The following is a 72,089-nucleotide window of genomic DNA, read 5'->3' on the forward strand; positions in this document are numbered from 1 at the left end:
CACTGCAATCAACAAAACATTCTACTGAAATATAATTTTATTTATATGTAACAGTAATAATCAACAACAATAACAAAGTATGTGAAAAATCGTACTTACATATGCTTTATGAATATGTAAGTTAAAGACAATTCTGTCTGTGTTTTTACAGCAATAATGATTTATTAGGTAACTCGTTTTATATTTTAAATAAACTGTATATTGAGGATTTATATATAAGGAAGACATGAAGTAATTTTCTATTCATGTATAAATATATATTTACACACACAGGCTACAAATGTAGTAAATATATTCAAATGTTTGAAGTGTTAATTGTATTTAGTAGGAAAGTGAATATTCTAAAGATGCTCCGAAATTATTATTATTATTTTTTTTTTTACTAAAATCAAAAGCAAACAAAATTAAACATTTTGTTGAAGGCTGAATACTAAATTCCAAACACTTTTTTATACAGATTTTCATTAATTTTAACAATTTATTCACCACTGAATGAGTTAAATAGATTAAGTATTTTTGTATTTTTTAATGACTATTACAAACACATCAGAGCACAGTATCCTTACTTCAGAGATGCTACTTAAATCAGGAACATACTGTAGCAGCACTGTCATAAACTAACCTCAGTCATAAACTAACTTCTGTCATAAACTAACCTCAGAAGTGGTATTTTAATCATAAATGTAGCTTTGCAATGCTACTCAAGTCACATATGAGTGAATTTTACTTAGAGAAAAGCAGCTAGTCTTTTGGTAAACAAACAGATGCTAAGGCTAAGTTAGCTCAGCTAATGTAATCATCTTAGCTAGCTCTGTACAGCTTTACAGTGTCTTTCAGCTCAAAAACAGCCAGCTAGTGAAGAAGTAGTAAAGTGATACCGTGTAAAAGTGGTGCTGACTGCATTATTCTGTTTATTTGATAGAGTAGAGAGTAAAAACTGAATTTAACCTGTTGTTTGTCCCTCACTTCCTGAGTGCTGATAGGGGAGGAGGGTAGACCATGAGCCTGCTGCTGCTACTTTCCTCTGTTAGAGCAAAATAAGACTTAAAATAAACAAGTCATTGATTGGTAGAATTCTTTCGTACATTTCACAAATTCTAATAATGTAAAAATAATTGTGGTGCATCCCTAGAATATAAGTGAAGTGGCCAGACTGTGCCTGGTACATGAGGAATGATACATTACCTACCAAAATAGTAGATAGTTTTCTACAAACATACAGTACCATATGTAATTTTAATGTCTTTTTAAAAAAAAAAAGCTATTTAATGTTTAAAATCTGTTGTACTAGAGGGATACTAGTCTCCATGATGAGAGTTAACATCAGCCAATCATAAGTCTCTCCAAAACATACAGCGTCATAGCCAGTTCTGGTTAAATCCATTATGGCTTATATTTTGTATCAAGGTTAACAAAAACGCTGCTGGCATTAGCTTTACATTTTATAGGTCTACTATAATTCAAATTTAGCATTTGGTTATTTCTTACTCTTACAATAGGTTAAAATAGAAAAATAGGTTTCTCATAACATAACATTTTTCAACTGCCATACCACTGTATAAGTTTACAATATCCCTGTATATCTACAATATATACACTGTTACCCCAACACATCCATTAGCACACTCTCACTTAATACATGCATACATACATACAGGTGCATCTAAACAAAAAAAATATTAAAAAGTTACTTTATTTCAGTAATTCAGTTTTAAATGTGAAACTCATATATTATATAGATGCATCACACAGAGTGATCTGTTTCAAGCATTTATTTTCTTTAATGTTGATTATTATGGCTTACAGCTAATGAAAATCCTGAAATAAATATTTCAGAAAATTAGAATATTACATAAGACCAATTGGTACTTTTGGCAGTGTGGGCAGTGTGCCAAGTGACATAAAAGTTGTCAGCAGAGGAAAGCATGAAGTGCTGTAAGATTTATTAGGAAAACACTACTTTTGTGTTTTTGTTAACTGTAATCCATTATCATCAACTATAAAGGAAATAAACGCTCAAAATAGATATAAAATGCAATAAAGTAATTTTTCAATTATATTATTTTTTTAAAGATGCATCTGTACATAAATAAATAAATAAATAAATAAATAAACACACACAGACACACATACATACACACACAGTCTCTGTGTCCAGCTAGAAAGAGATGTCTTTCTTAGCAGGACGGCAAAACAGAGTTTCCACTTGGTCACTGTTTGTCCACAGGAGAACAGAACGAGTCTCATGCATTTATAGTGCAAGTCATGTACAATTTACAAACATTTTCCACTTGGTCAGCACCAGGTTGGGTATCCCAACAGCGATGAAACATGAAGGCAGCAGGAACAGGAGGGTGTGCACTAGAGCACTACTGATCTGAGGGCCAGTGCAGAGGCCAGCTCTGGCCTAATTAGGAGTTTGGGGGATAAAAAAAAAGGCAAGCAACCATTGAGAAGGTCAAAAGGGGTTTTAGGAAAACAGGTGAGAAACTGAAAATTAAGAAAGAAAAGAACAATAGAACGAAATAAAATAAATATATATGTATATATATAGAGAGAGAAATAAAGGTAGCTGTACACTAAATGCTTGAACTATCTTAATACACTTAAACAAGCAACATAAATTCAGGTAAAAATAAAGAATGTCAGTATCCATGTATAGAACTGCAATGATGGTGATGAGAAGCTCAATTTCTGCTACGTGAAAATAGAATATAGTGTATTAGAGAATATAATAAATAATATTTGCAGTATGTTTGCACTCATATGCAGTACATACTGTACAAGGATCAACATTCTTTAATAAATAATAATGATAATGATAATAATAAATACACTCATCGTCAAATAAACAGTTGCAATAGAATACACATAGTTGCACCCAGAAGGAAGTGTTGGATTGCAGTGATACTTAGAAAGAAGATATAGGTTACCAAGAACAATAAATGATAAAAATTATTAATGCAACATGCCAGATGTCTCAGCATTGAGTTGTAGAGGTTCCTAATGTTGTCCTGCCATAGGGGAGGAGTGTTGAACAGCATCTCTGGTTGCAAGACCTCATTCGACTGTCACAGCGCCTGTATGGCAATGTTAATTCCTTCTGGGTGCAACTATTTTATCGACAATGAGTGTACAGTATATAAAATCATGAGATGTATTCATACAGGTTAATGAAGGATGTAAAAAATAAAAACACAAAAAAAGAATTGCATTTCCAAAGACCTCTGGTGCAAAGATCTCCCACATTTCCATTTGCTCTGAGCCTAATCAGCCTCTCTTTCAAATCTGAGTAAACAACTGCTATTCATACTGTAAATCGCTCCAGCACTGTTTGTTCCGACTTGCTTTGAACTCCATGTTGTGTCTGCAGAGTTCTCTGTGTGCGCACCACTAAATTAATGAAGATCAAAGAGCAGGCAGAGAAAACTGCAATCGTAAAAAAATCTGTTCTTATTCTTCTCTGTTCTCAATCTTATCATATTGCACACAGAGTGTCTGAATATTGTCATGAAATCGTGGATTTCTTTATTACGCTTCTGCAGACTAAGCTTGAGTGAGGAGTGTGCTTTCAGACATGCAGAAGATGCAGCATAAATTCTGGTCTGGAGGCTATCATTAATGTATAAAAAATGAACCGAGCAGCAACTGCATCAGAAACAACATAACACATGATCACTTCAAAGCTGTTCTGCTGAATGGACCGTATTAAGGAGCTGTCCTGTGAATCATATCTGTCTAAATGTGCTTCGTCTGATGTTCATTTGGAAGGCTGACCTTGGTTTGTCTCGCTATTCACCTCATCGACTACGGAGCTTTTTTGTGCAAGCAGAAATGATGGGTAGCTTTCATCTCATAGAGACAAAAAGGCCCCAGAAGGGCTAAAGCTTGCTTGCATTCCCAATGAGGTGAGACGCTGGGAGAGCTTTGTCCAGCTGGGCATGCTGCCCACACCGCAGAACACTGAGCCACTGAGCCACAGGTGAATGGTGGACTTGGCTGAGGGAATAGAGGCCTCGAGCTCTGTATGGGGTCAGGAATGGCAGTGAACTGCATCAGTGCCTCTAAAGAAGACCAGGTAGAAGAACAAGAAGAACTCGGCCACCGTCCAGTATCAACCGAACGCGTTTCCCGAAATGGACAGGAATAGAAGGCTATCCAAACAGTAACCTTAAGGAAACGATGTACTGATTAAAGTATACCGAGGCTGTCATAATAAAACCTCTTACTGTAACCAATTAATAAAGCAAGATCTTATTCCAACCCAAAATTTGGACCATTTCTTTTGGATAAATCTATATAGAAAAAATCATACGTAATGTTAAAGACATTTGTCATGTTTTAAAGAGGTGCGAAGTACATAAAAAAAAAAAAATTAATGGAACGTAAAGCATTCCCTACTCTACACCTCTACACCAGTGCACATAGTTGTTGAATGTGAAAGGAAATGCAAAGGACTGACTGGTATAAATGAAGGGAACAGGGTGTGGAAAGGTTAAGTGTGTATGTTATACAGTTTGTGAGGTTATGCTCCTTGCTTTGCAAGGAAGATACAGAGATGAAAAGGTATATAATTGGCAGATACTTCCTCTCTCCGTTCAGAATCTGGTGCTTTCATGTTTCAACATGCGAATCTTATGGGGGCCCCTGGTCCCCCGATACCCGTAACCCTGGTGCTGCTCCTCCAGTCACCGAGCACTGCTGCTGGAAGTGGTGCTGCTGCTGGAGCTGGATTCGCTGGAACTGCGATCCTCGAAGATGGATATTTCTATCTACGATTAGAGTCAAGGGTTATAACAAAGCACATAGACAGTAAACTTTAACTCACTGTGTTTAGAATTAAATAAAATTTAAAATAAATGATTTATTTTGTATTTAAATTAATATTGCAAACAGAAAGCAGAATTGCAATTCAAATTTGAATAACAGGAAGTAGAATTAGAATTCCATGAAATTCTAAGAAATTCATAATACATAATTAGGTGTATTTAACAATGATTTTATTGTGTGGACTTCAAATTTACATTAAAGCATACTCTATAAAACAGATCATTAAAATTGTGGAAAATGATAGGACAGACATTTCCCAGAATAACTTTATTTATCCAAGACTTCAAAATGGTTGTCCAAACATTTAGGCCATTTGAGGAATAGTTGACCATTTGATGCAACAACATTATCCTGTAAAATACAGTAATTAATGATAATTGCTCTTACCAAAACTTTGTTTAATTGATTTCTTCTCTGAATTGAAATTTAAATTCAACTAACATCATTTAGGATGGATTTAATTCAAAAGGAAGTTAGGAGTTAGGAGGTGCAACCTTGTGAGTGGGGCTAAACACTTGCCAACATTGATAAATGTTTCAGTGAGGCCTGATACTCAAAGTAGTTGCCCAATGGATGAGACCATTTCCGAAATTGTGCGCCTTCACACACATATCCCACAGATCAGTGCAGTGTTGTATAGCTTGAATTGAACATGGCAAAAGTCATGGGACATAATTTTAGTTCTATGATCTTTGAATTATAAGTTTAAACAAATTAAAATTACAAAAAAAAATCACAGATTTGAATTATGCTAAAACAATCTGAAAACTAAATTACTGTAGTCTCCATCCCTGTAGCAACTTGATGTTGATGTCTATGTTGGAACGTCTATGAAAAGCCCTGTGACAGTTTGTTGGTGGTCAGTGTGGAAAGACTGCTAGACTGCTGCTGGCCCATGGCTGTAGAGGTGACAGCACCCAAGATAAGTTGCAGTCCTGCCACAGGCAGCTGGAATTAAAGAGAGACACAGGGACATCACTGCCAGGCCTACTTGATGGTCCACTGGAGAGACTGTCACTTCCTCAACAGAAAGCAAAGAAATATTCCTGGATGGCCTTTAAAGCTTTTCTTTGTACCTGGGGACTTTGGGCAAATACTATTAAAGAGGACCGTGTATGCTGGAATTTGAATGTTTAGCAGTTTAAAAGAGACACACCCAAATGAAGGTAAGGTCACCCAAGTGAGGAGATATTTAGTCTGAAGGTCTACAATCTACCGTACTCATATTTATTCAACTATAAGTTATAGGCATGTTGTAGTAGTACTGTATGCTGTAGTAAACTGATAATGAAGTGCATGGGATGGGGGTGAATTAGAATTTTTTTAAATAATTTAATTTAAAATGATTCCCCATCTTCTCCCCAATTTGCACAGCCAATTACCCAATCCACTGATCAAGACTCCCCATCTCTAGTGATGCCTCAACAACAGTAGGGTGAAGACTAGCACATGCCTCCTCCAACACATGTGAAGTCAGACAGACCAGGGTCTCTTTTTGAACTGCTGCGGATGTAGGATTGCTGGGTAGCCAGCGAGTTCGGAGGAAAGCGCAGCGACTCGGTTCCGATACATCAGCTCACAGACGTGAGCTGCCTTGTGCTGCGGACATCACCCTTTGGAGTGATGTGGGAAGAGACCCTACCCATCTACCCACCCAGAGAGAGCAAGACTAATTGTGCTCTCTCAGGGCTCCGGTAGCTGATGGCAAGCTACACAAACAGGATTCGAACTGGCAATCTCCTAATTATAGTGACAGCCCTTAGCCCACTGGACCACTCGGAGCCCATATCTGTATACTTTTTAGGTGTTATCACTGTTATATGAGTGAGGTTTAACTCTGGCCAGTGTGCTCATGACAAGAAGACAGGAATTATCAATTAAATTATCTGTTCATGAGAGTAATTTAACATTCTTCAATCCACAGTGTCACGTGTGTATTAGGAGTACATCATAGAAGGCATTTCCAGTCATTACCACAGTGGATAGTGTAGTTAGTGGTAATGATCGTGACTGGCAGCATCTGGTTAGAATTGTCCATTCAAACAGACAAGCAACTCATACAATAAATATTCAATGCAGGAGCTCCCACACATGTATCCCACAGGTCAGTGCAGTACTTGTTAAATTCAATGGGACATGACAAAAGTCATGGGACACCATACTACTTCCTGTAGCCTGTAGCGTGATAAACCACTGACTGCTGATAGTTTCACCAAGAACCATTTTCTGGCCAGACTGAAACAATAACATTTTTTGTTTGAATGATATACTGTACCATGATATGATTGTGTCATTTTATGCCACTAATAAAATGAGAATATAATAGCATAAACCACTTGGAAAGAAGAAGAAGAAGAAGAAGAAGATAATAGCATTATAATGCAGTTACACCCATTTAAAGAACATGCAACTTTCAATCATGAAGAATATTAAGATATTGGCACTGGAACATATTTATTTAATGATAATGGGCTCTCCTTGTGAGGAAAAGCATAATGGGTCATATTAAGGTCAGCAACAATTATTGAGATCATTAAAATCAGATGAATATTTAATTACTGTGACAGGATCTGGATTTACCTCTTTCTAATATCAGTTACTGTTTGATTTTCAAGGTTTCCAGGGAGTATATTGTGATATTAATTTCAATTGAAGAATGAAAGGAGAAGAACTCGTCCCCTTGAGGTGTTTTTCTGTCAGATCATTGTAGAAAAGAACATCTTCCAATAAAATGTTCACACTGTTGATTAAATAAGAGCGTTCAATGAACAATACACTCTAAGAAATATAAGTACAGATTTGTACTTAAAAGAGTACAAAGCTTGTCGCTGGGGCTGTACCTTATATTGAGGCACAAAAAAGTACCTTTCAGTGAAAGTCCTTTTTTGTACCCATGGTTTTTGTGGCAGTAAAGATCATAAAGATTATAAACATTATCATCAACTAAATATGGCTCAAAAACTTGATGATACAAAATTGTCTGGCTTTCAAATAAAAAAATGTGCAATTTAAATATATATTGTTCATTAGTACAGTGATGCAGAATACTGAATGTACCCTTTGGCTGGTTAAATGGTACAAATCTGTACTTATTGCTGTTAGAAATGACTTTGTACTTCAGAGGGAACAAATCTGACCCTGTAAAGACCAATATTGTACCTTTGAGGGTACAATTATGAAGAGTGTACCTTCGAGTACAAAAAAGTACTCATGTCGTACCTCTGTTTTTTAGAGTGTACAGCTGAAGGCAACTCTCAGAAAATCTTCAAAATGAAAAGGGTCCCACAGCTGAAGCACTGAAGGTTTCCTAATAAATCTTTCAGTAGATCATTCTGTGAAGAATCGTATTTTGTAAATGAGATTTGAGAAGTGTGGAAATGTTTATGCGGCAGTTATTGTAAGTTTTCTTCTCAAGTATCATAAAAAAAATCCATGCAATCCTTGAGCAAACAGTGAAACCGCATGAGTGACACTTTCAAAACCAGAAACTGGGATGAGCCTATTTGCTCCAGAATGCCAGCCTGCATTATGCATAAAGGATACTACTCTCATCCCTCTCTCGATGGGATCAGTAATGAGGAGGCCCCGGGGTGCATAAATCTTCTCGTTCTGCTCCTGGATATACGTGGAGATCTTTTTTAAGACCTGCATGGTGACAGAGAGAAAGGACAGAGAAGACAGATGGGTGAACTAAAGCATGTGATTAGAGCACCCTAGAGGTAAAGAACGGAGGGGTTTTACTGTACATTAGCAGCATTAACACTGTGAGGCATGGTGGGCTGGTCACTGTCAGAAACTTCCTTGTTTTTTTTTTTCCTTTCTTCTCATTTCTCACTTTGCAGTTGTGTTTAAGGAAGCTATCCCTTCAATTACCTAATAGTTTGAATGTTTTCTGAGGACAGTTAAAGATGTAGCACACAGGAAGTTATGTAATAAATATAAGTTCAGCGTAGTTCCGACAGGAGACTTTAATGGTGCATCACTTTACCTTGACCAATTGCCAGCTGTCTTTAAAAGACGCCTAATCACACCTGTCCGTCTTCCTGCTTTTACATGCAGACACTTCATGTTTTTCCTCCATCCTCCCCACAACCACCAGGTTGGTCCTGTTCAGTTGCCTGGGCTTTGGCACACGGGAGGATTGTCCAGAAGCTACACAGGAAATTTGGCAGCGTTAAATCAACACTGTTAGTGTTAAATCAACACTTATTAGTGTTAAACTTTACACTCTCAGTGTTAATTTAACACTAACAGTGTTGATTTAACACTGCCAAATTTCCTGTGTACAGTTACAGCTCAAGCCTATGCCAAAGATCTACACTTTAAATCAAAGACTTTAACTTCAGATATTGTTTCCAATCAAATTACCAGTATTTAAAAAAAAAATGAGCCATAATCTTAATTACGATTAATCACAGAATTGTTGTTTTATTATTTATTTGTCTGACTAGTGCTTGTTTATTTTGTGTGAAAATGTGGCTGGTTTGATACCCTTGTTTTAATAGTAATTAAAATGTATATATAAAAAAAAAAACTTTCCTTTTTTTACTGCATTGCCAAAGTATGGTATCTGGATTCAGACTCAAAGGAAAATATTTTGATTGGGAAATGCCTAATTAACATGAGTTTAGAGTCTCAAAGATTAAGCTTAAAGATTTGGTCTCCCAGATTGAGTTGAAAGATCTTTTTGTTGAAAGATTTTGTTATAGAAGCATCCTAAGGTTCATCCTTTATCTGTATTATGTAGTTTAATATTTTTTCTGTGTTTATTTTGAATGTGTTTATGTTAAATGTCTGATATAATTTTCTGTAACTGGAAATGGTGTGCCCTCTTGACTTTGAGATTTTAATCTTATAATAATTTTAAGTAAATAAAAACTAAATTTAACCATAACACATATAAACTATAGCACATACCAAGCCATAACCTAAACCAAGGGAAATTCCAGAGTCTAACCCACATAATATTATACAGCTTTATGACAACCGACAGTCCAGGCCTTACAGCGCCTCCATTATTACAGCCTCTGCTAAGATGGATAACCTTTGCTCAGTAAATGATCAGGACCATTTAGAATTTGAGTAAAGCCTGATGAGCGGAGTTTATTTAGATTGCTTTGGCATGTCATTTTCGATTTCACAAGCAGGCATCACATCAGCTGCCTGCCTGCTGCTTCTCAGCCCCAGTGGGGTGAAACTGTGCGCTACCTTTCTGTTTGCCTTTCTGCTCCACACACCCAACTGTGAAAAGCAGCGAGAGAAGCTGCAGAGCCAAGACACTTTCATCTGGTCTGAGTTCAGCGACCACAAACAAATCTTACAATCACCATGTTATAATAGCTGTTCTAAATTGCTTATTTAGCAGGGATTTTTTGCCATGCTTTTATGGTGTTCATCATGCTTGGTCATGCTTTCTGTCAACTACGGTTTTGCAATGAACACAGCAGAGTACTTCTGAGAGCTCTGAGAACTATACAGGCCTCAAATAAGTGTTATCATTACTCTACACTAGGATTTTTAATAATTATTGGCAAAATCAACATTCAGGCCAAATAACAATTTAGATTTTTGTTACTTTCAGAGGTAGAAAACACACCATCTGTAGTCAGTTGAACATATACATTGTATTTTAGCAAATGCTAATGAACAGGTACTCTGTTATATGTGTTATTTGGTGTCATCTGTACAAATGTTTAGATTTTACACCTATAATATGTATGAAGAAGTCATAATGGAAACTCTGGTCACATTTTAAAAATATATACATATTGTGCCAACTGTAAAGCATGGTGGTGGGTGTATCATCATGTATTGTCATTATGTTGCTCCCAGTGGCAATTTTGCACAGGTGGAGGAAAGAAAATTTCTGCAAAATGCCAGTAAATCCTGGATGCAATTATTAGACCACATGTTAAAATTAAGTCGATGAAGTTGAGGAGAGACCAACTACAACAGTATTATACCCCAAAACATACCTCAAAATCACCATGGCCAACTTGAAGAAACACAAGAGAATGAAGCTTTTGGAAAGGACCTCACAATCCCATGTCTCAAAGAATGCAGACATTATACATTGTGGATAGATCACAGTCAAGCAAATGACCTGAGTATATCTCAGAATTAGGGGCATTTTGAAAAAAATATTCCAGTTACAAAAACTGAATAATTGTAGCTGATATAATAAGTTGCAAGTAGTGATGCCTTCCAAATTCTGTATTAATAATCCTCACTCTTTAATAAATCCAATAAGAAACTTCTGCAGAGGCCAGGCTGAGGGTTTTCAGTCTATGTTTATTAGAATTTGTTTGTGCTGAAAACATAGATTTTTATGTTTGTTTAGCTAAATAATGCTTTATTTTTTAGGTGATTCATCAACATGCAACTCGATTTAGGGATTGTCAGTGTGTCTTTGCTATCATAACAACAGAAAAAGTACACATTATGCAGCTCTTAACCATCCTGTTATGTTTTGGGTCAAATTGACGCAATTTAAAGTTTGAAGATCTAGGAAAAAAAGTTAAAAGTAGTTTTTCATTGTGAAACTTCTTCTGTTTGCCTTAATAGGTGTAATCAACATAAAAAATGAAAATGGTTCATCTCACATATTTGTTACCTCCCCCTGCAAAAAAAACTAAATTACAATGGTATGTTATAATATTATGTAAAACTGTTGTGTGTTATATGTTGGTCTTTCACAAATAAGTAATAACACAGTGAAAATTATGTTTTTACTGAAAAACAAGTGATTTATCCTAACTAAAGCATTACCTGTTAGAGGTAAGGAACACCTTTATCCTAAATATTGATATTTTTATAATATATTATATATATATATTATAATTACATATTACACTGCTTGTTAGGATGGATTTTGTTTTGGGTAATTAAACATTGCTGTTCCTGAACAATTAACATAAAAGCAGGGTTCATTAATCATGGGTGTGTTTTGGGAGTAGCATGCAATAAATCAATCAGTGTGTCACTTGCCATTCCCTTTAAGAGCCAGTTGTGCTCCGATTTGGTGGATTGCTATTTCAATAGCGCAGCAACCTGGATGTGTCCAGTACTTCCGCAACAAGCAGGGTTGTACATGCATTGGGCACACTCACAACTGTGTTGACAATTCACTGCCAAGATAGCAATGAACGTCTGACTGTTGATGGGCCCAGAGGTTATGTTTGCTACTCCTTAAACCGCAAAATTTGTACTTTAACCAACATTTCTGAACTTTTGCATAAGAGCTCTTACATGATTTCTTCAAGTAGGACAAGTTCCTGGATCAACATGACCCCGCAGACACGGCAACCTCTCATTCTTTTCCCTCTCTGCCTGGACGTGCGCAATCGCTCGTCTTTCTGAGGAAGATGCTTATCAGGGTAGCTTTAGGCATTTTTGCGCCCATCCATGTTCACTCATGTGTGGCCATCTGTCAGCTGGAGCAGCAAACAAAAATATTCTTCATGGGTGGGGGGGAGTTTCTCATAGTTAATTTCAGCTGGGGTTCATTTCTCAGGCTTGAGTAAATAATGCTCTGCAAAGGTTGAGGGAATCTGAGTGGAGTGCAAATCTGACCAAATGGAAGCATGTCCACTTCTGAAAGGCCTGAGCGTTTGAAATGAGGGGAAGAAGAAAGAACACAGAGCTGGCAGGAAGCTTGTTTATTTCATGTCCGTTCCCTCTGAATAAGCAGCAGGTAAAGCGTGTTTACGGGTTAATTAAACGCCCTTTGGAAGGAAGGTCTTTGGTACAGGGCACAGTGCGTAGATTCGGGCATGCCCACTGGCAAATAGGTGCAAGCACTTCAGCACGGAATGGTTACAAAGCAAATTTATACTCAAACGGAGGCATTGGAAAGCATGGCGGATTCAGGTGTATCCAATCTTATCTGAACTTCTTTAGGCTCGCATTCATGAGCAGTTTACATCTGCGGCTCTGAATGCATCTGTGGTCACACCCGAACGAGGCGGCACGTCAAAACTGAAGTCAAACTTTACAAATGCTTTGAAATCCTCAGGTGACCCAGCCAGAGTGGCTTTCTCTTATCATCAAAGCTGGCGAGGCTGCGTGTAAGGATTTCAGAGCTCTACATCTCAGAACAAAGAGAGTTGGTGGCTCCCTGATAGCTGCTGATTGGGATCTAAATAGGTTAAAGGAAGTCGATCTCAATACCTTTTCATATCGTGTCTCCATGCAGAGGAAGATGATGTAAGCCGAGGCGCAGGCCAGGCAGCCCTCCAGGTAAGAGCGACCACCAATCTTCTCCGCTTCTGCATAGTAGTTATTGAGCGTCTTAATGGTTTCCTCAAAGAGTGTTCGCTCAATCTGTCAATACAAAAATATTAGTAAAATTCATGAGTTCATGAGTGTTCAGATACCGAAAATACAGTGTGTCTGTAATTTAAATTGTTCCTGAGGATTCAAGCCTAAAACACTTTTACTGTTGTAGTCACACAATGTCAAAACCAGAAAATATTCTGGAAAATACATCATAAAAAATTGTAAATGAATACTGAAGTCATCATACTGAATACTATAAAGGAACATCTTAGCAATCATGTAGTAAAGTGTTAAACCAAACAAAATACTGTGTAAAGCATTCAGGTTGCTCTTATCTAGGGTTGCGGTTTCTGAGGCTGGTAACACTGATGAACCTATCCTGTGCAACAGAGGTAATCTTGCTCTTCCTTTCTATCCTGGTGTGGTCCTGATGAGACCCAGTTTTATCATAACATTTTAATGGTCTTTGCGACTATTCTTTTCTTTACTTAGTTGAATAGTAATTTTCATAATATTGATTAGAACGTTACTCAAATAGAGCTACTCACTGTATACCACCAACTCTACCTCTTCACAACGTCATAACTGATGCTCTCAAACACATTAAGAGGACAAGAAACGTAAGTAAATAACTATTGACAATTTCAGCACAGCTGTTAACTGAAAGCCATTCCAGGTGACTCTACCTCATAAACAGCTGACTGAGGAAATCCAGAATTTTAATAATTCCATATGTTTTCTTTATAGTTTGGATAGCGTTAGTGTTTTTCGACAATGCAGAAAATTCAGCAAAGTTTGGATTACTTTTCCTCAAGAAATGTGTAGTTTAATTTGTGCCATTTTTCCACTTGATATAATGAAAATCTGGCTGTTGTTCTTTACATTATATCAAAATTCCATGATAAATGGAACAATAGTCATGCTTAAAACCATTTTATCATAAATTCCATTGAAAATTAACAGATTTTTCTCCTTCTGCTCGATCATTAATAATTAATCTTCCGGAAAGAAAGGAGTCACTTAAGAATAGCGTTTACTGCCTCATTAAGACATTGAAAAAACAGGGCATTTATTGAGGTCAACTGTTCATGTATATAACTGTAGATAATGTAATGCATTAATAATCTAGCCCTAAAAGGTCTGTTTCTCTTTTTCTCTTGTTTTATTTCCTTTCTTCATCTATATATAGATAATTCTAGGCTTGACAGTGGCTCTTTTTGATTAGTGCACTCTTGCAGTCTTACTAAGCTTAGAGGCTTGGACTCAGATCTTAGAACAGCTGCTATACGGTATAAATAAATTAGAATTTAAACTCAGTAACCGTTAAGATCTACTCACTCTGCTGTCCAGCTCTGCTGGAAACTTGGTGTGGAATCTGCACAGGGTGCCCTCACTGTAGTCCCTCTGGATGAACACCTTGGTGGCCAGTGATGCAGTGTGCCTGAGATCTTGAAGGTTATGGAACTGCAACATACAAATTCATTAGGTTAATATACAAGGATATAAGTCGTAAGTCATACAAACTCAAAGTCATGCTATTAATATTTTTAATTTAATTCATAATAACATATATTATTAAACACCTAAACACACTTTGAGGAGAGCACTAACAGTCTATTTGTATTACAACAGCTAATAGACACCCTCACTGCTTAGTATGTTAGTACAGTAATAAGGGAAAAAGTGGGTGGTCCTATATACTTATAGAGAGTGAAACCAAGTATGTTCTCTTTGTAACACTTTACAATAAGGGTCACAAATAACAGTACACACAACCATAATAAAAATAGTTAAACAGTTATGCAATGCCTAAATTATTTAATACTTGATACTAGTTAAGAAATGATTAACAAAGTTGTTATTACTACATTTTAATGCTTAAATATGTTGGAAATAATAATGCATTAAGACAATACCTAAAAAATGCTGTTATGACAGTGTAATGTAATAATTACTTTTTGTAGTACGAAATGTTAACTAATGTACCCTAATGTTCTCTTAGTGTAGGGCACTGAGGGGTTCAGCAGGCTAAGTGCTGCCACTATGATCAGGCGATCGCTGGTTGGAATCCCTAGTCATGCAGCTTGCCATCAGCTGCCGAAGCCCTGAGAGAGCACACTTGGGTAGATGGTGCTTTTCCCCCTCATCACTCCTAGGGTGATGTTGATCAGCACAAGACGTCTGTGAGCTGATGTATCAGGAACCGAGTTGCTGTGCTTTCCTCCGAGTGTGCTGTGATGCTACTCAGTAATGCTACATCAGCAGCAGCTCGAAAAGAGGCGGTCAGAAGAGGCACAGAAGTGATGGGAGATATAAGTTTACATAGGTAGTTCAAAATATAAAATATAAAAAAAAAGAAGAAAAAAAAGGTTCCTTAGTGTAAAGTGTTTCTTTTCACTTCTGGACTCTTTTCTGTCCCATGACATTTGGCACATTGATGAAAGCACTATCATTATTATTTTGTTATTAAAATGTCAAATCATGCAAAAGCACACAAATACGTAATATATAATATATATTTTTCTTCACAATTTTAGAATCTCCATATTTACGCATCTTAAAAAGAAAAAGGCCAACAGCATTTTAACTATTTTAAACTGCAAGTTAAAATGATTACGCAGTGTTTCTTTTCATTACACAATATTATAAGGGCTTCTGAGGTAAAACGATTTTCAAATACATGTAAATATTAACATGAAGTCAGGCCCATTAACAGGACAGAGCATAAATCACAGAAATGAAAGCCAAAAGCACTCACTGAGTTGTTATAGAAGTATGTATGCAAAAACAATCTGCATAAGCTCTGGAACTGAAACGATTTCAATTCAAAGAATCAGCAACACTTATGGGAAACTAAAGAAATCTGATATTTCCACTGGGCCGCCATTCGAGCTAATGTGGCCATTTGCCACTGTATGCTTTTCACTCGCTCTTTCTAATAGACAGCACAGGTGGTGGCCAAGCGGAAATAGTTCAATACTGAATTACTCTAACAACAGTGGCTGCAGGCAAGTGATCCATTTCCTAAAATTCCTTCTTCAAACAACATTACAATGTTGAATAATTACATGAATTAGGTACAAGCTCTCCCTGGACTCCCAGCTTTAGAGGAGTGTCACAGTACTCCCCTGCAACAATAATGAGCAGCGCACCTCTTACGAGCTGTATCAAAATCATATTTAATGAGAAGATGCATATAGTATATATATATGCAGCCCATTAATACAGAGGGATTAAACAAATGTATATTTTCAAAGGCCATCTAATACCCATTATCCTATCAGTAAGTTTCAATCAGAAACACCTGAAAAATGTTTGTGTTACCAGCAGATAAGTAATATATACAGAGTATTCAGATCCACATTTTGTTAACGCTGACATTAGTTAACCCTAATGTTCATTTATCAGAAACAGCAATGGTGTTCCCGGGTCAGTTTGACACTGTGCATGTTTATATATTCAAAAGATGTCTGAAAAAAAAAAAAATTCATTAATAACTCCTTCTAATTATGACATTAATATTTAGTGCAATAATGTTCCTTATCCCTAACAGGTAATGCTTTAATTAGGTCAATTAACTCGTTTTTAATTAAAAAAATATATAATAATTAATAAAATATTATATGTTGATTACACTAATTAAGGCTGAAAAAATACTTTTAACTATTTTTTCAAGATCTTAAAACTTTAAAAAGGATCAATTTGACCCAGAATATAACAAGAGGGTTAAAAAAAACGCTTCTCTCATAAATTTCACAAGTCAAAAATAGCATTCTTTCCTGTATTTTCTGTATATAGAGTCCTAATTACAGAGTATTTACAAGGAATAAGTAGAATTCTAAATACCTTTGTATAACAGACATAAAACCTACCAAGCTATTTTTTACCTGTTTGTTTATTTGATTTTACAATATATTTTAGGTCATTCAGATATGCTACAATATGATGTGTTTATGAGATGTCCATCCAATCTGGATCAAATATATTATTGTAGCATTAATTCAAAACAGAAAAAAATGGAACTGGAAGTAGTTCTTTCACTAAACGGTGGACCACCGATGGAGACTCTTATCCACCATCTAACCCAACACCAAGAGGGTGACTAAACCTCCACCAGCAGGACACAATATCAAAACAGTTATCAGGCCAGAATTGTTGTTTTTTTTCAGCTCATTAGTTTATTTGATGGCTTATTGCTGAGAAAAAAAAGAAATATATATATATATTGGCAACCAACCAATAAGCTCATTAATGTTTTGACATGGAATTAAGCAGAACAATCATTTTACATTTAGTGAATATTTACTCATATTAGATATTAGTCTTAGTCTTTCAACATTTCGACCCAATTATAGTACATAATAATGACAGTATTTTATTTCTCCCAGTCATTAAATTGAGCGTTTCTATAATCTCGAATTACTTTCAAACACACCCAAAAAAACTCGACAAAAAAACACTAAAAGAATTAAATAGATTAGTCAGAAACACAGTTTTAGATTACAGTAGCTGCTGCTCAAGTCTTTTCTTGTTAAAATAAAGAACGTCCTTGTTGTTCTAATTATATTGTACAAAAGAGAGCAAGGCTATAAATAGAGAAGCTATATTAGTCCTTTCCTCGTCGTCTTATATGTTATTAATAGGACTGCCTACAACTACTATTCCTCAGCTCAACACTTTGGCTTGGAGCACTCAACGGCTTTCTGAACTCCTGCCAAGAACATATCCCTGACTTTGTGAAACTGCTGTGAAATTGTTTCATGGGTCGACAGAGAGCTTATCAAAAGCTGCGTTATTTAGCTTGATTTCTCACCTTGTCCCTTTATTTTCTCACTAATCCAGGGGGCAGAATTCACACTACAAACAAATCAGTCTTTCAATAGGCGAACCTCACAGTCAGACATACAGCACTGAGTCCTTTTCCAAAGACGTGACCCCATTAAGGTAATTGCTGCACAGAGATTGGATGCTAAATACAGCATCAGTTTACTGCTAATGTTTTACGACTAAGTTTATAGTCTAACAGAAAGGACATCAGTGCTGAGTCATTCTATAGAAATGACCTTTTCTGTGTTCCTTGCCTTTACAGAAAGGGACATCTGCTCGTTTAATATTTCTTCCAAAATCAAGAGCTTTCTGTTTGATTCTGGAGCAATGCTGTGGAGATTTAATGCTTTCAGTGTCAAGATTGTTAGTGAAGTAAGAATGTTGAGTGATCATTGCAAATTTATTGAATATTGCACCATTACATTTTGTTAATAAAATCTAAAAATGGAATAATTACTATTAATAAATAATTACTATAAAATTGTCAGGCTTTCTCTTGCTTCTGGCAAATCTAGTGATTACAGCTCTCATACTCCTCATGTACGTCACATTGCACTCATCAGTAATTGTGAACAGTTTCCAGACTTAACTTACCTTGGAATACTAATCTGTTTTGCATGTGACTCATTACAAACTGTCTATTTAAACCTGTTTGTCTTGCTTTGCAAAGTATTGCCAATCCCTGCACATCTATATACTTTCTCCCTATTGTATTTTCCCCTTGGATTTGTTAGTCATTTGCACCACCGTTTGTACTGCCATCATTGTTATGCCATCATTGTTTACAAGCACGCACCTCTTCTATCCCTCCCTCCTCTAAAGTGTCCCTAAAGTGACACTTTTGAATGGATTCCTATGGGAAAATATTTAAACATAAAAACGCATGTTGTACGAAAACCGTATCATTCCAAAAACCACAAGCAACGTAAGTCAATATAAATCCTGCTAAATTCCATGTTTCCACATCCAAATCTGTGCAAGGAGTAGCATTTAAAAAAAAAAGAATAATAGGAAAATAATAACAAGAATATTAAGAAGAACAGTAAGTTGGCTTTTCTAAACTAACAACAACAACAACAAAAAAAAAACGGTAAGGTAAGGGTAAGAAATCCTGCTGTACGTACGAGACATATATTGGCATCATATTTGATTTTATTTCCACTGCTGTGATGCTGGTGCCAGAATGTAGCTTCTGCATCTTTAATCCGCACTAAAAAATTAAAACAAGAAATTGTTTCATAAGAAGCCCACTTTAGCTTCATACAATGGGAGCGGAAACAATTTTAACATAGTTGAGCATAAAAATTAGGCACAGCAAGCAAATAAATGAAAGAAAAACTACTTCTCATGATTACTTGTTAGATTTGGGCTCCATTGACTGTTTACGGGACAAGAGTTTTCTTTTTTTTATTACAAAGTGTGGGGAAGAAAAACAGTCATAAAAGTTTGATCCAGCTCACAACAACACAAATTAAGCTCAGGAAAAAGTGTACTTTGGAACTAAAATGAATAGTATGAAGAGTTTGAGCAGTTTAATAAAAAGTGAAAAAAGTCATGAAAACAGAAAGTTGTAAAGGAAGGATGGTGTGTTTTTCCATAGCTTTACAGAAAATACTATATTATGCTGATAAAATACAGTTATTTTACTGTTACAGTATATTACAGTGACTTAATTTACATGTGATCTGTTATTATTTAACACTATACAATTTGATACATACTATATGATAATGTTTTTAAATCTACAGCTCTTTAATTTTACTAAATTGAAAACTTCTGGAATATAATCAAGAGGAAGATGTACGGTCACAAGCCATCAAACCAAAATGAACTGCTTGAAGTTTTGCACCAGGAGTGGCATAAAGGTATTCAAAAGCAGTGTGTAAGACTGGTGGAGGAGAACATGCCAAGATGCATGAAAACTGGATGCAAGTGATTTAAAACCAGGGTTATTCCACCAAATATTGATTTTTGAACTCTTAAAACTTTATGAATATGAACTTTTTTTTTCTTTTGCATTATTTGAGGTCTGAAAGCTCTGCATCTTTTTTTTGTTCTGTCAGCCATTTCTCATTCTCTGCAAATAAATGCTCTAAATGACAATATTTTATTTGGAATTTGGGAGAAATATTGTCCGTAGTTTATAGAATAAAACAAGAATGTTCATTTTACCCAAACATCTACCTATAAATCATCTACCTATATCAGAGAAACTGATTCATTAATTCTAGTTCATTCATTATAGTGCAGATACCAGTCATGCTGTATGAAGTAACCAGGTGTAATCGAGGTCTACATGGAGAGTCACAGTCAGGTTACTGTACTGTAATTAAGGTGTATGAAGCTTAATTAGTCTGCACTGTTGCTATGAGAAACATCAAAGCTAACGAGACCAGGCTAATTAGACTTACACTTTGATCTGCGGAGATGATCCTCAGAGAGATAACAGCTATGATCAGAACACAGTGTGGGGAGCAGAACATTAATGTGAATCTCAGCAGGTCACATGACTGTTTAAGGCCGGTATTGAAATCAGAATGCCTGGAAGTCAGCAGGTGCTATGCGGTAGAAGACCACCCATTTACAGAGCAGTTAAACCTGAATTAAAGACGGCATTGTTGCACTGAGTGAGCCCAGCTTCAGGCCAGATCAGGAGGAAATGGCTCAAACACCACATTCCTCACTCAGGGCTGTGAGTATTATCCATCGTAAGGATTTCCCCTCAGAATGATGTATTCCCTGCAGAGTTACTGTAAAACGGTTCAGGCCTGTCCAGCTGAAAGTTTAGAAGGCACCGGGCTGCCAGCACTGAGAAGCAGTTTGTGTTAAGTAGCAGGGAAGCTCTGTAGAGGCATGTGAGGAGGAGTGATGGGCTACAGCAGACACTCCAAAGCATGCAGAGCACTTCCTTACTCTTCCTTTAGACAAGAATAAGAAGGATTCACTCATTTTAAACAGACGCCATGATGATTCTGCACTTTTACTCCTTCCTCTCTGGTTACTTCACGTGAAAAAAGTTCAAGGATATGGCCTCCCAGAGAGAGAAAGTAAGAAACGGTACAATTTTAATATAAAACTTCAATATAAAGGTTATATTGGCAGTGAACAGTTGTTAGACAGCATAGACAAACTCTTTCCAGGCATCAACTATTATAAAGTTATGGGATATCGTTTGTACATACACTGCCACCAAAAAAAGGTCACACACTCTAATATTTTATGAGACCGCCTTTAGCTTTTGATTGCAATGTTTTGATAAGCTTCTGCAATGTCACAAGATTTATTTCAATCCAGTGTTGCATAAATTTTTCACCAAGATCTTGCAGCATTGATGATGGTAGAGTCTGACCCCTGCACAAAGTCTCCAGAACATCCCAAAGATTCTCAATGGGGTTAAGGTCTGGTCTCTTTGGTGAACTTTCTCAGTCCATGTGGGAAAATGATGATCTCATGCTCCCTGAACCACTCTCACCAATTCCAACCCTAATGAATTCTGACATTTTTATCTTGGAATATGCCCCTGCGATCAAGAAAGAAAAAAACAATGATTTTTTGAGCGCATACTTTTGCTGAACCTAGACCTGACCACCTGCAGCAACTCCAGATCATTTTCTTCGTTAAATCCAGGTGGTGCCTTTCTTTGGCCAGTCAGTGCATAATTAAAATACTATCATAACTAAACTATGGAACTTAACAAGATCTCAGTTATGTTAAAGCCTTATTAAAATTATACTATTATACATATGACAAAAAGTTAGGTAATGTTAATACAGCAGGCAAAAATCCAGGTTTTTCCTGCATATTTCACACAGATGTGTTCTCTGTGCTGCAGTGTGAATGGCAAAAACACACCATTTCTGCCATTTCCTATTCCAACTTGGACCATTTTCATAAGTGGTTTTGAAATCCGATCTGATCCGATATCTGATATGGGGCAATGTGAGCCAGATCAAATTTCATGCCTGTGACCTGCTCAATTAAATGTAGGAGAGAGGTGTCAGTAAAATGTAGGAGAGAGGTCACAGTAAAAAGACAAAAGTGTAAACAGCATAAACAACTGCATGAAGTATTAGATGTTTGCCCATTTTATTGTCCACATTTTTCTCTTTCTGTATGAGAAAATGATCCATTAGTTTTATTTCAAGTATCATGTAGACCTTGAACCATAATGTTTAACTTTTGTCACACAAACAATTCTTACACAATTGGCAACTAAACAGGAAACCAAAAACTCTCTAACTTACTCAATAAGTCAGTGTAAAATTATTTTAATAAAGTAACTTTCGAGAATTTCTAGTGACTCTTTTCGAACTTCAGCATGGAATTTTGACACAGTGTAAAGGTTATTGTCCAAAACTGAAAAACAATAAAAAATGTGTTTATTATAGTAAAAATATTAAGAATATTAAGAATATCTGTGAAAATCAGTGTCTGATCTATATGAAGTATTAATGTCTGTAAAGGCGTTTCTTTTTTTATTTCTAATTTTCTCCCCTTTTTTGTCCAATTTAGCTAGGCCAATTGTCCCACCCATTCAGCTGCTACTCAGTTGTGTATCCTCCATCACTAGTGATGCCACAAAACAAGGAGGGCACATCTGCACCGCCTCTTTTCAAACTGCTGCTGATGCAGCATTGCCAAGTAGCATCACAGCGCGCTCGGAGGAAAGCGCAGCGATGGCAAGCTGCATGACGGGGATTCGAACCAGCGGTCTCCAGATCTTATTAGCAGCACTTAGCCCCTTTAAACACCGTAGCGCCTCTATACTGTCGATTCTCTAAGCTGTTACATGAAAGAATCTCCTGTGTAACCTGCATGTGTAACCTGTGTACGTGTCGTATAGGATGCATATGACTGTTCCAGCCTCTTAAAGGCCAGCAGGATGTATAACAGGATATAAATGCTGCCAAAGCTGTGGGACCACACATGACTAACCAGTCACTTTCAACAAATGACTTCCAGATAATTTTAGCTCTGACTGATTGTGAAAGCCTTTAGCTACAGTGTATACTGCAGTGGCACTGTTTTCTGTCTGCTGTCCTTATGCCTGTGGCCTTCTTCCCTCTCTCTCTCTCTCTCTCTCTCTCTCTCTCTCTTTTTCTCTCTCTCCCTTCCAGAGTCACACTGGCTCGCCCGCTTCTGTCTCCCTCAGCTTCACTTGTTTCTGGTTAGCTGAAAATCAGCATGACATCTCGCTTAGTTTTGTCATTTTGATTTGTAAAAGACCTGGAGAAAGAATATATATGTAGTGTGACAATTACAATTCAAGTTCATCTGTACAGCAGCACCACAGAAGGAAAACTGCTCCTGCAGTAAAGCCAGTGCCATTAAATAGAGCCCACATTATCCAGACCGCAGCAGTTCCTGCCTTGTGGGTCTAGTAGGAGGTTCTGCAGCATCAATTTGCTGATCACAAGATTTCAAAACAGCTTTTCCCTCAAGCAGAACACATTATAAACACCAAGTAACACTTACTGCCTCCACACAAATTTAATTTGAAAGAAAAATGGTCATATTATGTACTTTATTCCTTCTGTCATGCAGATTAATTAAGCAATAATACATGAGAGGCGGTGCTATATCGTGTAATATTGGCACTGCTGTGCTGCGGTCGTAGGCACGTACCACAGTCTGAAAATCACTGCTATAGTATATACATCTACTGACCACCATACCAAAGCACCAAAACCACAGGACAGCATTGATACCAGCATTATAGTGGCATAGTGGCATAGTAGAGTACGTAAGAATGCTGCACTGTAAAACCCAATAAGTTCACTAAACTCAAAACTTTTGTCGTAATCGATTAACTATGAATTTTTAAGGACTTCCAGAGGTGTTTAGCACTTGTTGGCACCTTTGCCTTCACTCTGTGATCCAGCTCACGCCACATTATCTGGATTGGGTTCAGGTCCAGTGACTGTGGAGGCCAGGTCATTTTTTTTAAGTACATACTGTAAAACTCCACATGTGTTCATTCATAGTTTTGATGCCTTCAGTGAGAATCTATAATGTAAATAGTCATGAAAATAAAGAAAACACATTGAATGAGAAGGTGTGTCCAAACCCTTAGCCTGTACTGTATATTTTAAATGAATGATTTTCCTAAAATTATATATATATATATATATATATATATATATATATATATATATATATATATATATATATATATATATATTATTTATAATTGTTTTACTTTGGTTTTAGTAAGAACTAAATAATCCATGTAGATTCAGCCAACTTAACCACAACACAAAATATATGATAGTATATTATATATTTTTGTTATATCAATCACTTTTCATAATAATTGTAATAAATACAAATAATTTTGTAATAAATACAAAATTTGGATTTGTATTTAGCCTCTTTTTTGATTTCATTTAATTAATTCGTTTTTAAATAGTTAAAGTAAAGTAGATAAACAAAAAAAAAAATACTATGAAGAGTGAACAGTATTGAGAGCACAGCCAATACAGAGTTATTGTAGCAGCACAGAAAATGATGCTTGTTCTTACAGCCAACAACACAGATGCCAAGCAGTTAATTATGATATATGAACTAAAATGAAGTTTACCTAAGGTAGCCCGGAGGGGAATAACTACACAATGACGATGAGTGTCAGAAACTGTATCCAAATATAATGTGTCAGAAGCCAATGAAAAAGACTAAACTGGCAACAGACTAAACTAAGATATTATAAGTTGATTCAACTCAAAGATCTCTGTTTTGAATGTATATGTTTATGTAAAACAGGCTTAATTTAGAGTTTAGACAAATAGTGGGTTTAAAGTGTGGCATGAGCCTCACGGCTCACTGAGTTAAAAATAGTCCACCAAGCAAAAAGTATAAAAATATTCAGCCAGCACTGGACCTGAGGTCAGATACTGACTAATGACAAAGTGCTGCAGGAGTGACATGAATTATGAATGAAAAATAACAGAGCTAAACTCTCCAGCTGGGGTCCGCGGTACATTTACGAAGCAGGTGTTTCTAGTGGTGGCCAAGTGGCCAGTAAGTGTATAAAAAGTAAAAAAAAAAAAACAGCTTGAGTGCACCATACCCTGAATTAGCCAAGAAAACAGACTATAAAAAGAAACAACCAGGAAAGAAGTCTACTGAGAGGAGATCCCAGAGGTGGAGGTGTAAGCCAGTGAATTTAAAAACCCCAGCATGAGTGTTTCATACCCGAGCAGAACAAACATTCCTCCAAATACCAGGATATCAACCTCAGACTAAGGCTTAAATCTGTGTGTGAATGGTTGATCAGATATGGTGGTTCATTATGATACTGTGACTGATCATCATATTCAGAGACCTCAGTCTTAATTCTCTAAAGGTAAAATGCTGAAATGCTGCAGGTGCCCATAAACCCCAGCTGAAATGTGCACCTAGTGAGCTGACATAGGCAAGAACTATCTCCAGAGACTGAGGTAATCCTTGGCTGACATGACTGTAGCTGTTATTATTGTTATTGTAAGACAAGGAGATAGGAGATCATACAAATAGAAGTAAAAAAAAAAGACTATAAAAATGACAATATATTTTTTATATATTTTTAATATTTTCAAATCAACCTTCCACTCGGTAAAACATTGAGGGTACCCCTCATTTTCTATGTAGCCGAGCCTTTACAAAATTAAAGGGACTGAAAAATAAGTTAAAATGATAAAACAAGCAAACAATATACGATTTAATTAAGAAGAAATAAAATAATTCAGAATAAAAGGATATGGAGACAGGCTAAAATATAAAACAATAAAACAAAGTAAAATAAATAATTAGAATAGTAAAATATAAACACAATTTAAAAAAGAATAGAAATAATTAAAAAAAGGTAATTGATGGAACTAAAATAAATAAATAATAATAAGTATAAAAAATAAAAGGACAAAATAAATAAAAATAAAAAGATAAAAAAGGTAACTAAACCAGTAAGTAAAACCAGTAACTAAACAAATAAAGAGATGAAATAAATAAAAAGACAAAACATAAAATTAGATAAATAAAAAAAAACGAAATAAATAAAATAAATAAAAGGGTAAAAGGAAAACTCAACTAAAACAGTAACAGGCTGTCTGAAGGTGGTTAGAGACTACACATGCATATTTTACAGGCCAGTGTAGTGTTCTTTATTTTTATTTTTTTTCAATGGGATGTGGCAAAAGTCATGGGATGAGATACTACTTTAGTTCCAGCCCCAACGAATAAAATGACATTATATCATACAAAAGACAAAAAAAAGATCTACTAGTTAGAATAAATCTGTAACATGATTGAATGGAAGCAACCTAAACTTCACTATTGGGTTTCACGAGGGGTAACTGAGGTCAGCATACTGAGCATGACCGAGTTTTCTTTATGAGTCTGACTCTGCAAATTTAAGAGAGATTATTAAAATTAATGCCTGGAATTTTAATGCATATTCATAGATGTACTGCATATGTATAGGTGCTATTGCTCTTTGGCCTTTTTGTCTTTGTGTGTAAGTATTAGAGCATTATCAAAATGTGCTGAATTGTAAAACCTTAAGGTCACCAAGGCTTGGCTCATACTCAGCTTTCTCAGCTGATCGGCCAATCATCCATCTGATCCTGTTTTCCACAACGTCTGTTTTGCGCTGTGGGACAGAAGGCAGAAATCTCATTGGCCTTTTTCCAGTTTGATCTTTCTTCTTGCTGTTTTGCTTTCTAATTGCTTTGCTCTTTTGTCTCTGTTCTTTTGTGTATCATCATCATTTGGAATGCAAACTACAAGACAACTAACAGCATATTCTCCTGTGTAACACCACCTACTTAAATGCAGCAATGACAAACGACAGCCACCATCATGTTTCAGTTGTCTAAGCAACAGCACTCCCCCTTTTACTGCAGAGGATTTTAGAATGAGAGAGATACAAAGCCTTACGTTCTGTAGTGAAGAAATGCAACACGGTTATGCTACGGAAATAATGCATAGACCATTTGAAATCTCCGCTTCTGAGTGGCTGTTGGTGTTAAATATAGTATACTTTTGGAATATAATCAAGATGAAGATGGATGATCACAAGCCATCAAACCAAGCTGAACTGCTTGAATTTTTGCACCAGGAGGGGCATAGAGTTATCCAAAAGCAGTGTGTAAGACTGGTGGAGGAGAATATGGCAAGATGCATAAAAAACGTGATTAAAAAACAGGGTTATTCCACCAAATATTGATTTCTGATTTATGAATATGAAATTGATTTCTTTGCATTATTTGAGGTCTGAAAGCTCTGCATCGTTTTTGTTATTTCAGCCATTTCTCATTTCCTGCAAATAAATGCTTTAAATGACAATATTTTTATTTTGAATTTGGGAGAAATGTTGTCCATAGTTTATCAAATAAAACAACAATGTTCATTATATATATACCTATAAATAGCAAAATCAGATAAACTGATTCAGAAACTAAACTGGTCTCTAAATGTTTTCAGAGCTCTATATATTTATACACCTGTATGACACAAATACATTACTTTTTGCTATTTTTGTTTGTGTTTCTTTAACCCGAACTAATACGATTTTTACAATACTTCATTATTTCTTGTAGAAACTATATATTTCCTTTGTGTTTAAACATCCACAGTGACCACTCTAAGAGCATGTTACATTCCTCTTAGCAACCCTGATAACAAACTGTTCCCTACTGATCCTAGTGACCTGATTTTTAAGATTGTTTACACCTGTTACCTATTTAGGCTCTATATAAATAGCCTTTCAGTTTGTACACACCTTTGCAAAGTATTGCCAACATACCCACAGTTGCATGCTGTGTGTTTTCTGTCTGTCTAGAGTCTTCATTTCTTGTGTACTCTCATTATTTTGGATGATCAGCTGCCGTTAGATGTATTTTTGGTTTGGTTTTGACCTTTGCTAAAGTTCAACAGGATTAACTCTGACTTGGCTATGTCTGTTCTGTTTACTTTTGGTTTCCTGTGGTGCTTGACGCCCTGGCCCTTTTTTATTAAACAATAAACAATATTTTACATTTTCAAAAATCTGATTAGTCTGTTGTGTGCAACATCATGATTAACTGAAGTGTACTTTTTTTTTTTAATACACTGTCTTCCATTTTTTTCCCAATTTAGCTAGGCCAAGTGTCCCACCCATTCAGCTGCTACTCAGCTGTATATCCCCCATCACAAGTGATGGTGAACAACACAAGGAGGGTGAAGACTTGCATATGCCTCCTCCGACTTATGTGAAGTCAGCCACCACCTCTTTTTCAACTGCTGCTGATGTATGCAGCATTGCCGAGTAGCATCACAGCAAGCTTGAAGGAAATCGCAGCGACTCAGTTCCAATACAACAGCTCACAGGCGCCTTGTGCCGATTGACATCACACTATGAGTGATGAGGTGAAAGAGCACCATCTACCCACCCAGAGAGAGAAATACCAACTGTGCTCTCTCAGGGCTGCGGCAGCTGATGGCAAGCTGCATAACCGGGATTCGAATCAGCAATTTCCCAATCATAGTGGCAGGGCTTTAGACCACTGGACCACTTTGTGCCCATTATTTAAAGTGTATTGACCTTTAATTTGGATGCAACAGATACTGTTGCAAAAAAAAAAAGAGGTACAAGTTTCTACAGAAAACATACTGAGATGTTTTTGGGAAAATAAAATCCCAGAGAGAGAGAGAGAGTGCTGTTTGAAATGACATGTATAATTAATCAGATGCTGGCATGCAACCAGAGAGGACTGTATGTGTGTGGATATGTGTGTGTGTCTGTATGTGCACTACTATAAGGTCCTTATCAAGGAACTGCAACAAATCAATGGAGAAACCCTCAACATGCCGTGCTGGGTCTCCTGTGTGGATACAGTCATAGAGTGACGGCTCACAAAGAGGCTCAGGAGAGCAAACACCCTGCTGTAGCAACACTGTGCAAATACACACTACAGGATGGAGGGATTTCCAAAGTATTGTCTGAATAGATCAGCACAGAAACAGAGAGAGAGAGAGAGTGTGTAAAGAATTGGAATTAGCCACGGGAACAGAAGAATTAAAATAAGAAATACGAGGGACGAGGCTGAGAGGAGATTCTATAAGTAGAGCTGTAAGCCAGTGGAGAGGACACAGAGTCCTCCCAGTGCATTCCACTGAACGCTACATTAACCAGTGGACCCACGAAGGAAATCGCACGGAGCAAACAAATGATTCACTGAAATATGCACTAGCAATAATGAGATGCTGCTCTGCGGAACTAGAGGGAACAAGGTAGAGTTGGCTTCAGCAGAATGTAGGACAACAAGATCATAACACGCCTAGAGCGGCTGCATGACTGTAATGTTTATGACAGTTTACTGAAGATATGAATAATTTCAAAACAATTTTTGACTCGCTTTGAGTTAAGAGTGACCTTTACTGAGTGAACAAACTCAATCTGACAAACTGCTTACATAGAGCTACTACCATCTGCAATGTGGTGACATAGATAAGACAAGATCTCCAATGGAAAACATGGGAAATGTACCTCCATGTCTCTCTCAAATTAGAAGATATCGACATAAAATATGTGTGAATAATGTAATACAAATTACCCTTACTTGAAACAAAAAAGCATGCAAATATATATTATATGTTGTTCTTACCAATGCTCCAGTTTAATTAACTTTATTAACAATTAAGTCCATAATATTTTACTTAAGATGTACAGAAGTTGAACAATGAAACTGAAACACCTGTCATTTTAGTGTGGGAGGTTTCATGGCTAAATTGGAGCAGCCTGGTGGCCAATCTTCATTAATTGCACATTATTGCACCAGTAAGAGCAGAGTGTGAAGGTTCAATTAGCAGGGTAAGAGCACAGTTTTGCTCAAAATATTGCAATGCACACAACATTATGGGTGACATACCAGAGTTTAAAAGAGGACAAATTGTTGGTGCACGTCTTGCTGACACATCTGTGACCAAGACAGCAAGTCTTTGTGATGTATCAAGAGCCACGGTATCCAGGGTAATGTCAGCATACCACCAAGAAAGATGAATCGCACCCAAAAGGATTAACTGTGGATGCAAGAGGAAGCTGTCTGAAAGGGATGTTTGGGTGCTAACCCTGATTGTATCCAAAAAACATAAAACCATGGCTGCTCAAATCACAGCAGAATTCAATGTTTCCTCCAGAACTGTCTGTCAGGACAATACATTATTGTGGTCTAAAACCAGGTGTTTCAGTATCATTGTCCAACCCCTGCACCTCTGACTTAGTATTGACTTCTCAAAATAACAGTTTTAAACAGCTAAATCAATTCAAGTAAAATGTATTTTATACGTTGACATCTCTCAAATTCACAATTAAGACTAGTTGCTTACCGTATTTTACGGACTATAAGGTGCACCGCGTTAAAAGGTGCACTATCAATGAACGTCTGTTTTTTTTTGGTCTATTTTCATACAAATGGTGCCTCGAATTAAAAGGCACATTTTAAGCAACAATAGTAAGGAACAAGGGTGTCGTAGCACTTAGCGCTAGTAAATGCTGCCCGATAGAGCTAGACTGAGTGTTCCAGTAAGCCAGGGTGCTATCAGCGAACGGTTCATCCCACGTATCTTGTTTTAACATGGTATACACACAAACAACAGTCTGATATACAGTTGTGGTCAAAAGTTTACATACACTTGTAAAAAAACATAATGTTATGGCTGTCTTGAGTTTTCAATAAGTTCTACAACTCTTATTTTTCTGTGATAGAGTGATCGGAACACATACATGTTTGTCACAAAAAACAGTCATAAAATTTGGTTCTTTCATAAATTTATTATGGGTCTGCTGAAAATGTCACCAAATCTGCTGGGTCAAAAATATACATACAGCAACATTAGTATTTGGTTACATGTCCCTTGGCCATTTTCACGGCAACTAGGCGCTTTTGGTAGCCATCCACAAGCTCCTGGCAAGCTTCAGGTCGAATGTTTGACCACTCTTCTTGACAGAATTGGTGCAGTTCAGCTAAATGTGATGGTTTTCTTGCATGAACCCGTTTCTTTAGCACTGTCCACATGTTCTCAATGGGGTTTAAGTCAGGACTTTGGGAAGGCCATTCTAAAACCTTAATTATAGCCTGGTTTAGCCATTCCTTTACCACTTTTGATGTGTGTTTTGGGTCATTGTCTTGTTGGAACACCCAACTGCGCCCAAGACCCAACCTTCGGGCTGATGGTTTTAAGTTTTCCTGCAGAATTTGGAGGTAATCCTCCTTCTTCATTATCCCATTTACTTTCTGCAAAGAACCAGTTCCACTGGCAGCAAAACATCCCCAGAGCATAATACTACCACCACCATGCTTGACAGTAGGCATGGTGTTCCTGGGATTAAAGGCCTCACCTTTTCTCCTCCAAACATATTGCTGGGTGTTGTGGCCAAACAGCTCAATTTTTGTTTCGTCTGACCAGAGAACTTTCCTCCAGAAGGTTTTATCTTTGTCCATGTGATCAGCAGCAAACTTCAGCCGAGTCTTAAGGTGCCTTTTCTGGAGCAAGGGCTTCTTTCTTGCACGGCAGCCTCTCAGTCCATGGCGATGTAAAACACGCTTGACTGTGGAGACTGACACCTGTGTTCCATCAGCTTCCAAATCCTTGCAGACCTGCTTCTTGGTGATTCTTGGTTGACTCTTGACCATCCTGACCAATCTCCTCTCGGCAGCATGTGATAGCTTGCGTTTTCTTCCTGATCGTGGCAGTGACACAACTGTTCCATGCACTTTATACTTGCGTATAATTGTCTGCACAGTTGCTCTTGGGACCTGTAGCTGCTTTGAAATGGCTCCAAGTGACTTCCCTGACTTGTTCAAGTCAATAATTCGCTTTTTCAGATCCACACTGAGTTCCTTTGACTTTCCCATTGTAGCTTTTGTAGCTGAGTCTAATCACTGGGTCAAATGAGCCCTATTTAAATGGGCTCATGAGAAGTCAACAGCTGTAGTCAATCAGAATCACTTACAAGAAGTGAAGAGGCCATGACATGAAGCTAATTTGATTGACACAACTCGCTACATCACCAAAATTGACAAATTTTGTTGCTGTATGTATATTTTTGACCCAGCAGATTTGGTGACATTTTCAGCAGACCCATAATAAATTTATGAAAGAACCAAATTTTATGACTGTTTTTTGTGACAAACATGTATGTGTTCCGATCACTCTATCACAGAAAAATAAGAGTTGTAGAACTTATTGAAAACTCAAGACAGCCATAACATTATGTTTTTTTACAAGTGTATGTAAACTTTTGACCACAACTGTACTTACCTCTGAATGGTGAAAGAGTTAGTGCTGCAATTAATGGTTAGTGCTAATACTGATCCAGCCTCCAAGATGAAGAAAAACTTCACTGAAACTCCCTTATAATGCTTTCCTTCAGCGGAATGGTTTTACTGCTCTTTAAAACCAGATTTATGAATTCATTTATATGGTGCACCGGATTATAAGGCGCGTCCAATGGCATAATTCAACATTACACCAAATGTGGCCTCTAGCCAACATAAAGCCATACTTAGCATCAGGAAAATAGTTAACTTGTTCTTATAGTTCTAACGTAGCCTAAGATGGGTAGGGAAATGACCACACATTGATATTGGGTGTCAGGGACAGAAGGGCATGCCCAGTATGCAAATAGATGGTTCCAAGAGCCAATGAGAGTTAATTTACAATCTAAGGATCAATGTCTGGCAACTACAATACATGTAAATGCAATGCAAACTGACTGAGTTGTGACTAAGTTATACCAGTAAAGAAAAAAAAGCAAATAACTCCCTCATGAGTTCAAACATTTGATACAAAAAAGGAGACATTTAATGATATTTGAACACATTTAAAGATTGATTTTAACCTATTTGAAAGTACCAGCTATGGCTTTTCATGGCTTTTTATTAATGAAGACAGTGGAGGTGGGTTGCCATGCAATCCATGGAGGAGCCTAAAAATAACCCATGTTCATTGTTCACTAACTAGCTGATGACAGTATCAGATGGAATAACTGCTGAACATTGTTTAAAAATGATAGAATTACAGAAGGATATGCTCTATGAAAATGTCCATAATAAATCCATACAGGAGGCTTCTTAATTATTTTTTACTTGTGTGATATTTCCACCACCTGTTTCAGAGCGCCAGATTTGTAAAAAAAAAAAAAGGCGTATGAACTCTTTTGCTTAACATTAGACAAAAATAGCTTGTCTGCTTACACTGGTGATAGAAATTGAGTTTGTCTTACACACTTGTCTTAATTTCTGCATTGTAGATTAATAAAAACATCACCCAAAGTATGAAGACAAACAAAAGTGTTAAACAAACCAGAATATGTTTTATATTATAGCTTATAGCTGATGACAGCGTGCCATCAGCTTGATGAGGAATAATCACCTGGTATGGCTTTCAGTTAACAGCTGTGCTAAACTTGTCAAGAGTTGATTACTTGAATTTCTTGCTCCTCCTGATGTGTTTTAGGAGCATCAGTTGCCTTGTGAAGAGGCAGAGTTGGTATACATTGAATTGTCCTATTATTTCAAGAACTACTGAACAAAGCAAATAACAAGTACTTTAAGAAATGAAGGTCAGTCAGTCAGTAAAATTCCAAAGTATCCTCAAGTTCAGTCACAAAGACCATCAAAAATGTTATGATGAAACTGGCTCTCATCAGGATCTCCACAGGAAAGGAAGACCAAGTGTTACTTATCTGTTTCACAGGATAAGTGTTACCAGCTTCGGAAGTCTTTTGGTTTGTTTAACACTTTTAAGCTACTAAATGATTCCTTATGTGTTCCTTCATAGTCTGGATGACTTCATTATTTACTTATTCATTCATCTTTCTCTGCATCTTTAATGGTCAGGTCTTAGTGACACTGGCATGGTGGTGATGAAGGACTAATAAGGATGACCAACACCAACTGTGCAGCAACAGATCACAGAGCTTTTGTCTCTGACTTGTCTTTTTCGTACATCTACAAGGTGGAGCAGCTTGGTAGACGCATCTGACAGAGTGGACAGTGAGTGAACACAGTGTTTAAAAACTCCAGCAGCACTGCTGTGTCTGATTTACGCATAACACCACACCACACACTACATCATCAAAACATCATTACCATGTCCAAATAATAGCTGCTCTGTGGCGGTCCTGTGGGGTCATAAGCGTTAAAGAACAGGGTGAAATTAGGATGGAGAGAAGTGATGTGAGAACTGATGTAATGGACAGAAAACAAGAAACAAGAAGGTGGTCATGATTTTGTAGCTGGACTGTGTGTAAACATGAAAAACAAAGTGTGAAGAATGGGATGATGGATATGAAAGATGCCAAATACAAAAGTTCAGTTTTCTTAGTAGATACATAAAACCAAACTTAACACACTGTTCAGCTGTTTGACTCTGTTTCACTGTTTTAGTTGGAGGAACTGAAAATGATACTGTTGCTGGGAGGTGAGTAGATGAGGATGAAGGATGAAGTCTCTGTCCACGGTGCTGAATCCCATCAAAAACCTCTCTAATCCATCTGAATCTGTATTCTCTGACAGCAGCAGGAGCTGGAAATATGCCTTAAGATAAGATAACATACCTGTAAAACTGGCTACGTTACTGTAATCCCTGTGCTGAATTATAACCTGTGTTGGTCCGATAGAGAGAAAGCTCGGTCTGGAACATCTCGCTCTTCATCACTTTCCTTCACTGGTTCTCTGAGGGTATAAATGAGGTGGTGGTGGTGAAGCAGAGTGTGCTGTGTGGTGTTGATTCAGATCTGCAGCAGGAGTCTGGGAGGACAGTGTGTTCAGCAGCTCCACTTTCTCACTAACTTCATATTAAACCACGATGAGCAGAACTCTGAGGTCTTACAGCTCACCTGCTCGCTCACACTCTTCTCACCACAAGCTCAGAAAGGAAAGAGAGAGTGTGTGTGTGAGTGTTTATGAGAGAGATAGAGAAGCAGATAGAGAGAATGAAAGAGAGAGGTACATGATAAATGTTGTCTCTTACCTCTGTCGCCATGTTGCTATGAGACGCGGGAGGATGTGTCCCGGTGCTGAAATCGTCTCCACTCGCGGGACAATAGCAGATCTGCGGGAGAGAGGGAGGGACGAGCCGCATGCTGAGGGAGGAGGAGGAGGAGGAGGAGGAAGCCACGAGCGCAGCTTTAACCATCAGAATTTCATGCACAGAAAACAGTAATTTTCCTAGATCCTAAATTCATATATATATATATATATATATATATATATATATATATATATATATATATATATATATATACAGCTCTGGAAAAACTGGAGACCATCTAAAATTATGAGTTTTTTAGATTTTACCAAATTGAAAACCTCAAGAGGAAGACAGATGATCACGAGCCATCAAACCAAGCTGAACTGTTTGAATTTTTGCCCCAGGAGTGGCATAAATTATTCAAAAGCAGTGTGTAAGACGGGTGGAGGTGAACACAAAACAGGGTTATTCCACCAAATATTGATTTCTGAACTCTTAAAACTTTGTGAATATGAACTTATTTTCTTTACATTATTTGAGGTCTGAAAGCTCTGCATCTTTTTTGTTATTTCAGCAATTTCTCATTTTTTGCTAATAAATGCTCTAAATTATAATATTTTTATTTGGAATTTGAGAGAAATGTTCTCTGTAGAATAAAACAACAATGTTTATCATTTTACACAAACATATACATAGAAATAGCAAAATCAGATAAACTGATTCAGAAACTGTCAATCAATCAACACAAATTCTAATTCAGTTGTTTTATTTGTATTTCATTTTCTATGTTGTAAATAAATACTGAAGTCACACCAAAATACTTGTGTGATGCTGTTAACTTGCGGTTTCTGAGGCTGGAAGTTATCCTGTCCAACAGAGGTTAGTCTTTGTCATTCTTTCTTTCTCGGGGTGGTTCTGATGAGAGCCAGTTTCATCGTTATGTTTTTGATGGTCTGTGAGTGTGCACTTAAGAATACTTTAAAAGAAATTCAAGTAATTAACTCTTGACAAGTTCAGCACAGCTGTTAACTGAAAGCCATACCAGGTGACGCTATCTTATGAAGCTGACTGAGAAAATGTCATTTAATAATAATTCAATATTTGTGTTGTTATCTTATATAGTGACACAGAGACATATGGTTGCCTTTCAAATAAATCCTTTTTACGTTCATGCAAGTTTGAAATCTACGATTATGTATATAATCTATAGTTTTGTTTATAATAATGGTAATTTTCATTCATAGTTTCTGTCGGTCCCTAAAGATTCTAGTTACACAACAATTCTGCTCTAACTTTTAAGATGCTTGCTCTATTTCTGGTGAATATTTGAAAGCAGCAGGGGAATCTGTCTGAGTCTATGAAGCAGTCTGCATTATTCACATTGAAGAGCAGGGAAGTATTAAAAAAATGATCAGTCACATGCATAAGCTGTTTAATAGACTGGAGATATGGAACAGTCCTTTGATGTTAAGATACGATTTAAACATTTATTATTTCCCAAATAATGTATGGACCTGATGAGGAGCTGTTCACAAAGTTTATTTCCTGCCAAACTTATCAATTATGCACTTGCAACTTGCAAAGAGCGGATAAAAGCTTCATAGACTTGAGGACTTTGAAGATGGACTGCTTTGAATCTGAACTTATTTTATGTCTTTGAGGTTGCAGCTAAAATCAACATGAGAAGCGTGTCTTCAGTATCCTTGCTCAAATCTCTTCATTTACTTGTTTTAATGTTTTACACCAAAGGACAGTGATTGCTCAGAAAATTCGTAAAAGTGCACCTACTGACTGGATTCTGTGGGGAAATAATATTTAAATAATAACCGCTAACTAAATGGGGGGCCCATGATTAATATAACAAACATAGCATTGATCAGTTTGAAAGTCCCCCACACTTCTCATTTTCCAACTTTAGAAAACATATTTTCTTTTATCAAATGAACATTTTATAATGAACAAGTCGAGAAAAACTATTAAAAATGACATTTATTCAACTGCACAAACAGCCCACCAGACTCACTTAATACTAAATGCTGATTTTTGGACTCTACACTTAAAAAAAATAAAGCCTTGGGTCAACAAAAAAATGGACTTGCTGATCTTGTAGTAATACATTATATCCAAAAAGAGTATTTTAAGTACAGTGAATGCGTTTTTCTATTATAGTAGAAAGTACTTTTAGGTAAGATGGCAATTGAGAATTCATGACTATTACTTATCTGTGCTTTTGTCAGTCAAATAAATATTGCAGTAATGCAGATATGACAAGCTGGACCCAGACAGTATATAGTCTATATCCACTCAGCAACACAAACCACAGTAACTTGCTCTTATAGCCTTTAACACTGAGGTGAAACAGTTATTATATAACGCATATGTAAATCCCAGCAGAAGGTAGTCTGTGGGGAATGACTACACACTGATGGTGAATGAGTGGCGGGAGGACACGTCCAATATGCAAATAGCATGACCAACATCTGGTAAAAAAAAAAACCAAAAACCTGCACAATTGCTCAGCAGACCCCGTGTAACTAAAGAGTAAAACTGAGCATGTGCAGTGGTGCTTGGCCTCAACTACAGTTCAACTACAGTTGGTGAATTTTGCAAAAACAAATAATTTAGTCAGGCCAACTTTTAACACGAAACTTAATAATGTTAGTTGACACAATTAGTTTGCTCTAGTTTCTGGTGCAATTCAATATTTCTTGTTCAGCTGACTTAAAAATCACAGTTTTTGCAACTGCACTTGAGGATACTTTTAAATTTCTTTTTTTTGGACTGACTGACCTTCATTAATTTAAATATGTTTCTTTTTTTTACTTAATTGAGTAGTTCTTACCATAATATTAATTAGAACATAACTCAAATAGAGCTATTCACTGTATATCAACTCTAGCTCTTCATAATACAACTGATGCTCTCAAACACATTAAGAGTGTCACGTCTGGTGCTGTTAGCTCCTCTGTCCCTTCCACACCAAGCTCTAACGGAGGTTCTCAGGTCAACAACTACACTACCCAGAATGCACCACCCGCTGACATCACGCACTCACCTGATCACGTGACACCTCACCTGCTTCCTCCAGGAAGTCCCGAATACTGATTACTGGCACTATAAAGGTGCACGCCAAACAGACTACCACGCCGCGTATTGTAGGTTCTCCTCTTTACAAAGCGTTACTTTATCTCTTATCTCAGTTTACTTTGTGTATGACCTTGCTTTTGTTTTCTCGACGCCGATTATTGCCTTTGCCTCTGATACTGGATTGTTTGTGTATGACTTGGACTGTGTTTTCACTACTGCCTCTTGGATTACCTCTGATACTGGATTGCTCGTGCATGAACTCTGGACTGGTTATCGTTTCTGGTATGGTTTTGCCTTCATTACTCTGTTTACTGGTGATCACCCATTTCTCTGTATCGACTCTGATTACATCTGTTTATTCTTATAATAAACACATTTAGATTTTATCAGTATCTGCACGTGTCTGCCATTCTATACATACCATGACAAAGAGAGCAAGACGTTTAAGTAATTAACTCAAAATTAACTTAAAGCCATTCCAGGAGACTCTACTTAATAAAGCTGATGGAGAATTTAAAATATTAAAAAAAATTCCATGTATTTTTTTCATAGTTTGGATGACTGAACATTTTAAAATAATAAAAAAAACACTAAATTGAAAGTGTGTCCAAACTTTTGACTACTACTGTTTGTACACAAATGTGCATATGTAATTTCTACTGAGACACAGACAAAACAATGCTTTGTATTTATAGAAAATCCATGGCAACATTTTCTGCCAATCTGGTGGATTTAAATAAGGTAGAAGCGTGCACACACACACACACACACACACTGCTTCACACAAAGCATCATCTCAGCCTTTCAGCACTGCAGTGTTTAATGATGGATAAAAACTGAATAGAATCAGCACATTGGGAAGCAAGCAGGAAAAAGAGCTTTAGCTGATTCCAGCTTGCTCCAGATTGCTTACAGGGAATGCATATCAAGTGGCAGGTTAGCACAGATTTTTTTCTAGAGTGTGCAATCATCAGCATTTTACTGTGAGCATCATCCCTGACTCCGCCTACAAATATTATGATTAACAAAATAATTTTTCTGCAAAAAAAAACAAAAGACTTTCTCATTAAAAAGTTAAATAAGCTCAGCTTTTCAAACTAAGGTGCTTGACATTGTTGTTTCCATAAACTGCCCCGCCTAATGCACGGATTTTAGTCTTGCCCAGTCCCAAACGAACTCTGGAGCTTTTCATTTGTGGCGAGAATGTGATCTGGTCTTCAAACATACAGATGTGAATACGCCAGATTAGGTTCTAATTCAGCTAATTAAATGATATTTCAGAAATCCTTACAACCAAGATGAGATATTTACAATGAAGTAAAAAAAATGTTTTCTCTAAACAATTTATCATGCATACCCTACGCTCATCACGTTTATCTCCACTCAAACATAGTATATACTTGTATTTTAATTGACACCACTAATATAAATATAATTGTTTACATTCATTCACATTTACCTTTAAATATCCACTATAAAAAAAACTTGTGTCTTAAGAAAAACAAATGTGATTAATCACAATTAATTACATAACATTGTTCTGATTAATCTGATTTTGTTTTTTTCATTGATTGGCACCACTAGTTTAAACCAGATTGAACTGGCCTGAACTGGATCTTCACTGTCACTATGCAAATGTTCAGCCTTCCTTTCTCTCTGCTTCCCTCAATACAACTGTATTACTAGAGTCTCCACTCTGTCTGTCTAAATCTCGCTGTCTAGCAACCTAACATTGTAAAAATATCAAAGTAATAATTGCAATAGCATTACAATAAACAAATAGCAATAACAATATTAATAACATAATTATAATATTATTATAATAACATTGCAGTTAACTAACAGTAATAACATTGTAACAACACAATTGTAATATCAGGGTACAAACACAATAGCAATAACATTGTAATAACTATTGGTCTGTGTCTCTTTATTTTATTTAGTTTTATATAGTCTGTATTGAATTTCTTTGTTATGTTTAACATGTATTGATATTCCTATCAGAACATGCATGTGTTTCTAGTTGTGATCAATCACCTTATTGAGATTAGAGTCTTCCTATTAGAACTTTCAGAGCAGGAATACTCCCTGTTTAGGGCACCAGTCCATCACACATTCATTCATACACACACACACACACACACACACACACACACACACACACACACACACACACACACACACATACACACACAAACACCAAGGGGCAGTTTAGCAAGGCAGGAGAAAACTGGAGTACCTTAAGGAAACATTCACAGACATGAAGAGAACACTTCACACTATCCACAGAACCTGATCCCCACAGACCCAGTTTAACCCCATAACCCAGACTCCTGAACCAAGCCCTGGACTCGTGCAGCACCGTGTCGCCCAAATACCAAAGCTTAGGATGTAATAAAAGTCAGGGGGCATAAGGGGTTAATGAAGTAAGAGCTGAATATAACACAGCTGTATAAGATTAAGCTATTTAGCTAAAAGGAAATATTGTGTTTTTGTTCAGATTTATCTTGTGTATAAACTTACCTTTCAGTGGAATAACACTTTGGTTTGAGGTTTAATAAAAGCCAGAACAGACGCGCACACACACTCACACAGACGCCCACACTCAATCAAACATACCACATTTTGCGGTTCCCAGTTTATGAGCAATTTAATTTTATCCAGAATAATTTCCCAACGAGGTGAAATTCCTGTGTTAGTTTGGAGCTGTTGATTCAGAAACACTCGGGGGAAGAGTGTGCCAGCGCTGGGAGGATTTCCCAGACAGTGAAAAAAGCAGTCTGGAGACAGGAGGACAGTGGGTGGCCACTTCTCCAATACTGACCAAGACACACTCCCAGCATGCTCTTTGACCCTGCTGGAATTCTAAACTGTCCACAGAACGTGATGGCATCTGGCAGTGGACTCCGGAGTCTGAGACACCCGGCCATGTTCACTTCCTCTCAGAACTCAATTAGGAACTTTGAAGTCTTGTGTTATTTTAATAAGTGACTTTATACAGTGTGTGTGTGTATATAAATGTGTGTGTATAAAAGTATGTGTATGAATGTGTGTGTGTGTGCATGCACGTACATCTGCGAGCCTGGTCAGGCTCTCTGCCACCACAAATATCTTCTGCTTAACTTGTTGACTTAACAACAGGACGAGCCGGCTGGAATCTGATCAAATCATGTTCCGTTGTGAGGCAGGAAATGAGAATTCTGAAAATGCAAAAATAAAATATTATTAAGTTGGAATCTTTGGAAAAGCAAATAAGCAGTGATCAGAGTCTCTGTGTCTGGAAACCCACGGGTCAAGTAAACTCGGGCTCCTTTTTCCTCTGAGGTATCGCTGGGCCCAGATTTGGCAGCGCTTCTGCAGCATGTCTTCATGAATGTGTGGAACATTTGATCATAAAATGCTGAATTATGCTATCAAATCTCACTGGCTGTTAAGAGGAAGTGGCAGAAAGACCTCGCTGACATTTTCTCTGATTCCTCTTGAATTACAATGACACTGCTCTTTGAGGGCGAAAAAAATTCAAAACAAAACAACCGCACAAAGGAAGAGCAGCGGGGACTGAGATTACTGTATATATAAATGGGACGTTGTGGTTCGCTGGAGAAGTAGCCCTGCAGCTGAATTGTGAGGAGATGTTGGAAATGTGGCATAGAAGGTTTGGCAAAGGACAGAAATGATGACAAGGACAATGTGTGAGTAGTAATGTTGCAATAGCACAATAGTAAGAACATGGTAATAACACAGTAATAACACATAGGGGACCAGATACAGCCATGCCACTGGAGTTCCTCAAACACTTCACTGTCTCTTCTGGTTTGAGAATAGACCAGGAGTGGAGATCCCAAGTGAAGTACCCCAAGGTTCAATTTTAGCCCCTGTATTATTTTCTATTTTTACTAATAACATTGGAAAGGACATTTCTACAGCTGAAGTCCATCTCTATGCAGACGATACAGTAGTCTACTCAGTTGCTTCCTCTCTGAATAAGGCTATTGATGAGCTACAGGTTGCACACTTTGAACAGTTGCAAGTCTCACTTTATGAGCTAAAACTAGTTCTTAATTCTAAGAAAGCCAAATGTATGATCTTTTTCAGAGGTAACTCTCAGATCTTAGATTCTGGGAAGAGACATAATTGAACGTGTCTCATCCTTCAAGTACTTGGGCATTTGGTTAGATAGCAGACTCACCTTTAGAGTTAATATTGAGATCTATCTATCTATCTATCTATCTATCTATCTATCTATCTATCTATCTATCTATCTATCTATCTATCTATCTATCTATCTATCTATCTATCTATCTATCTATCTATCTATCTATACCAGTCAAATGTTTAAACACACCTCTTCTCATTCAAAGTGTTTACTTTCTTTTTATGATTTTTTTTCATTGTAAATGTAATACTGAAGACATCAACCCTATACAGGAACATGTGCTGGATTATATTATTTTTTGTGAACAAAAAGTGTTAAAAATAGGTTTTATACTTTAGATTCTTCTAAGTACCATGTTTAGAAGACATTTCATAGTGGAGATGGGACAAAATATAGTTTTTAATGGTACCAGTGTGCTGAGACGACCATTCCTGCTATGCCTAATACATTAATTCTAAAAACTGGGGTGTCGGGTCGCTTTTACTCTTTACATACTTATGTTACATGCACTGTGTACTGTGTACACATTACTGAACGCGAGTGGCTGGTGGAGCAATGGGGACTTCAGAAGGGGAAACTCAGAGCTCCAAAGAAACGAATGAGTGAAGTTTCTGACTGAGCACGTGCTCGGTGCAATTACCCATTCTCACCAGAGAGGGCAGTAAATCTTAAAACTTACAGACATCAGCTTTAAATAAAAAAATTAAGAAAGACTATTTTACTGGTACTGTATCTATCTTTCATTATTTTAATTTTCATTCCTCTAGTCCATATTAAATTGATTTCTAATGTTTATTTTTTCTTTATACTGTACATAAATAGGATATTGTGGTACGCTGGCAGCTCTGTAGCTAAATTGTGAGGAGATTGAGCTGGAAATATAGGATAGGAGGGTTTGGCAGGAGACGGAAATGATGACTCGGACAATGTGAGAGAAAAGGAAGTAGTGGAGAAGCTTTAAACTCTGCATTGTGGATAAAAACAGCAATCAGCCCAGAGCTATTCTGGGGGTGAATCTAATTAGCAGAGATTGTGCCGGGATTGAGCTTCTTAGGGATTTGTTTAGAAGCTCTCTGAGTCATACATATTGCAGGGAGTTTATCACAGTCTCTACAGCCCACGTAAAGAGCCTGGTCTTCAGAGAATATATATGTCAAACTGTCCAAAACTTTAGGACAAGTTTAGATATGCATATGATATAAACACATCCCCCCAAAACAAACTCATAAAAATAGCAAAAATTTCTAGTAAAGTTTTAAGTTTAGAAATCCAAACAAAGTTTCTAATATAACCTGTAGTAATATGTTCTATTATATAAATATAATCCTGATGAAATTTAATAGGGCATTTATTTATGAGAGACATCTTTTCCATTTGCTATAAATGACATACAGTGTAATGCTTCAAATTTTGCATTTGGATGGTCCAGTCACTTTTATTTGTATTAAGTTTTACCAAACAGAAAATGAGCCAAAGCAGCAAAGTGAGGTCATTTAGGATTAACAACGCCAGCAAATAATGTTTGTTAAAGTATGTCAAACACACAGGACATCAAGAAGCAGGTTAGAAGTTCATCCTGGGGTTTGCTACAGAACTATATCACATAAAAACCCCATGCTCTGGGATCAGATCTCTGTCCTATATATCAAATATAATATACTATAACAATATACTATTAATATACTATTATTACATTAATACAAGAGATCACTTCAGTTTCTGAATCAGATTATCTGATTTTGCTATTTATAGGTATATGTTTGAGTAAAATGAACATTGTTGTTTTATTTTATAAACTACAGACAACATTGCTCCTAAATTCCAAATAAAAATATTGTCATTTAGAGCATTTATTTACAGAAAATGAGAAATGACTGAAATAACAAAAAATATGCAGAGCTTTCAGACCTCAAATAATGCAAAGAAAACACGTTCATGTTCAAATCAATATCTGGTGGAATTTCCCTGGTTTTTAACCAAAGTTTTCATGTGTCTTGACATGTTCTCCTCCACTAGTCTTATACACTGCTTTTGGATAACAAAAATCACGATTTATTCCACTCCTGGTGCAAAATTTCAAGCAGTTCTTCCCCTGATTATATTCAATATGTTTTCAATTTGGGAAAATCAAGAAAAAACACCATTGTTGTTTTTCAGAGATGTATAGTATGTGTACATTGCAAAAGGCATTACCACCCACAGTGGACAGTGCACTGAACGGAAATGATTGTTACTGGCATCATCTGGCTAGATTTGACCATGCAAACAGGAAAACTGAGTTGGTGTATCCAATTATATCACAAAAAACCATAAAAATCATATATTATGTTACATTTGGAAAGAAACTTCTGAGAGAAAGTTTTTAGAACCATGGGAGTAAAATGTGTTTAATATGTGATAAATACAGTTTTATTTCATGTTTTATCATCAAACAATGATTATCAAGTAAAGATGAGTGGAACCAACTTTAGCATTAAGGAAGGAGTTTCTGAGAAGCTCAGGTAGGGAAGTGAGAGCAGTAGGAGTCAAACACTGATGACATCACGTGGCAGTGATTGGTTAAAAAGAGTGTTGATCCAAGAACAACATGTGGATGTTGATCCAGGAACATGTCCTGTTTGAAGAAATCACGTTCACTGTAATGAGAAATCTACATATATCAAATCTAATCACTGGTGTTCTCCTGACTCAGCTTCAGCCAAGCTTTCCCCTCAGGAGAATCTGAATACTGGGTCATACGTGAGAGGAATTAATATATTAGTGCTTTAATGATGCTTTCATTAAATAACACATGCTGCACTCTAATGAACCTGATGGAATGATGTTCTGAAGTTATTGTTCTGGTATGTATTAATTATAGGTGGGATCATTTAAAACACCAGCTCTAGGCAGTTAGTGTAAAATCCTCTTACATATGTTTAATAAGCTTATGCAATGTAGGTGGAACCACTGATATGACAGAATTACAGCTGCTGTATATGAACAACAACAAATTTAACATTTTATAGAGCCTGAGCCTAACTCAGTTTGGTTTGTTATCTTAACAGGAAGAAGTTGCAAGAAGTTATTTTTAGTTTTAGGCCGTATTTATACAGAATTAGTTGGATGTCATTTTACTACAGAAATTATATTTAAATGTATGACAGATTCGCATGGGATAAGAAACATTGCCATAAAGTACTGAGATGGGAGCAGCTGCTTGATTTATGCTGAGAAGCTCAGAAACGCTGCACCGTTAAAATACCAATCCACCAGTCAAAGTGCACATGGCTCTTAAAGTAAAAGGCAAGTGATACACAGACTGGTTTATTTCATGTTATTCCCAAAACAAACATTCCCATGACTAATTAAGAGAATTAGTACATCCCCTTTTCATGTTTCGAGCCGTACAAGATCGTGTCTTCACAAAACCAGACACACCCAAAATCAAGCTGATCAACAGTGTTGATTTAACTTTAACAGTGTTAATGTAACTACAGCTCTAGATCAAATCAAAAGACCACTTCAGCTTCTAAATCAGTTTCTTTGACCTTGTTTTACTGTATGAACTACGTACAAAATTCTCCCAAATTCCAAAAATGCAGAGCGTTCAGACCTCAAATAATGCGAAGAAAACAAGTTCATAATAATAAAGTTTTAAGAGTTCAGAAATCAATATTTGGTGAAAGTACCCTGGTTTTTAACCACGGTTTTCATGCAGTCTCCTCCACCAGTCTTACACATTATTTTTGGATATCTTTATGCCACTCCTGGTGCAAGAATTCAAGCAGTTCAGCTTTGTGGTTTGATGGCTTGTGATCATCCATTTTTCTCTTGAAGATTTGAGGTTTTTATTTTATACTATATACCAAAAAACTGTTTCAAAATACAGAAAAGTTGAATCTCAGGGGGCCCATTGGCTCATCTTCTGTAAATTGACTGATGTTTGCTATACATAAAGATTGTCCTGAGGCATCTGTGTCACATATGGGATTTGTATAACCGGAAGTATTTTGCAGTGTGTTTTATAGAATGTAAAAAGCTCCAGAATTTTTAGTTGGAATAGAATTATTCTGGAAAAATAACTAACTGATACGACGCTTTCGGACGAGACTCATATCACTCAAAACTCTGTTAACAATTACATCCCTCTACCTCTCCCTGTAGAACTAATCCCATCCAAATAACCTCTAGATTCTCATCATTACACACTGTTGCGAGCTGCAAATTCCATATGTAATATAGCATATAACCTGATTAGATGAGTCACGAAGTTGACATCAGTCCAGGACCATTTGAATGTACTGATTAGTTACAGATCTACTACAGTATATCTTAACCCTGTTCAGTCCTCTTTCCACTGCTGGGTGTTTTGACTAAAGCTAAAGCTTTCTGTAATGTGTGATCTTCCCTCAGCCTCATATACTGTAGACTACAAACCACTGATAGCGTATCCACACTCGCTCACATACATCTGCCTCTGTTCCTTCCAGCAATCTCTATACAAACCAGATATGCTGCTGAGGGCCAGCTGTGAGGAGACACCAGAAACATTTCAGCTTCATAAGATCATAACACATGCAGAAATAACCTCAATAAAACTTAAATATCCTCAAGGTAGCTGAACATAGAGTATAGGTAGATAAGAAGACAAGTAAGAGAATAAGAGCTACTTTATTTTTAGTAATTTAGTTAAAATGTGAAACTCATATATCATATAGATTTATTACACAAGAATTATCTATTTTAAACGTTTATTTATTTTATTAATATTATATAAGATTAATCAGTACTTTTGGCAGTGTGGGCAGTGTGCCAAGTCCTGCTGGAAAATGAAATCTGCATCTCCATAAAAGTTCCTTCAGCAGAGGGAAGCATGAAGTGCTGTAAGATTTTGTGGGACAACTCTGCACTGACTTTAGATTTGATAAAACCCAGTGGATCAACACCAGCAGATGACCAACATGTCCCTCCAAACCATCACTGATTGTAGAAACTTCACACTAGACCTCAAGCAGCTTGGACTGTGTGTCTCTCCACTCTTCCTACAGACTCTGCTTCCTTGATTTTCACATAAAACGTAAAATTTACTGATGATCAGTGATGGTTTAGAGAGAAAAAAAGGAAACAAAAAAGACCTCTAAGTCTGAGCTAAATTTACCTGTGAAAAAATATGCCGTTCTCATGAATCTCTGTTTTTGCATCCAGTGGAAAAAAACTAAATATTTCAATCTGATCAGTTTTGCCCTGGATGAAAACACAGAGAATCTTGCCGGTATGGAAAAAAATAATTTAAGATTGTTTAAGACTTTAATTCTAGTAGTTTAATTATATACTATTTTAATTCAAAGACACACACTTAATAAAGGAACCAGTAAAAATGAAAAATAACATCCCTCAAAGCCATGAATAATACCATGGGTTCTGTTTAGTTTAGAAACTACAAAATGCAATGAACAATAACAAAAACAAAATTGTATTTATAGTTTGTGACATTTTTACAACATTTCGAGTACATTAACACATTTTAAGATTTTAATTAAAGCCTTTTTACAGATTTAGGGGCACACTGAATCGGTTTCAGCCCAGCTACTCAAGCTAAAAGCTACTGCTACCAAAGCTTGCTGCTTCACATTCTCTGAATTACCAGTTCATCTGGATACTAACATTGCTACATGTACGCTTTGAACCAGCTAATACTGGATACATAAGATGAAATTAAGTCAAGTACTGAACTAAACTATTACATTATACTACTAAATTACTCGTTACATAAAATCCACTCCATTGGCTGTCTAAGTCGTGTTAGCTCCTATTTCAATTCATGTCAAGTCAAGAGGCTTTTATTGTCATTCCAAACATCTGAAGAACTGCACTAGGAAGAAGTTGACCCAGAGAAGTTGACCAAGCAAATAGTGCTGATCCATATGTGGGCATACATCTGTTTTTCTAACCATGTGCTTTCTTGTTCCTTGTCTTCGCCCCTGTCTTCAGTGCACTCACCAGTATTTATTTGTAGCTCCGCCCCCTTGTTACTTGTCCCCAGGTGTTTCCTGTTTTATGTTTCCTGTCTTCGTCTGTGTGTATATATAGTCCCTTTGTTTCAGTGTCCTGTGCCGGTCCTTGTTCGTTGTCACATCGGTTAAGCTGTAGGTTTTTTTTTTTGTTTACAGTCTTAGTGAATTTAGTGTTTCTTCTAGGTACTCTGTTTGTTTATTTATCCTGTTTTGTGTTTATTTGGGCACGGTAGAGCTCTCTCCACACTCCTGCAGGAGTATACTTCAGTTTAAATATCTCCACACTGAGGTATTGGAACATGGGGGCATATACTCTTCATCAAGCATAACATTATGACCACCTCCTTGTTTTTCCTACAGCCGTTATGCATTGTTTCAGCTCCACTGAGAACATACTGAGCAAATCTGCTTTAAGCTACAGTACACCAGCGAACTAGAATTCTCTACAGGAAACATTGAAGCTCAACTCACAGAATCACTGAATCATTTAAATATTTTAGTTAAATTTCTAGGCACCATCAGAAAGCCTGTGATTGTTTGAAATGATTTTTTAAATAAGTTTATCTTTTCCTCGATACTCATTCTTGTGTATTTGTTTTCTTTATTTTTATGTATTTACCTATTTGTTTGTTCTTATGTGTCAGAATATGCAGGCAGGGACTCGAGGAGGCGGACATAAAAGCAGGTAAGTGGGGGTTTATTAAATAAATAACAAATAAACAAATAAACAAGTAAACAAAGAACAAAGAAACAAACCAAAACAAACGAGGGGTAATGATAATAAACAAAGGACAATAGTAAAAAAAGGAAATAAACAAGAAATAAACAGGGAGCAATAAACAACGGAATAAACAAGGAGCAAACGAGAGATACACTAACATAAACAAACAAGGAGGGATAAACCAAGAAACAAACGAGGAACAGAATAAATACTAAACTAAACAGGGCAGGTAAGTAAACTAAGATAAACACAGAGATTAACACGGAGCAAGGAAACTAGAGCTAGGATAAACGTGGAACAACAAACAACATGAGAAGGTGCAAAGACCGACAGCAAACACTGACACAGGAGGGCTATTTAACACACACGGGAAGTGGAAACACCTGGGGCTAGGGGGCGGAGCTACAAATAGACACTGTACTGGGACAGAACACAGGGGCACAGGTCACGTGGGACACACACATGCACGAGAACAGACAGGAAACAGGGCCAGGGCGTGACATTATGTTACAGGACACTGCCCACAGGACACTGCCCACAGAACACTGTTGGTGGATTATCCTCAGTATCACTCCAGTAGTGATACTAAGGTGTTTTAAAATTTACTCTAAAAATTACTCTCCACCTCCTTTCCCTGCTCCAATGTGACCCCCGCACACACACACCAGGCCAATTTAAAGTATCCAATTTTAATCTGAATTGTAAGGATAAGATGCAGAGATGTTGCAAATGTAGCAAATTTCACATTTCTATCCTGTGCTATAAAATGTCAAATCAGTTTGGTATACCAGGCCCAAAAAGCCGGTTTAGGTTCTAAAACTTTAAGATTTGATGCTGAATACAGACTGATGCTTAAATTTCAGCAGTCTGTATTTTACATCCGGCTCAGACCCAGAGCTCCTTATTTGGGCACGGCGCTGACTACAAACTGACGACACATCCTCAGTGGTCTCTTCCACATTCCATCTGAAGAGCAGGGCTGCTGGGGAAAAGAGCACATCTGTATGAGATGAGAAAGTGAATCATTAGTCTCTGTCTCTCTCTCTCTGTCAGTTCTCCGATCCCATCACAGATCATTCTCACCTCATTCAAAGAAATGACATCCTGACTGGAGCCTGTGCTTCCTTTTGGTTAATCTCCAGGAGTCCGTTCACACACACACACATCCACAGACATATCCACACACATATACACACACACACCCACACACACGCCCACACACACTGACACGTGCGCACCTTTAGATGGAGTGTGGATTCAGGCGTGGTGTAAAGCTGGGGCTACATAAAATCTGGGCTTTTCACAGGCCCCTGGAGAGAGCCTTAAAAGGGAAGGCGGAGGTTCCTGCTCTCGCTCGCAGGTTTACATTTCCATTAAAGAGAAGGGTAGAGCTCTCTCCGCACTCCTGCAGGAGGACACTGCAGTTTAAATATCTACACACTGAGGTATTGGAATGTGGGGATATATACTGTTCATATACTGTTAGCTTCATGCACTGAGCATAAAACTGTAGGAGCATGTTCTGTTTTTATAATTACAGACTGTACAGAATAATCCTTCTGTTTCTCTGCAAACTGTATTACTTATCCTCCTTTTACTCTGTCCTTCAACAGGACCACCACAGAGCAGGTCAAAATTATTTGTGTTTAGATCAGACACAGCAGTGCTGCTGGAGTTTTTACACACTAACAACCCTTCAAACAATTTTTATAACATTTTCTGGGTGTTTCAGTGTTCAACATTCTTAGAATATTTTGTCTGTTAAGGTTTTAGGATGTTCTTAGAACATTTTTATTTAAAAGAAATGTCATCGCTGCAATGTCAGTTTTGGGAATGTTACTTTTAACATTTCCATAATGTAAGCAGTCATATAGTTGGGAATGCAAATGCAAAATATTATGATATAACACGTTTTCAAAAACGTGTTCATGAGTAATTTCTTTATTGTTACAGGCTAATCTTCCTGGAACCTTTTTAAAACATTGCTAAACATTCTTATAACGTTCTCTGTTAGCTGGTTAGACACTTATACCAAGCTGGCTCACTTTGTGGATGTTAAGTATGGTTGTATGGTTCTCTCTACTGTCTGTAATTACAGAACTACACAATGCTCCTCTATGATCAGTAGACTTTAAAAAATGTATAATGGCCGTAGTAAAGGAGATGGTCATAATGTTATGCTTGATCCTTGTACTGTTGCTATGGTTTCAGCTATAGTACTTCCTGCTGCTGTTTCTCCGTCCTTGGGAAAAAAAAAAAAAAATGAGAAGAAATGAACAGGTAAAACATGTCACGGGCCAAAAATAGAACCTCCATGAATAACTAATGAAGATCTGGCCAACACACCACACTGACAAACAGGAACACAAACAAGCAGCGCACAGCCGTACTGCACCACGAGGCTCAAGCAGACCCTGGTTTAGAATGTAAAAAGTGAAAGAATGACAGTCTGAGGTCTACGCTAAAGAACTCATCACTGTAATGACATTTAATTTCATGCCTTGGTTACACAGACAGTGTGTCCTGTTGTGATCCCAAAATGTTGCTGCATGAATTTTCCTCTGGCGGTTTGTGGTTCAGTGAGCCGCTACACGTCTGTTTCTGATTAATCCGATATGATTACTTCAATATTTTCATTCTGCTTGAATGAACTCAACAGTTACGCTGCGCCAGAACGGAGAAAGAACATCAAATAGCTTCACTTTGTTTTCCGATACTTTTCGTAAGAAGAAACAAGCTTATTATCACAAGGAGCTTCATTATAAAACATAGAGGATCCTATTTTAGTGTTAAATAGTGAGCCATCAACTGCACACTTTAAAATTAGATTTTAGGGCAGGTCAGTGTGTCTTTGCTATCATAACTATGGGAAAAGTATACCTTGCACGACATGAAACGCACAAAAGACATGCACTAATTAATCATGGGTGTGTTTTGAGTGTAACGTGAAATAAACCAATCAGTGTGTCACTTGGCATTCCCTCTGATTTTGGGGAAGTTGTTTTTTTATTTTTATAATTTTATTTCTAATTTGTCCCATTTTCTCCCCAAATTTACACGGCCAGTTACCCAACCCACTCATTAGGACTCTCCCTACCACTAGTAATGCCCCAGCACACCAGGATGGTGAAGACTAACACATGCTTCCTCCGATACATGTGAAGTCAGCTACCACTTCTTTTCGAGCTGCTGCTGATGCAGCATTGCCGAGCAGCCAGCGCGCTCGGAGGAAAACGCAGCGGCTCGGCTCCGGTACATCAGCTCACAGGAGTGTTAAATAGTGAGCCATCAACTGCACACCTTAAAATTGGATTTTAGGGCAGGTCAGTGTGTCTTTGCTATCATAACTATGGCAAAAGTATGCCTTGCACGACATGAAACACACAAAAGACATGCACTAATTAATCATGGGTGTGTTTTGGGTGTAATGCCTGTGTAGGGGTGATGTGGGGAGAGAGCGCCATCTACTGTACCCACCCAGAGGGAGCAGGGCCAATTGTGCTCCCTCTGAGCCCCGGCGGCTTGATGGCAAGGCTGCATGAGCGGGGGTTCGAACCTGCAACCTCCCGCTCATAGTGGCAGCGCTTTAGACCGCTGGACCACTCGGCGCCGGGGGATTGGTATTTTAATGGTACAGCGCTTCTGTGCTTCTCAGCAGAGGATACTGACCTGTGCATTTACCCTGTGAGCAGGTCATTTACAGCAGGGGTCTCAAAGTACTGGCCCGCGGGCCGGACGCGGTTTCATACGGCCCCTCACCGGTTAACAAAATAAGCATACATCTGGCCCGCAATTCAATTTAATTATTTATGCTTTATTATGTTCGTTTTCATATTTTATCTTAACTTGTATTTTGGTGTGTGTGTGTGGTTTTTGTTATTTTTGCTTACGCTGTGTTGCCTGCTTTAATAGTCTTCAGTAGCCTTCAACAGTCTAACCTTGCAGCCGTGGTGTGTCCACTAACTCCGTAGTTATAAACATCCTGAGGTTAGCAGCGCGCTAACTGACCTGTTTATAATGTAATCCGAGCAGTGACTCCGGGACGGCTGCTCTAAACTGCTGCTGTTAGCTGCTTGGGCTGATAGATGAACTGTAGAGAGCTGTATTATCCGGTTAGTGGGGTTATTTTATTTCATACACAGAAGAACTTAAAAATTTTAAAAACGCTCCAGACTGGCTCAGCTGAGCTCTGTAGCCCGTGGCTGGGCTGTAGCTCTGACTAAGTAAAGACTGCGGGCTTGTGCTGCTGCTGCTGCAGCTCCGACTAGTGGTTGGATGAGGAACTGCTAAATCTGAGGAAATGCTAAATCTGTCACGTTCTTAACAGCTCACAATTTTTGATTTTATATTTATTAAGCCTTATTTTAGTATCAAACGTTTTGATCAAAGTTAATATAACTTGTATTTTATGTCATTTCTATTCACTTGAATAGTTTGGTTCTTGATTGATGGAGTTTTTGGATTTCATAACATGACAAATTAAAAGGATTTATGTTAATAGAGCAACAAGCAAACATTTTTTCCATGCAACTGTAATATTTGATTGAATAAATAATATATTGAGAGTTATTTAACATTAAGGAGTAATTACATTCATTTTATATTACATCTGGTTACATTTTCTTATATTTATAAGTTACATCTGGCCCTCAGAGGACAGCCAATATGCCAATGTGGCCCTCGGCCAAAATGAGTTTGACACCCCTGATTTACAGGAACAGCAATATGTAAAAAAGGCCGCCCATGTGGTAGTGCAGAAGATTGTTGGGTAGTGCAAACCTGGATTCACCAATATGAAGATCTACAAGAGCCAATATACCTACAGGTCAGTCCCAACACCAAAGTGACTATTAAATAATCAAAATGGACTTAAAAATTTAAAAAGAAAAACTGTTCAAAACGGGTCAAATCTGACCAAAAAACAGGACTCTAGCAAACACTAGCACTATAGACAATTAGTCCCATACACAATATGTATTTTATCTTGCAGCAGAACAGGAAATTAAAGCCCCAGAATCATGGCTGACTCAAAATGGCTTCCCTTTTTAGACTCCCCCCACAGGTGTCTCTACATGCCTTTTTCAAGTCAAGTAGTTTTAATGTCAATACTGCATATGTACAGGACATACAGAGAACTGAAATTACGTTACTCTCGTTCAAAGTTACAGCAAGTACAGAAACATAAGAAAATAACTATAAAAGAATGGGAGACACTAAAGGGAACAATACACAATACAACAAGGACACAGATAGACATACGTGAGGCAAAAAGACACAAGACAATAGTGCAATAGTGATGAGGGGTAAATTAAAGAGGGAATGACAGAACCCGTATAACAGTAGTGCAAATATAGAGGTATAATAGCATATATACCTGTAGCAACACCCCTCCCATAATTGGGCCATACCATTACTAAAGGCAGGGGTACCTTAAAGGGTGAGCTTGCATGGTGCGCCTGCTTAGCTAAGATAGCAATGAACGTCTGACTGATGACTGTTGTCTAGGTTCATTTCAGTCACTGGCAAAGCTGTGTTTAACATTGCCAAGATAGTAATACGCCAGAAATTTACCTGAACACATCTTACTTCCAGACCACCAGTCCCAACGGCGTAGATGTATTCACAAGTACTGTTGCTGATGCAAGCACAAAGCATGGTGTAAGATAGGGCCCGTAGACATTAGCTTTCCTTTTAAAGTAGTGCCTTAATATGACAGTTTTTATGTTTTTGGTAAGAATGTGTAATTTCAGTGAGCAAAAACAAACTTATACTACTTTCAAATTGTGCCATGTAATGTAATCGCTTTTCAGAGTGGATGAATCTGGTGATTTTTGAGAGGATTCTGTTGTGCTCTTAATTAGCTTGTCAGCCCTCTTCAGTTCTAATTATGTGTTTATTTGGTTTAACACTGCATTAATGAACAGATAAAGACAGATGGAGAGATTGCCGTTCTGATTTCTCTGAGTTAGCAGGAGCTCTTGTATCAGTGCCATTAGCAGCACCAGGTAACTTAAGTAAGCAGCTATAGGTTCTAAGACCTACCAGACAACCTGTTTTTAGAACGAATATACAGAATTTATAATAACACTACTACTACACTACTTCTTTCAAATAAAAAGAAAGAAATCTTAAGGACTGCTGTTTTAAGTAACTTGCACACATTAAGCTAACAGAGAAAGCTATAAGAACATTTATCAAGATATTGAAAAGGTTCCAGGAAGATTAGCCTGTAATGCTACAGAGAAAATGTTCCAGAAAAGTTCTGAAAATGTGACTTTTGTTCTTTGAGAAATGTAGTGAGTGGGATTTGCAAAAGCAAAGCACTGCAACACATCAATACAATTCTCAGTAAATTAGATAAACAGCACAGCGATGTCAGTATCATTAGTGTTCACACTGATACATCTGCGAATAATTAACAGATCACTTTTTAACAGCCATAGTGAAAAACCTGTTGTGTTACTTACATTCTGGTCATTTTTTTTAATTAAAAGAAATTTGGAAAGGCAATTAAAAATACTAAACCTTCTTTTTTCACACCAGAATCTAGGAATAGGATGAACTGTGTAAATATTGTAATGAATGTCATACAGCGATTGGATCCTTATATCACTGTTTGTGGGATTGTCCTCATATACAGGGCTTCTGGTACAAAGTCGTTTGCCAGATGGAGAAAATGTTTCATTGTTCTCTTCATCTAGATGCCAAGATCTGCTTGTTAGATCTCAAATATGGATTGCCAAAGGGTTTCCCATACACACAGTTATTGTTTTATTCTTTTGTATTGTGCTAAAAAAGTGCATTTTTGAGTCTCTGGATAACAGACAAGGTTATCAGTAAATCAATGGCAACAATCTGTAACAAGTATTATTCTTTTTGAAGCATTTTCTTCTGCTGTAAAAGACAAACCTTATTTATTCTTCAAAATAAAAAATGGGACCCATACTTGGACTATTTAGGTAATGAGAGAGAAAGCCTGTAAGTTAAACTCTGGACTTAAAAATCTGTCTTAAAATTGGCTTAAAAGACTGTATTAATGTGAGTGTTACACCTTAGCCTGTGTCTGTCCAGTGTCTTTCCTTTTTTGGTTCCTTCCTGCTCCTGTCCTCTGTTCTCGTGTTTTGTTTACCTGTCATGTTTCCCAGCCATGTGCTACTGTGTTTTGGTCATGTCTCCGCCTTAGCCCCGCCTTGTCATCTGTAACCCCTCCTGTCTCATTTGTAACTCCGCCCCCCTCATTACCTCCACAGGTGTCCCTAGTGTGTGCCTGTGTATAAATACCCCATGTGCTCCTTTGTGGTTTGTCGCATCTTTTGTCTCAACTTGTCACGTTACTCTGTCCAGATTGTGTTCATCTGTTTTGTTTAGCCACAGACCTGCTGTGTTGTTTGTCCTCAGTGTCTCAGGTTTGCTTTATTTAGTTTGTTTCTTTGTTTGCTTAGCTTGCTTGTTTGGTTCAGTATTTTAGTTTATCCTCTGTTTCACAGTGTTTTGTTTTAGTTACCTTTTCTTTTTATACTCCCTAGTGTTCTTTTCTTTGTTAGTTTAATTATGGATAATAAAAAAGACTTGCATTTGCATCCTGCCTCCTCCTTGGGGTTTATGCCCTTTTTTAATTAGCCTAATTCAGGGTTCATACACTTTTTAACCAATACACTTCCATGTTTTTTTTTTATGCTTTCATGGCAAATTTCAATGACCAAACGATTTTTAAAACATCAGTGCAGACATGAACAATAAAACCAAAAATCAAGTATAACTATGATCAAAATTGATTATAGTTGGTCTAAAATGAATCTGATAAAAATGTTGACACACAATCTTTGATAATAAAATGTGTGTAAGATCCTGAGAGCTCCATTGTGTAACCTTGTAATGAGCTGACATATTTGTTCAAAACAGATTAAAAATTGATTTTTTTCCGTCGATAAATGGAAACCCAAAAATTTGTAGACCAAATTTCCATGACTTTTCCAAAACTTTTGGGGTATTTTTTTTTACTTATCCTGGAAATTGCTTTTTTCAAATTCCATGACTTTTCCAGGTTTTTAATGACCATATGAAGCCTGCTTTCCTTTTTTTCCCCTCACTCTTAATTTTTGTTAGAAATAAGTAAAATAAGTAATTTCTGTTGATATTTCTGTTGTATATTGCTATGGCTTATTCTTGCAATAAAAAAAATGTAAGAAAATCAGGAATATACTTCATTTCTTTTCATTCATTTGGTTCCACTACAACTAGCCCCATTGTTTCAGTTTTGTTACGCTCTGTATGTGAAGAACAGCATTCTGCATGTCTGCTAGAATGATTACACTGTGCCCTAACCACCAATGGTCGTTGCCTCTGGAAGAAAACCCACTCTGTCACAAGAAATCTGGCCAAACTGTTCACATTATGATCTGTCACTTGGCTCGCAGAGAGCTTGTAACAGCCAGTACAATCCATGCTCTTTTTAGATTATAAAATTGTTATTTCATCAGGAGCTCATCAAGGCATTGGACCAGAAATGGCACTCTGCAGCACACAGTCTAATCTGATTGGCAACTGATCTATTTTAGTTCGTTCCCATGATATTTATGAGAAATCTAATATTGGCAGTTTCAGTCATTTTGCATGGCTAAAATTAGCCGTCCTTGTATTTCATCGGGGACTTAGAAACAGTGTATTTAAGTCTGATTTCTTTCATAGATCAAAACGAGACTAAAAAAGTGATTGTGATTGTGTTTGTAATGTGTAAAACATTACAGACATTTCCTCAAATAACCTTCAAACATGCAGCTTAATATAAAACAGAGGAAAAAAGCCAAAAAAAAGAAATGTCATACTCTCTTTTGAATCTTTTTTTAAATCTATGAGGAGAAGACAGCCTGTAGATCTCCAAGAATAGCAACAGCCCATGCAGAATGTGTCACCGAACCGCCATGAGCTGCAGGGATATTGTAACGTTTGCACAGTTGCGTTAGTTAAGCCCTAAATCTTGAACTAGACCCAGAATCCGTGCAACGCTACAGTGTGGCAAAAGCACTGTTGATTTCCTGTTATCATATGGCAGGCCAGATGGACACACCCTCAGTCCAGGGCCAGAGAATTCGTGCTCACTGCCAAAAAACACCAGTGGCATGTTTCCATCATCCCACGCCGAGCAGCTCGGGTAAAAGTACCCTGTGTGCGACATGTTTCCCGTTTCATCAACCATGCTGTCATTCTGCTGCCTGTCCAATCAGCAAAGCAGAGCCAAAGGGTGACAGGACAAGGAGAGGTCCTATATTTAGAAGCTTGGTGCTACGACATACTGTAGGTCACTGAGGGCTAGAGGCCACACAAAAAGTGCAGCGCCCTCCAGTGGCCATAGATGCATTAAAGGAAGCCATAGTAGGAAACATACTGTAGCGTAAAACCAATGGCTTAGGAGTGGGTTTAACAGAAGTGGAATTTGATTCATAGAATCAAATTCTACCCTATAGTGATTTAAAACAACATTCATTTGTGGAATTAGAGTTATTAACAACCATTGTTTGTTTTTTTTATAGTTAAATACAACCAAAGGTGGCTTTACTGTCACACCGCCGTGCTCTCCTTCCACACTACCAGACTCCATTTCCCAAAATCCATGAACAATGACGTCAATATCACCCGTTTACCTTCACCCAATCACGTTACGCTCCGACGCTCAGACTGAGGAAGTTCCAGGTTACGCTTATCTAGCTTCCTGTATATAAGGAAGCAGTTTGTAAACAAACGCAGCGATTATTTCTCTGTATTTTCTAGTGCCCTCTCTTTTTTTTTGGTATATTTGTTTTTGTCTCTTGTTTTGCCCCTTTTTGGATTTGATGCTTGGTTGGACTGTCTTGGTTACGAACCCGGACTGTGTACTCTACTACGATTTCTATATCTGGTGAGATTATTGTTTTCCTGTTAATAAACCAATCTGTGCATTTTACTCGGCTAGCCTCACTCCACTGTGTCTGGTGTTACATTTACAACCTAAACATGTTACTCCACATTACATTTACTGTTGTTAGAAACAATTATGTGTGAAATGTCTAAATTATATACATTTAACAAAAAACTGATCAGTTATTAACTAATATTTATAATTTTATTCAGCAGAATTCAGCATCCCCGCCACGAAAAGCACCCCCACTCAAGAGCACGCACCCAAGTCTTTCTTGGCTTTAACTCATCGGAAATAGGGAAAAAGAAACGTCACATTTTCTGGAGGGGGTACTGAATTTTGCCACCATAGTATTGCCTAAATCTGGACCCCTGCCATGAAAAGCACCACCTCTCAGCAGTGCGTAAGCACCATCTTCTTGACAAAAGCGGACATAATTGCTTTAACTTTACTTAAAAAAATGTTATGGCGGGTGTGCAGATTTCAGCACGCTTTCAAAATAAAAGTTTATTTTAAAACAATTTCTGCTGGATCATTTTTTGGGCGGGATTCCTACGCCAATGCTTAAAACTCTTGCTACCCCACTACCCATGAAATTTTGCCTTTACAACTTTTTCTTTGGCTCTCAATTACACAATCTGACAGCTAGTAGCCCATAGAGGAAATACCAATGCTCACATTAAGTTTCAGCATTTAAGAAATAGCAAAAGCCCAAATACAGGATCACATTATAAAGGATTCCCATATCAAGTCTAATCATTTCTGTGTCAAATATTTAGAGGGATAATTTGCCCGTTATTAATCATGGTCCATAAATCTATTATTACATTGTCAGGCACTTAATCAAAGACGAAGACTAGGCTATTAGAAAGAAACTGAATACTACCTCTGAGAGAAGAACGGAGCCAAGCTTTTGGTTTGTACTTATAGACACTAAAGTACGGGAAGAATCAGTTTATGTTACAGATCACAAAATGTTGTTTGACAGGGAGTCAGTCTTGTGTTATGAGTCTATATTGCCTGTGCATGCATATTAATATTGTATGTTATTAGATTAAGACCTAATAACAGCATCCACAACAAGCATTATTTCTTTCTTTCTTTTTTTTTAAGATCCAAAGCAGGGTCAATTATTAGAGCTCTAAGTCTTTTGCACATGATTTTTATCCACACAGGCCAGCGCAAGACAAGAGTTTATTACTGTGTTGTTAGTACCTGCACTCACTCCACGAAGCTGGGCTTTGTAACCTCACTCATGTTACCTGTGGCTTGGGTGTTGCACCTCCACATCACAGGAGGTCGCTCTCACCTTAATTTTAGTATCTGGTTTACCTGCAATTCGAAATGATTATTGTATCACGTTTTTGCCTGTTTTTTTCTACTTCTGTATAAATTTTGTGGTCTTGTGTGACAACTCCTGTCCTATGAAAATTAAAAATGTGGTAGTAATGCGATAGGTCGATTTAGCTATGTTACATAATGAACCAATCACACAACCCCACATGCAGCACAGGGAGCGGATAGCTTCCACACTTGACGCAAACCACACAAGAGTCCACTGATTTCAGGGGAACAGAGATGTACTGGAGTACTCTGAATCACTCCTGGACTCAAAAACAGCTTTCACACTTGATCAAACATACTGACATTATAGAGCTAGAGCTCCTGGGTCTGGGAAAAAAAAGGCTAGTGTGCAAACGCCCTGAGAGTGCTGAGACCTGATCCTTTCTCTATACTCTGGAAGAAAACTGAATACACAAGGCTGAATTCTGATTGTTAAACTATTAGGTTTAACCGTATGATGTCTATGGGCTAAACATTTTATCATATTATCAGAGAAAAACATTTTCCTAAAAAAATAACAACAAGAATTATTTTTTTTCTAAAGGTGTTGGGACCCTAAGACTTGACCAAAGGGTTTTCATACTCTATTCACAAAAGCTGTCTGGATCACAGACATTGTGCACACTGCTAAGGCTACACTGCAATGGCCTACACTAAGCAACCAGCAGCACTCTGATATACATTACAAGACTTATACGTTGTGTACGACCTTTAATGTCTTGCACATGGACAGCATTTTAATCGATAAAAGGTTGGACAACACTGTTCATCTTTTATAACTCTGTGATCTTTGTAATATCTGTGTAGCCCGTGAAGAAAGAGAACATCCAGGACACAAAGCAGACAAACCAAGTCTCCCTGAAGCTGCAGGAGTCTCCCGCATTTCGGTAGTGGCTCCCTGATGCCCACGAGTCACATATAATCTCCCGGATTTCAAAACGAGTGCCCCAAACGCGCACACAGGCGACAGACTTTTTTCTCTAATCGCGTGTGGGAAGGAGAGAGAGAGGGTTCTGATTGGCCTGTTCTGTGCAAAGAGTCTGTGAGACAGCCAATCAGTTTTTAGTGTGGGCGGGCAGTGTTTTTCCCCCTTCCCGGACGGGACTTGTTCAGTGAGTTAGAGAAAGCAGATTATGGCGGAGGCAATATTAATAACTATTGTAATATGATATGAAAAGTTTTTAATGTTGTGCAATTTTTTGTGATATTGTAACTGTCATTTTTTGCCAAATAAAGGCTTTTTTCCAAAAAAAAAAAAAAAGGAAAGCAGAGGCAGCGCCTTCCAAAAAAAAAAAGATAAAACTCATTTCACCTCTGAGTACTCTAAATTTAATTTAAAAAAACTAAAATTAATTCATATAAAAGTACATTTTCTTTATCCTTTGGTGTGTGTACAATTTTTTTGTTTGTTTTGTTTTTTTTTTTTGGCGGAAATCAACTTTTGCAACTTGGGATGTCTGCACAATGTAAAATGTTGGGGTTCTTTTATTTGCAAGTTACTTTCAGGTTGTAATGAGTAAATTGTCCTTTCTAGTTTTTCTTTATAGCTGAGCAGAGTAAAATATAAAGAAATAAAAATAAAACGTTACATCAGAAATATACGGCAGTTGGTGAACGAATCTCAGATCCTTTAGAGACTCCCCGAAAACACCAGACCTCTTTAGCCCTCAACCACCTGCTAACAGGTCATCTTCGAAAAAAAATATATATATTAAAATATCATAAAACACAGATACATATGAATTTTGAGTTTTGACAGTCTATATTCTTTTATCTTTAACTAACACACTGTATCTGCCTCAAGAGATTCTGTGGCCTGATGCAGCCCGCATGGCCTCACAGTAAATCCAAATGCATCTTCAAAATATTAATCAGTTCCCACAAAATATGGTCATCCTCGGTTTATGTACACTTTTAGGAACTGTTTTATACCTATATTAGAGCTTATAAATGTAAGATGACTTATTTACCACCAGATTAACTTTTCTCCAGCCAATCTCTGCTCTGCCCAGGAGAACTGCTGCTTACAAAATGGCCTCAGGTAAATAAATGGGAAATATAATCATCAAGACCACTCCCTTAAAGAGACAGCATCCTTTTAACCAGTGCTTACATAAATGCACAGAAAACAAACATTCTCACGTTTTTAACAGTATACATTGCTTGAAAATGAATGTACATGTTTAATAATCAAAACAAAACAAAAACTCTTTTGTTATACTTTTATTGCCACCTGGCTACATCTGGTTTACTTGTTGAAGACTGGTTATCTGAGTACAACATAATATACAGTATTTACAGTATTTACATGTTCTGCTCTGTGTGATGAAACCAGTTGGAGGAATCAATCACAGCGGACAAGCTGTAATTGCAGGTGAAGGGAACATAATACGAGTGAGCTCTCGGCGAACGTGCACGTCCAGGACTTTGAGACGAATGTGAAGGCCAAATCAAAGAGAAATGGTGAGCTGAACTCCTCAGTAATGAGGTACCAAGAGGACTTTGTTCTTTGCTCTCGTTTTCAGATCTCCAATCCATTCTCTGTGAAAGGTGTAAGTCATGGCTCATTAGTCCAGCACTGGACTCCATATCATGGATTCTATTAGCCTCCTTATGAGAATCTCGCCCAGGCCAAGTCCCCTCCCTGTTCTCGGAAGCGCGCTCGTTTTTCCTCCCCCGCCTAATCAGTCAGAGCTGAACCGAGCTAAAGGCACCGTACACACTCTCACTTCTCACACTCGTCCCCTTACATCAACCCCACAGTCTCTTTCCCATTACCATGCCTTACAAATGTGAAAAGGAGAAAAGGACAGACAGAACCTCAACACAACGTGAACGGAGGGGCAGGGAATAATGGATAGGAGCCCAGCCCCCCGCCCACCCTCCTGTCCTCCCTCTCCAGATTAACTTGTCAGACATCCCCCTTCCCCCGCCTCTCTCCCTTTCACTTTCTACGTCGCTCATTTCGTTGTACGAATGATTTGCCAACCCCTTTACACTTTGAAGTCATGACTGTTTTCCAAACTGTCAGAGCACACCACCCTGTGCTTTGGACTCCACCCGCGGACGTCACGCCAGAATCTGGGCGGCCTCATTATGGTGAAGAGGCCGATAATCACAGCAGTGTGTGCACAGTGAGATGACACCAGGGAACCATTTCCTGATCCTGCACTGTAAGCTGACACACCCATGTTCTGTATCATCCCACCAAACACCCTGTTCATCCCAGAATGAGCAGAACATTAAGGTAAGGTATCATCCCTCAGTTTCAGCGTTCATCATCGAAACGTCGCAAACATCTGCTTTACTATTGGACAGAATTTTATATATATATATATATATATATATATATATATATATATATATATATATATATATATATATATACAGTACAGGCCAAAACTTTGGACACACCTTCTCTTTTTTAATACGTTTTCTTTTGTTTTTAAAGATTATTTACAACAGAAAAAGGTGAAATAACTAAAAAAAAAAAATTATATTCTAGTTTCTTCAAAATAGCCACCCTTTGCTCTGATTACTGCTTTGCACACTCTTGGCATCATTCTCTCAATGAGCTTCAAGAGGTGGTCACCTGAAATGGTATTCTAACCGTCTTGAAGGAAGGAGTTCCCAGAGGTGTTTAGCACTTGTTGGCCCCTTTGCCTTCACTCTGCGGTCCAGCTCACCCCAAACCATCTGGATTGGGTTCAGGTCCGGTGACTGTGGAGGCCAGGTCATTTTTTGTTAAGTAAATAAAACTCCACATGTGTTCATTCATAGTTTTGATGCCTTCAGTGAGAATCTATAATGTAAATAGTTATGAAAAAGCATTGTATGAGAAGGTGTGTCCAAACTTTTATAGATACAGCTCTGGAAAAAATAAGATGATTTCTTTGATTTTATCAAATTGAAAACCTCTGGAATATAATCAAGAGGAAGATGGATGATCACAAGCCATCAAACCAAGCTAAGTTATATCCAAAAGCAGTGTGTAAGACTGGTGGAGGAGAACATGCCAAAATGCATGAAAACTGTGATTAAAAACCAGGGTTATTCCACCAAATATTGATTTCTAAACTCTTTAAACTTTATGAATATGAACTTGTTTTCTTTGCATTATTTTAGGTCTGAAAGTTCTGCATCTTTTTTTATTCAGTTATTTCTCATCTCATGAATGAAAAGAATGAAAAGAAATGAAGTATATTCCTGATTTTCTTACATTCTTTTTATTGCAAGTATACAACAGAAATATCAACAGAAATTACTTATTTTTTTACTTATTAACTAACAAAAATTAAGAGTGAGGGAAAAAAGGAAAAGGAGTATTTTGTGCATTGTAACGCAGTACACAGTTAGCAGGCTTCATATGGTCATTAAAAACCATGGAATTTGACTCAACTTTTACTTGAGTAGAATTTTAGCAAAGTAAAGGTACTTTTACTTCATTACAATTTTTCAGTACTTTTTCCACCTCTGGTAAAAGACAGTAACATGGTGATGATCCACCAGTTTTATACAAATTTGTCCTGTTCAACATCTGTTACAACATCTGCTCTAGAGCTTTTAGGTGGTATAAAACATGTGATCAAACTGTTTTATATCTTTTTAAATCCAGATGCCGTAATTGCAGGGTTTAAGCACTTGTTGTAGAGCAGCGGGGACACCCTCAGCGGCGCAGCGCTCTATTCGCTAGAGGTAATGCTCTCAGCTGCAGTGACTGATATGATTTAGTGGGGAGTAAATCCAGGTCAGGGTCTGTGGATATGTGCATGATCTGCAGGCATAACTTCTTTCTTCCCGCTGAAGAAACCCTGAAAAACTGCAATACTATAAGCAGGACAGGCTGCATTTTTCAAGCATTTTTCCCTCAGTTTTGCACTGTCTGTCTTCTGCGTTGCAAAATTTTATATGTTGAAAAGAAATTGCCAATAAAAGAGGTTTTATGAGTTTGAGAGTGCAGGGAAAGCCCTGTGTGGGATCATGTTCTGCTCTGGAGTAGAGCTGATCTTAACTAGGCTTAATATCCAATCACTTCTGCAACCCAGGAAATGAAAGGAAATGATAGATCTGATTGTGAGCATTAGCACAGCCTGGACTGGGATCAAGACTAAAGGCAGCCACTGTCAACAAGATGGCCCTGTTCTTACACATATGGGGTGGATCTAGTCAGCGAGTCCAGCGCAGGTCAGGACCTCTGCTGTCGACGCTCTCTACAAACGACTCACGTAAGATGAAGATGTGGAGAGAGGCGAAACATCTGTGTAACTTTCCCTAGCCAAGTTTTTTTTTTTTTTTTACAAGCAACATTACTGATGTACAGCAATGAAAAAAAATAAGAGACCACCAAAAATGATGAGTTTCTTTGATTTTACTAAATTAAAAACCTCTGGAATATTAAGAGGAAGATGGATGATCACAAGCCATCAAACCAAGCTGAACTGCTTGAATTTCTGCACCAGGAGTGGTGGCATAAAGTAATCCAAAAGCAGTGTGTAAGACTGGTGGAGGAGAACATTGCAAGATCCATGAAAACTGTAATTAAAAAAACATGGTTATTCCACCAAATATTGATTTCTAAACAAGGTTAAATTATAAACTTCATGAATATGAACTTCATTATTTGAGGTCTAAAAGCTCTGCTTATTTTTTGAAATTTCAGGCATTTCTCATTTTCTGCAAATAAATGCTCTAAATGACAATATTTTTATTTGGAATTAAGGAGAAATGCTGCTGTAGTTTATGGAATAAAACAACAATGTTTATTTAACATATACTTAAACAAAACAAATAGTTAAATCAGATAAATGAATTCAGAAACTAAAGTGATCTCTTAATTTTTCCAGAACTGTATGTAAAGCTTTTTTGTATTCTTGCAGTAGCAGCCAAATTTTGGACGCAGCTTCTCATACAATGTTTTTACTGACCTCTGAAGTCATCCAGACTATGAAGGAACACATAAGGAATCCTGTATTAAACTTAATAGTGTTAAACAAACCAAAATACTCTGTGAAGCTTTTAGGTGCTGTTATCTAGGATGCTGTTAACTTGCGGTTTCTGAGGCTGGTAACTCTGATAAACTTATCCAGTGCAACAAGAAATAATTTTGCTCTTCCTTTATCCTTTTCTTGGGTGGTCCTAATGAGAGCCAGTTTCATCATTACATTTATGACAGTCTTTGTGACTGCAATTGAGGATAATTTCAAAGTTCTTGAAGTGTTTCAGATTGACTGACCTTCATTTCCACTTCAACATCACTGTTAGGAGGAATATTGCTATACTGGCACTTTACAGCAAAACCACGCCCTCATATCTACCACAAATCATTCAGCATTTTGTATTTAAAAAAGCTTTTTTTGTAAAAAATAGTGAACACTATTTCGTTTTACTGTATGTCAGTCAAAAAAAGCAAACATACAGAAAAAGGAAGTTCTTTATCAGACTTTATCAGGTAACTGTAAAAGTCAGAAAGGTAAGAGTTAGGAACTACAATAGATATAATACCCAAATTGTGATAAAATGCATCATTTGTTTGATTAAACACTTCAATTTAGATTTAAATTTCTAAAGAAAGTTTAGTTGTACTCACAGTTTAGGTAGGCTGTGTTTAACTTCTTAAAACAAAGGTGTTTCAAATATCAATTCTTTCAAAAATGTATAAACTCGCTACCTTAGTAACTGCTGTGATTATGTATGTTCTATATGTTACAGTACATTACATATTTCTGCACCTTATCCTCACTATGCTCACTTTATTATACCGTATGGGTACTGCACTGTCCTGTCTGTTAAACTGTCTCGTCTGCTGTTTTTATTGCAATGTTATAGCTTTCTGTGGCACAAACTTTACACTTGCACTTTGTTTGTCTATTGTTTGTTGTTCCATGTTGCACCACGGTTCCGGAGGAATGTAATGTTGTTGCACTGTGTACCTGTACTCAGATGTAATGACGATAAAAGCCTCTTGACTAAAAGCCTCTTGAAGTAGTGCTTTAAAGCATCAGTCCTTAAGTTTAGCAGATTTAGAGACCTCTCTGGTGAAAGTGTGTAATTGCACAAAGCATGTTTAAAAGTATTTTTAATACAGGTTAAAGTAAATAAAAAAAAGTGCTGTGTGTGAAATTCTGTGTTTTTGTTTTGTTAATTCTGTTCATTTATATGTAGAGAGAAATTATACCCAATAAATCTTCGAGACCATTCTGTTATAGAAGAAATATATTCTCTTATATTTTTGTTGGGATGGTTGTGCAAGGATACTGATACCAATTTTTAGAATATTATGTCTCGTCCCATATCATAAGTACTGTATATTTATGTGACGTGTAAAGAAGCTTTTCATCTAGTGAAGTTTCTTTGGATCTTTAAATGGCTCTTCACACTCGCTGTTCTTTATTACAAACATGGTTCTTCATGGAAATAAATATTATACCTTCACTAACAGAACATTCTGGAAATATTTTATTTTTATATTTACGAGTCCAGCGCTGCTCTGGCGGCTGGAAAGTCTGCTACTTACTGGACGAAATGTTTTCCTCATTCTGAAGTAAGGTGTTTTTTTGTTTATCAACTGACGTCATCGACTCCAGTGTGTGTTAAGCTCTCATACTGCAGCTGCTGTCCTCTCTCTTCCATCAGTTCCAGGCTAAGTGGTAAATATAGGTAGTGGGGGCCGGTCTGGTGTTTGTTTGCTGATGTCTGGGAGGTCTGAACTTGAGTGAATCTTTGTTGGATTGAGGGATGTGAACCATATCTTAACATTTAACCACCTGTCTGATTGGTAAAGCATCTTAATTTTAAATAATTTTGACTTTAAAAATGAGTAAAGAAAAAGACTAAATTATTACTAGCAGAATTCACTGTCCAATGAAAATCAAGTACCTCCAAAACACCAACTTTGAAGGAGAGATATAAAACCTTCCTATTTTTTAATTCTAAGTGGCGAATCTCTATTGGTTAATTTATCAAGAAATGTTGACAGAGTTGCAGGGGGAAGTGAGTAAAATTTTCCCCCTAAGAATTGGGACAACTTTTCAAGCACCTGGTACGACATCAGGAGTGCTAAAGTTTAGGAACCCAGCTGCTGGTTAACTAGTTAACTTTCAGTTACTTTTTTGTCTTCAGAAAGGGGGGGAAAATTAATGTTCATTATTATTATTGTCCATACCTTAATTTCTCTGTGATGGGGAGCTGAAATTAGCTTTTTATTTTATTACATTTTTCCGTTCTGCCTTAAATGCTGCAGCTTCTGCCATCTGTTGCGCCATTTAAGGTGGAACGGCAAAGTTATCTAGCTAGCTAGCTGCTGAGAAAATATTACAGATCTTTTTTATGCTTGTTATAAAGAATTTGACCATAAAACACTGAATCTACACAAAAATAAGCTCTAATTAAATAGTGCTAAGCTTCACTTTGCGTTGCCATCTTATCTTACCAGTGATTCTTATACCCCTTGGCTTGAAGTGTGCCTCTGAAAAATCTCCATTTGAAGGGCTTACAAGCTCTATCCCTTCCCCCTACTCCTCCAGCCTCCTAAGAATCGGAACAAAAGATAGGGCCTTACATTCATTGACAAAATAATATTAATAACACTTCAAGAAGGAGTTGTAGGAATAAAGTCTAACTTTGTGTAAATATAAAAATAATAATATGTAAGTAATGTAAGTAATTACAATATTACAGTGAAATTATACATCTATTCTTTAAAACAGCACAGCTGAAAGAAGGCTTTGGGTTCCTGTTGTTATGCCACCTTTAGCCTGGATACAATAAGAGAATGGGTTGGGCATGGCAGTATACAGGTTCTATATGGCAGGCTGTGGCACATTAGTCGAGAGAAGTTGGAGCTGGTCTGTAGATCCTGCACATGCACAAGTTGCCAAAGCTGGTCTCTTAAATACTAAATTGGTGATAAATCTGGCCAAGGAAGTGCTGCAATCTGCCTTTAGAGATTCCAGGAAAGTCCTTGCTGTCTGTGGGTGAGCATTATCCTGCTGAAAAATGCCAGTTAGAAGCTCTACCATTAGAGGCGACACATGTTGACGTAGGATGATTGCAGATCTCGCTCTAAAATCCATATTCAAACCTAACCGTCATTGGAATTAACAAAACCTGACTTGCCAAAGATGATACCGCTCTAGTCTGTAGGAATTCAAGTTTCTCATTAATGAAACCACTGCACAACAAAGGGGCCTGTAACTTGATAAATGGCCTAAACTGTAGGTAATTAATTGGAATAACTTTTCTTCTTTATTTGGTCCGATGATGCACCTCCTTTGAAAGTCAGACAACTGGACAAAATGGCTTTGAGTACAGGATCTCTCACCAAGTAACCTCTGAGAGCACTAATCAGACCACAACTGCAGCATAACTGCATGCCACGATTTGCACTCAGGATGCGTTTGACTTTTTTGTCAAGGAGCATCTAAAGCCCTTTCCAGACGAGATTAGTTTCTCAGGGGGATGTCTGTGAAAAATATTTTATACTTCTATTTAGTGATAAAACTCTTGCGTCTGGACTGCAGTTGAAAAAACAGGAGGACCGGTGAGTTTTTAGGCGTTCTCGGTCACGACATCGCGATCAGTAGCTCCTCCATTTTCACTCGCTGTTGTGTTTACATGGATCTCCGTGGAAACGTGCGCCCAAAGTGTAATTACAGTGTGTGGCAGTGGACAAATAGCTATTTTATTAAACACGAGGTGATGAAACTCAGAGACGTGAGCCTGGAATATTACCTTACGACCACAGAGTTCAGCGAAAAACAGTAGGTACTGTAATTCTGCCTGTAATTTTCTCAGAGGATGTCTGAGAAAAACACGTACAGGGTGGTTTCAGATGAGACCTCCTAAAAACTAATCCTGTCCGAATAGGTTTTAACATTACTTTGCACCTTCTACAGTTTTCCCAGCATCTCTTTAAATATGAATTTACTCAGAACCCAGTAGAGATTTGATCACATGTTCTTATCTCATGTTCAAGCATAAGCACATACTATACATTTAAGAAAATTCTATAAAATGTATTTTTAACCTCCACGGCAAAACATAACACAACCCAGATGATCAGAGCAACTCTGTTGTACTCTGGTCTGTTTAAGCTTTGCAGTGTTTTCAGAAACAACAATTCACATAATTTAATGTGCGGAACATATTAATCATTTTCTAAAGATAATATTTTAAACTTGTGGAGAGCAGCTATGGTGGTTCAGAGGTCCTTCTCCTATCTACACACAGCCATCCTCACACCCAGAGCCTGGCTTCCTGACATCCTGATAAAACAAAGTCTAGTCATGCTATGCATGTTGGGGGGTTAATTTAAGTCTGATTAAAATGTGCCAGTGTGGACGTGGCATGAGATCAAAAGTGAATCCGTTTATATGTTAAAGGCAACATATAAAAAAAGGTAAAAATGTGAGAGAAGCATAAGAATAACAAGCATAACAAGCTTTACAGAGATCATTCTGCTATCTCTGCTATCTTTATTCTTATTTCTTTCTTATCTTAAGATCTCCACGAGGAACCTAAGTAAATAGAACAAAATAGAAAAACAAAAGATGAAGCAACATTTCCCCAAACACGGCCAGGACTGGGTAAGATCCCGGATAAGATAAGCATTCTTTCAAAATACGCAGTAGTAAATGATTAAAGAAAAGCTGCACGTTTATCTTGTTTTGCTTCACAGAATCCCTCAGAACTGACATGGGAATGGAAGTATAATATTACATAATTATGTATTTTGTGTTGACGTGATAATACGTTGCTCTGGACAGTATTACACATTGACCTTCTGCAGGTTCTCTCCATCACAGCCTAACTGATCGACCAGATAACGACAGACACCCTCATTTTTCAGTGGGGGAAGCATTAAAGTTACATTTTCCAGAGTTTTTCCCCCTATTTTCCAGACAAATGTAGAACATTTGATCTGATATGGCAGATTTTAGACCGAGCTGTATTAGATATCTCTGCTATCTTGTCGACAGCATAATACTCTAGTGCTGAAAGTAGGTCAGACTGACACTCCAAGAAAGCGAAAGCCTGACGTGCCTTATTACTGACACAATATCCAATCCTCTACATGTATTCATAATTCACTTCAATGTGTCTCAGTTTTTCTAGAGTGCAGAGTAAAACAAAAAAGCCCATAAATGGTGATAAACACGTCAACTAAAGAACCCATATATACATGTTCTCGTCTATATTGTTGTTTTCTTTGAGGTCCACTTATGACGTTTTTGTGTGCTTCTGTGCCAAAACAGACATAATTCATTTTAACATCTTCCAAACTCTCCTCATATTTTAGAGAAAAACAGGCTGTTTTTCACTGAGCCGCTTACTTTGAAGGCAAGAGCACATCAACTGCACAAACACAAACAAGCACAAACATTCAGATGTTGGCTGATGTCCTTAAAGAACTGACAAGTTAAAATGAACTGAAGGGAAACAGAGAACATTCAAGAGGTTTTCAACAAGCAAACACAGGCCTGGCCTATCACACTGATGCTCATGTTATTGGAGTTTGTCTGTGTTTTTCCAGTGAGTGTGCAGTGACTGACAAAACGTTAGACTGATAAATATTTTACTGCAAATATTTTATACAAGTCTAGCTTCCAATAATATAAAATTCTACAATAAATAAAATTCTTTATACACTACATACACACAAAAAAAAAATGCTATTGGAATGAAATTAAATATTTTGGGGCAGTTTCCCAAACAAGGATTAAACCTAGTCTTAAACTACACAATAGTTTCAATTGGGAATTTACATTAAAAGGAAATTTTAGTGTAGCACTAGGCTTAATCCCAATTTATGAAACAAACCTTATATGTGTGAAAGTAATAATGCATAATTACGTATGCCAAACATCCCAAGTTGCAAAAAATAATTTCAGGAAAGTGCCCCCAGACCTAAATGGATGGATGGATGGATGGATGGATAGATTGAATGATTGATAGACAGACAGACAGTCA

General features: G+C 37.2%; 1 protein-coding gene across 1 annotated transcript; it reads right to left on the minus strand.

The window, feature by feature from the left end:
* Positions 1–1,254: 1,254 nt before the first annotated feature.
* On the minus strand, positions 1,255–35,032 carry golga7bb (golgin A7 family, member Bb). The gene is made up of 5 exons (XM_007240382.3): positions 34,924–35,032; positions 14,446–14,571; positions 13,000–13,152; positions 8,374–8,475; positions 1,255–4,772 (listed from the first exon to the last, which is right to left on the minus strand). The coding sequence occupies exons 1-5, from the start codon at positions 34,933–34,935 to the stop codon at positions 4,689–4,691; spliced, it is 477 nt and encodes a 158-aa protein (XP_007240444.2). The 5' UTR covers positions 34,936–35,032; the 3' UTR covers positions 1,255–4,688.
* Positions 35,033–72,089: the final 37,057 nt, after the last annotated feature.

This window comes from Astyanax mexicanus, chromosome 7 (assembly GCF_023375975.1).
Source record: "Astyanax mexicanus isolate ESR-SI-001 chromosome 7, AstMex3_surface, whole genome shotgun sequence".
In the NCBI taxonomy this organism is placed as follows: Eukaryota; Metazoa; Chordata; class Actinopteri; order Characiformes; family Acestrorhamphidae; genus Astyanax; species Astyanax mexicanus.

Excerpts from the sequence above, each read along its gene's own strand:
- golga7bb (XM_007240382.3), bottom strand. Across the intron at positions 13,153-14,445 it reads CAGCAGAGCTGGACAGCAGA|ATTGAGCGAACACTCTTTGA; the intron begins GTGAGTAGATCT and ends TTGTATTGACAG. Across the intron at positions 8,476-12,999 it reads TGGAGACACGATATGAAAAG|GTCTTAAAAAAGATCTCCAC; the intron begins GTATTGAGATCG and ends GTCACCATGCAG.